The sequence below is a fragment of the Triticum urartu genome, chromosome 2A, assembly GCF_056163025.1.
Source record: "Triticum urartu cultivar PI428250 chromosome 2A, HENAU_Tu73, whole genome shotgun sequence".
In the NCBI taxonomy this organism is placed as follows: domain Eukaryota; kingdom Viridiplantae; phylum Streptophyta; class Magnoliopsida; order Poales; family Poaceae; genus Triticum; species Triticum urartu.
Window position 1 is genome coordinate 6,659,149 of NC_141874.1, and position 72,089 is coordinate 6,731,237.

At 45.7% G+C, this 72,089-nt stretch overlaps 2 protein-coding genes and 1 pseudogene across 2 annotated transcripts; 1 reads left to right on the forward strand and 2 right to left on the reverse strand.

The window, feature by feature from the left end:
• Nucleotides 1-22,679: 22,679 nt before the first annotated feature.
• On the reverse strand, nt 22,680-26,022 carry LOC147982762 (uncharacterized; annotated as a pseudogene).
• A 2,115-nt stretch (nt 26,023-28,137) lies between these two features.
• Nucleotides 28,138-28,446, reverse strand: LOC147982763 (uncharacterized). The gene has a single exon (XM_087542677.1). The coding sequence runs from the start codon at nt 28,444-28,446 to the stop codon at nt 28,138-28,140; it is 309 nt and encodes a 102-aa protein (XP_087398803.1).
• An 11,832-nt stretch (nt 28,447-40,278) lies between these two features.
• LOC147982764 (9-cis-epoxycarotenoid dioxygenase NCED5, chloroplastic-like) lies at nt 40,279-42,379 on the forward strand. Its single transcript, XM_087542678.1, has 2 exons — nt 40,279-41,384; nt 41,719-42,379. Exons 1-2 carry the CDS (start codon nt 40,318-40,320, stop codon nt 42,377-42,379), a joined length of 1,728 nt encoding a protein of 575 aa, XP_087398804.1. The 5' UTR covers nt 40,279-40,317.
• The last annotated feature ends 29,710 nt before the right edge of the window (nt 42,380-72,089 follow it).

Here is a 72,089-nt window from a genome sequence, read left to right on the forward strand (position 1 = left end):
TCTCGAAATACGTCAACCCAACATGTACCTTTGGAGACACCTGTAGAGCACCTTTATAATCACCCAGTTACGTTGTGACGTTTGGTAGCACACAAAGTGTTCCTTCGGCACACGGGAGTTACATAATCTCATAGTCATAGGAACATGTATAAGTCATGAAGAAAGCAATAGCAACATACTAAACGATCGGGTGCTCAGCTAATGGAATGGGTCATGTCAATCAGATCATTCAACTAATGATGTGATCCCGTTAATCAAATGACAACTCTTTGTCCATGGTTAGGAAACATAACCATCTTTGATTAACGAGCTAGTCAAGTAGAGGCATACTAGTGACACTCTGTTTGTCTATGTATTCACACATGTATTATGTTTCCGGTTAATACAATTCTAGCATGAATAATAAACTTTTATCATGATATAAGGAAATAAATAATAACTTTATTATTGCCTCTAGGGCATATTTCCTTCACTAACTAAGGATGGGTGATGACAATAATGTCGTGGAAAGCTCTGACTATGGCCTTCTTTTTGGCGGTGTGCATGTGTGTGTGTGTGTGTGTGTGAGAGAGAGAGAGTGTGTCGTATGTGTTGGTGGGCTGTTTTACTCTATTTACAATGTTTTTCGTCCATTTTTTGTATTTACATGGATAGTCCTTTAGAACTCCGAACTCAAAAATCAAGAAATTAAGATGGTGGCATTTTTTTCGAAAATGGGGGACTCCCCGGCCTCTGCATCAGAATGATGCATACGGCCATCTTATTAACCAAATAAAGAAGTGCCAACAAGGTTCCAAAGTCTCCAAAAGTAACGAATAGCAAAGAAAGCTCACATAGAGCTAAAAAGAGGCAAGAAACACCAACTAGCCATGAACAGACGCCACAACCGGCTGGCTAAAGCTAGGTAGGTAAACTAAATGCCTATCCTATTACATGACCACCATCCAAACCGGTTGAAGATATCCCGAGCTACCATCTCCCAGCGGAAAGATCCAGTACCCAAATGCTCCCTGGCCTCTGTCGGGGTGAGTAGCGACCACGAACGGATCAATGCCGTAGTTCGGAATATAACCTGCAAAAAATGGATACATGATATTCTGTTAAAAACCAAATCATTTCTGCAAGTCCAGATAGTCCACAGCAAAGCGCAAACTCCAACCCGAATGTGTCTCGCTAAGTCAGGCTCAATCCCATTAAGCCATGTCCCAAATAACGCGTTAACAGAATTCGGTTGATTGATATTAAAATCAATGTGGACCGTCTGCCAAAGCACTTTGGCCAACTGGCAATCAAAAAAAAGGTGCTTGATTGTCTCATCCCGATCACAGAAACTACACCTAGTAGGTCCTGTCCAATTATGCTTTATCAAGTTGTCCTTGGTTAATAACTTGTTTATGCACAAACCACATAAACACTTTTATTTTCAAAGGAACTTTGACATCCCAAACATGCTTGGAGGTAGGAATGGAGTTCGAATTAATAACATCAATATACATTGATTTAACAGTGAATACTCCAGACTTAGTCAATTTCCAGCGTAATTCATCGGGTTGTTGAGAAAGCTGGACATCCATCAGTCTCCTAACTAGACGGAGCCATTCTTCCCAACGATTGCCCGCTAGCGTCCGCCGGAACCGAATATTAAGGGGGATAGATTGAAATACCGATGCGACGAATACCTCTCGTCGTTGAACGATACGGTACAAAGACGGATATTGAATGACCAAGGGTGTCTCGCCGAGCCAAGTATCCTCCCAGAAACGTGTAGTAGTGCCGTTTCCAATAACAAACTTCATCCTATTAAACAGAGATTGTTTGACTTTCATCAGACCTTTCCAGAAAGGTGAATCTATCGGCCTGACTGTAACTTGGGACAAAGTTTTTGTCTGGAGGTACTTGCTACGAAGGATTTGAGCCCACATGGCATCATTCTCCATAGAGAGCTTCCACGGCCACTTGCTAAGAAGGCATCTGTTCTTAACTTCTAGGTTCTCAATACCGAGGCCCCCTTGGTCTTTCGGTCTACAGATGATATCCCATTTAGCAAGCCGATATTTTCTTTTAAGCTCATCACCCTGCCAAAAGAAACGCGATCGATAGAAGTCCAGTCTCTTCCTAACACCAACTGGTACCTCAAAGAATGATAGGAGAAACATAGGCATGCTCGTGAGCACCGAATTTATCAGGATTAATCGGCCTCCGTATGACATGAGCTTACCCTTCCAGCAACTCAGTTTCTTCTCAAATCGGTCCTCGATGCACTTCCACTCTCTGTTTGTCAGCCTACGATGGTGGATGGGAATACCTAGATAAGAGAAGGGTAACTCTCCCAATTCGCACCCAAACAATTGCCTATAAGCCTCATGTTCGTCTTTGGCTCTACCAAAACAAAATAGCTCGCTCTTATGAAAGTTGATCTTTAACCCGGTCAATTGTTCAAATAGGCATAACACAAGCTTCATATTTCTTGCCTTGGCCAAGTCATGCTCCGTAAAGATAATTGTATCATCAGCGTACTGAAGGATGGATACACCTCCATCAACAAGATGAGGTATCAAACCACCTACTTGACCATGTTCCTTAGCCCTTCCTATCAAAATTGCTAACATATCCACCACAATGTTAAACAAGATAGGGGACATCGGATCTCCTTGTTTTAGGCCTTTATGTGTCTGAAAGTAATGACCTATGTCATCATTAACTTTAATTCCCACACTACCTTTTTCCGTAAATGATTCAACCTGGTGGCGCCAAGCTTCATCAAATCCTTTCATACACAATGACTGTTGGAGGAATGGCCATTTGACCTTATCGTACGCTTTCTCGAAATCCACCTTAAAAATTACTCCATCTAACTTTTTGGAGTGGATTTCATGGAGCGTTTCATGCAAGACGACTACCCCTTCAAGGATATTTCTGTCCCGCATGAAAGCAGTTTGGCACTGTTGTACCACAGAATGCGCAATCTGTGTGAGCCTATTAGTCCCGACCTTGGTGAAAATTTTGAAACTAACATTGAGGAGACAGATCGGCCTGAATTGCTCAATTCTCACATCCGTTTTCTTAGGAAGCAGTGTGATAGTTCCAAAATTCAAGTGAAATAATTGAAGTTGTCCAGCGAACAGATCATTGAACATAGGTAGCAAATCCCCCTTAATAATGTGCCAGCACTTTTTATAGAACTCGGCCGGGAATCCATCCGGACCGGGAGCCTTATTGTTTTTCATCTGTGCAATAGCATCAAACACCTCCTTCTCTAAGAACGGGGCAACCAGAATATTATTTTCGGCAGCTGATAACTGAGGCACATCCTCAGTCCTGGACTCGTCGAGGGACACACAATTATCCTCCGGAGGTCCAAATAACTGCTTATAATACTCGATAATATATGTTTGTAGGTTATCCTATCCTAAAATAGTGCCCTCATCTTGTTCAAGCTGAAAGATACGCTTCTTTCTGTGCTTACCATTAGCTATCAAATGAAAGAATTGAGTATTCGCATCCGCTTGGACTACTTTGCGGACTTTAGCACGCAAAGCCCACTTCAATTCTTCTTCGCGGAGCAGTTCTTTTAACCTCTTCTCCGCCTCAGTTTTGACCTGAAGCTCAGCTGGCAGTAAAATCGTGGATTCAGCCTTTATGTCCAGGGCCTGTATAAGAAAAAGGAGTCTATCCTTGTCTATTTTATACACACCACTGAGGTGCTTAGCCCAACCCTGCAAGAAACTTCTCAAATGCCTTATCTTATTCTGCCAACGCTCGATCGCAGTCGTGCCTCCTGCACCTCTATCCCATTCCCTGGCAATCAAGTCCAAGAACCCCTCGCATTCGAACCATGACATCTCGAAAGAAAAGGTGTTCTTGTTACCCACGTGGTTCGGCTCCCCTGAGTCTACGAACAAGGGTGTGTGATCGGATATTCCCCTCGAGAGAGCTTGCACCGTAACCAGAGGGAACTTTTGTTCCCACTCCACGCTCGCAAGAACTCGATCAAGTTTTTCATAAGTTGGGTTTGGTAGAGCATTAGCCCAGGTAAACTTTCTACCAGAAAACTCTATCTCCCTTAGATCCAAGCTTTCAATAATAGTATTGAACATAAACGACCATCTGCCGTCAAAGTTATCATTGTTCTTCTCCTCTCTCCTCCTGATGATATTGAAATCACCTCCAACTAAAATTGGAAGCTGTTCTTGTTGGGGAACGTAGTAATTTCAAAAAAATTCCTACGCACACACAAGATCATGGTGATGCATAGCAACGAGAGGGGAGATTATAGTCTACGTACCCTTGTAGACCGAAGCGGAAGCGTTGACGCAACGTAGAGGAAGTAGTCGTACGCCTTCCCGATCCAAGCACCGTTACTCCGGCACCTCCGAGTTCTTGGCACATGTTCAGCTCGATGACGCTCCCCGGGCTCCGATCCAGCAAAGCTTAGGGGAGGAGTTCCGTCAGAACGACGGCGTGGTGACGATCTTGATGTTCAACTGTCGCAGGGCTTCGCCTAAGCACCGCTACAATATGACCGAGGTGTAATATCTTGGAGGGGGGCACCGCACACGGCTAAGGAACGATCACGAAGATCAACTTGTGTGTTCTAGGGTGCCCCCTGCCCCCGTATATAAAGGAGCAAGGGGGGAGGCCGGCCGGCCCTATGGGGCGCGCCAAAGGGAGGGGGGAGTCCTCCTCCTAGTGGGAGTAGGACTCCCCTTTCCTAGTCCAACTAGGAAGAAAGAGGGGGAAGGAAAGAGAGGGAGAGGGAGAGGGAAAGAGGGGCCGCGCCCCCCTCCCTAGTCCAATTTGGACTCCCCATGGGGGGGGCGCCACCTCCTGGGCTGCTGCCCTCTCTCTCCCCTCAGGCCCACTAAGGCCCAATACTTCCCCGGGGGGTTCCGGTAACCCCTCCGGCACTCCGGTTTTCTCCGAAATCACCCGGAACACTTCCGGTGTCCGAATATAGTCGTCCAATATATCGATCTTTATGTCTCGACCATTTCGAGACTCCTCGTCATGTCCGTGATCACATCCGGGACTCCGAACAACCTTCGGTACATCAAAATACATAAACTCATAATGAAATTGTCATCGTAACGTTAAGCGTGCGGACCCTACGGTTCGAGAACAATGTAGACATGACCGAGACACGTCTCTGGTCAATAACCAATAGCGGAACCTGGATGCTCATATTGGTTCCTACATATTCTACGAAGATCTTTATCGGTCAGACCGCATAACAACATACATTGTTCCCTTTGTCATCGGTATGTTACTTGCCCGAGATTCGATCGTCGGTATCTCAATACCTAGTTCAATCTCGTCACCGGCAAGTCTCTTGACTCGTTCCGTAATACATCATCTCACAACTAACTCATTAGTTGCAATGCTTGCAAGGCTTATGTGATGTGCATTACCGAGAGGGCCCAAAGATACCTCTCCGACAATCGGAGTGACAAATCCTAATCTCGAAATACGCCAACCCAACATGTACCTTTGGAGACACCTGTAGTGTACCTTTATAATCACCCAGTTACGTTGTGACGTTTGGTAGCACACAAAGTGTTCCTCCGGCAAACGGGAGTTGCATAATCTCATAGTCATAGGAACATGTATAAGTCATGAAGAAAGCAATAGCAACATACTAAACGATCGGGTGCTAAGCTAATGGAATGGGTCATGTCAATCAGATCATTCAACTAATGATGTGATCCCGTTAATCAAATAACAACTCTTTGTTCATGGTTAGGAAACATAACCATCTTTGATTAACGAGCTAGTCAAGTAGAGGCATACTAGTGACACTCTGTTTTTTCTATGTATTCACACATATATTATGTTTCCGGTTAATACAATTCTAGCATGAATAATAAACATTTATCATGATATAAGGAAATAAATAATAACTTTATTATTGCCTCTAGGGCATATTTCCTTCAGTCTCCCACTTGCACTAGAGTCAATAATCTAGATTACACAGTAATGATTCTAACACCCATGGAGCCTTGGTGTTGATCATGTTTTGCTCGTGGAAGAGGCTTAGTCAACGGGTCTGCTACATTCAGATCCGTATGTATCTTGCAAATCTCTATGTCTCCCACCTGGACTAGATCCCGAATGGAATTGAAGCGTCTCTTGATGTGCTTGGTTCTCTTGTGAAATCTGGATTCCTTTGCCAAGGCAATTGCACTAGTATTGTCACAAAAGATTTTCATTGGACCCGATGCACTAGGTATGACACCTAGATCGGATATGAACTCCTTCATCCAGACTCCTTCATTTGCTGCTTCCGAAGCAGCTATGTATTCCGCTTCACACGTAGATCCCGTCACGACGCTTTGTTTAGAACTGCACCAATTGACAGCTCCACCGTTTAATGTAAACACGTATCCGGTTTGCGATTTAGAATCGTCCGGATCAGTGTCAAAGCTTGCATCAACGTAACCATTTACGATGAGCTCTTTGTCACCTCCATATACGAGAAACATATCCTTAGTCCTTTTCAGGTACTTCAGGATGTTCTTGACCGCTGTCCAGTGATCCACTCCTGGATTACTTTGGTACCTCCCTGCTAGACTTATAGCAAGGCACACATCAGGTCTGGTACACAGCATTGCATACATGATAGAGCCTATGGCTGAAGCATAGGGAACATCTTTCATTTTCTCTCTATCTTCTGCAGTGGTCGGGCATTGAGTCTGACTCAATTTCACACTTTGTAACACAGGCAAGAACCCTTTCTTTGCTTGATCCATTTTGAACTTCTTCAAAATCTTGTCAAGGTATGTGCTTTGTGAAAGTCCAATTAAGCGTCTCGATCTATCTCTATAGATCTTAATGCCTAATATGTAAGCAGCTTCACTGAGGTCTTTCATTGAAAAACTCTTATTCAGGTATCCCTTTATGCTATCCAGAAATTCTATATCATTTCCAATCAGTAATATGTCATCCACATATAATATTAGAAATGCTACAGAGCTCCCACTCACTTTCTTGTAAATACAGTCTTCTCCGAAAGTCTGTATAAAACCAAATGCTTTGATCACACTATCAAAGCGTTTATTCCAACTCCGAGAGGCTTGCACCAGTCCATAGATGGATCGCTGGAGCTTGCACACTTTGTTAGCTCCCTTTGGATCGACAAAACCTTATGGTTGCATCATATACAACTCTTCTTCCAGAAATCCATTCAGGAATGCAGTTTTGACATCCATTTGCCAAATTTCATAATCATAAAATGCGGCAATTGCTAACATGACTCGGACAGACTTAAGCATCGCTACGGGTGAGAAGGTCTCATCGTAGTCAATCCCTTGAACTTGTCGAAAACCTTTTGCAACAAGTCGAGCTTTGTAGACAGTAACATTACCGTCAGCGTCAGTCTTCTTCTTGAAGATCCATTTATTCTCAATTGCTTGCCGATCATTGGGCAAGTCAACCAAAGTCCACACTTTGTTCTCATACATGGATCCCATCTCAGATTTCATGGCTTCAAGCCATCTTGCGGAATCTGGGCTCATCATCGCTTCTTCGTAGTTCGTAGGTTCATCATGATCTAGTAGCATGACTTCCAGAACAGGATTACCGTACCACTCTGGTGCGGATCTTACTCTGGTTGATCTACGAGGTTCAGTAGTATCTTGTTCTGAAGTTTCATGATCATTATCATTAGCTTCCTCACTTATTGGTGTAGGTGTCACAGAAACAGATTTCCGTGATGCATTACTCTCCAACAAGGGAGCAGGTACAGTTACCTCGTCAAGTTCTACTTTCCTCCCACTCACTTCTTTCGAGAGAAACTCCTTCTCCAGAAAGTTTCCGAACTTAGCAACAAAAGTCTTGCCTTCGGATCTGTGATAGAAGGTGTATCCAATAGTCTCCTTTGGATATCCTATGAAGACACATTTTCTCCGATTTGGGTTCGAGCTTATCAGGTTGAAGCTTTTTCACATAAGCATCGCAGCCCCAAACTTTCAGAAACGACAACTTTGGTTTCTTGCCAAACCATAGTTCATAAGGCGTCGTCTCAACGGATTTTGATGGTGCCCTATTTAACGTGAATGCGGACGTCTCTAAAGCATAACCCCAAAACGATAGCGGTAAATCGGTAAGAGACATCATAGATCGTACCATATCAAGTAAAGTATGATTACGACGTTCGGACACACCATTACGCTGTGGTGTTCCGGGTGGCGTGAGTTGCGAAACTATTCCACAATTTTTCAAATGTACACCAAACTCGTAACTCAAATATTCTCCTCCACGACCAGATCGTAGGAATTTTATTTTCTTGTTACGATGATTTTCAACTTCACTCTGAAATTCTTTGAACTTTTCAAATGTTTCAGACTTATGTTTCATTAAGTAGATATACCCATATCTGCTTAAGTTATCTGTGAAGGTGAGAAAATAACGATATCCGCCACAAGCCTCAATATTCATCGGACCACATACATCTGTATGTATGATTTCCAACAAATCTGTTGCTCTCTCCATAGTACCGGAGAACGGTGTTTTAGTCATCTTGCCCATAAGGCACGGTTCGCAAGTACCAAGTGATTCATAATCAAGTGGTTCCAAAAGTCCATCAGTATGGAGTTTCTTCATGCGCTTTACACCGATATGACCTAAACGGTAGTGCCACAAATAAGTTGCACTATCATTATCAACTCTGCATCTTTTGGCTTCAACATTATGAATATGTGTGTCACTACTATAGAGATTCAATAAGAATAGACCATTCTTCAAGGGTTCATGACCATAAAAGATATTACTCATATAAATAGAACAACCATTATTCTCTGATTTAAATGAATAACCGTCTCGCATCAAACAAGATCCAGATATAATGTTCATGCTTATCGCTGGCACCAAATAACAATTATTTAGGTCTAATATTAATCCTGAAGGTAGATGTAGAGGTAGTGTGCCGACTGCGATCACATCGACTTTGGAACCATTTCCCACGCGCATCGTCACCTCGTCCTTAGCCAATCTTCGCTTAATCAGTAGTCCCTGTTTCGAGTTGCAAATATTAGCAACAGAACCAGACCAAATACCCAGGTGCTACTGCGAGCATTAGTAAGGTACACATCAATAACATGTATATCACATATACCTTTGTTCACCTTACCATCCTTCTTATCCGCCAAATACTTGGGGCAGTTCCGCTTCCAGTGACCAGTCTGCTTGCAGTAGAAGCACTCAGTTTCAGGCTTAGGTCCATACTTGGGTTTCTTCTCTTGAGCAGCAACTTGCTTGCTGTTCCTCTTGAAGTTCCCCTTATTCTTCCCTTTGCCCTTTTTCTTGAAACTAGTGGTCTTGTTGACCATCAACACTTGATGCTCCTTCTTGATTTCTACCTCCGCAGCTTTCAGCATCGCGAAGAGCTCGGGAATAGTCTTATTCATCCCTTGCATATTATAGTTCATCACGAAGCTCTTGTAGCTTGGTGCAAGTGATTGAAGAATTCTGTCAATGACGCTATCATCCGGAAGATTAACTCCCAGTTGAATCAAGTGATTACAATACCCAGACATCTTGAGTATATGCTCACTGACAAAACTGTTCTCCTCCATCTTGCAGCTATAGAACTTATTGGAGACTTCATATCTCTCAATCCGGGCATTTGCTTGAAATATTAACTTCAACTCCTGGAACATCTCATATGCCCCATGACGTTCAAAACGTCGTTGAAGTACCGGTTCTAAGCCGTAAAGCATGGCACATTGTGTTGGGTTTCGTAGTAATTTCAAAAAATTTCCTACGCACACGCAAGATCATGTGATGCATAGCAATGAGAGGGAAGAGTGTTGTCTACGTACCCAACGCAGACCGACTGCGGAAGCGCTGACACGACGTAGAGGAAGTAGTCGTACGTCTTCACCATCCAACCGATCAAGCACCGAAACTACGGCACCTCCGAGTTCGAGCACACGTTCAGCTCGATGACGATCCCCGGACTCCGATCCAGCAAAGTGTCGGGGAAGAGTTCCATCAGCACGACGGCGTGGTGACGATCTTGATGAACTACAGCAGCAGGGCTTCGCCTAAACTCTGCTACAGTATTATTGAGGAATATGGTGGCAGGGGGCACCGCACACGGCTAAGGAATAGATCACGTGGATCAACTTGTGTGTCTAGAGGTGCCCCCTGCCTCCGTATATAAAGGAGCCAAGGGGGAGAGGTGCGCCGGCCAGGAGGAGGGCGCAGGAGGAGTCCTACTCCTACCGGGAGTAGGACTCCCCCCCCAATCCTATTCCAACTAGGATTCCCAAGGGGGAAAGAGGGAGAGGGGTGGCCGGCCACCTCTCCTAGTCCTAATAGGACTAGGGGAGGGGGGAATGCGCGCAACCCTTATGGGCAGCCCTTTCACCTTTCCACTAAGGCCCATATGATTCCCGGGGGGTTCCGGTAACCTCCCGGTACTCCGGTAAAATCCCGATTTCACCCGGAACACTTCCGATATCCAAACATAGGCTTCCAATATATCAATCTTTACGTCTCGACCATTTCGAGACTCCTCGTCATGTCCGTGATCACATCCGGGACTCCGAACAACCTTCGGTACATCAAAATGCATAAACTCATAATATAACTGTCATCGTAACCTTAAGCGTGCGGACCCTATGGGTTCGAGAACAATGTAGACATGACCGAGACACGTCTCCGGTCAATAACCAATAGCGGGACCTGGATGCCCATATTGGCTCCTACATATTCTACGAAGATCTTTATCGGTCAGACCGCATAACAACATACGTTGTTCCCTTTGTCATCGGTATGTTACTTGCCCGAGATTCGATCGTCGGTATCCAATACCTAGTTCAATCTCGTTACCGGCAAGTCTCTTTACTCGTTCCGTAATACATCATCTCACAACTAACATATTAGTTGTAATGCTTGCAAGGCTTATGTGATGTGTATTACCGAGAGGGCCCAGAGATACCTCTCCGACAATCAGAGTGACAAATTCTAATCTCGAAATATGCCAACCCAACATCTACCTTTGGAGACACCTGTAATGCTCCTTTATAATCACCTAGTTACGTTGTGACGTTTGGTAGCACCCAAAGTGTTCCTCCGGCAAACGGGAGTTGCATAATCTCATAATCATAGGAACATGTATAAGTCATGAAGAAAGCAATAGCAACATACTAAACGATCGGGTGCTAAGCTAATGGAATGGGTCATGTCAATCAGATCATTCAACTAATGATGTGACCTCGTTAATCAAATAACAACTCATTGTTCATGATCAGGAAACATAACCATCTTTGATTAATGAGCTAGTCAAGTAGAGGCATACTAGTGACACTTTGTTTGTCTATGTATTCACACATGTATTATGTTTCTGGTTAATACAATTCTAGCATGAATAATAAACATTTATCATGATTATAAGGAAATAAATAATAACTTTATTATTGCCTCTAGGGCATATTTCCTTCAGTCTCCCACTTGCACTAGAGTCAATAATCTAGATTACACTGTAATGATTCTAACACCCATGGAGCCTTGGTGCTGATCATGTTTTGCTCGTGGAAGAGGCTTAGTCAACGGGCCTGCAACATTCAGATCCGTATGTATCTTGCAAATCTCTATGTCTCCCACCTGGACTAGATCCCGGATGGAGTTGAAGCGTCTCTTGATGTGTTTGGTCCTTTTGTGAAATCTGGATTCCTTTGCCAAGGCAATTGCACCAGTATTGTCACAAAAGATTTTCATTGGACCCGATGCATTAGGTATGACACCTAGATCGGATATGAACTCCTTCATCCAGACTCCTTCGTTCGCTGCTTCCGAAGCAGCTATGTACTCCGCTTCACATGTAGATCCCGCTATGACGCTTTGTTTAGAACTGCACCAACTGAGAGCTCCACCATTTAATGTAAACACGTATCCGGTTTGCGATTTAGAATCGTCCGGATCAGTGTCAAAGCTTGCATCAACGTAACCTTTTACGGTGAGCTCTTTGTCACCTCCATATACGAGAAACATATCCTTAGTCCTTTTCAGGTATTTCAGGATGTTCTTGACCGCTGTCCAGTGATCCACTCCTGGATTACTTTGGTACCTCGCTGCTAAACTTGTAGCAAGGCACACATCAAGTCTGGTACACAGCATTGCATACATGATAGATCCTATGGCTGATGCATAGGGAACATCTTTCATATTCTCTCTATCTTCTGCAGTGGTCGGGCATTGAGTCTTACTCAACTTCACATCTTGTAACACAGGCAAGAACCCTTTCTTTGCTTGATCCATTTTGAACTTCTTCAAAATTTTGTCAAGGTATGTGCTTTGTGAAAGTCCAATTAAGCGTCTTGATCTATCTCTATAGATCTTAATGCCTAATATGTAAGCAGCTTCACCGAGGTCTTTCATTGAAAAACTTTTATTCAAGTATCCCTTTATGCTATCCAGAAATTCTATATCATTTCCAATCAGCAATATGTCATCCACATATAATATCAGAAATGCTATAGAGCTCCCACTCACTTTCTTGTAAATACAGGCTTCTCCGAAAGTCTGTATAAAACCAAATGCTTTGATCACACTATCAAAACGTTTGTTCCAACTCCGAGAGGCTTGCACCAGTCCATAAATGGATCGCTGGAGCTTGCACACTTTGTTAGCTCTCTTTGGATCGACAAAACCTTCCGGTTGCATCATATACAACTCTTCTTCCAGAAATCCATTCAGGAATGCAGTTTTGACATCCATCTGCCAAATTTCATAATCATAAAATGCTGCAATCGCTAACATGACTCGGACGGACTTAAGCATCGCTACGGGTGAGAAGGTCTCATCGTAGTCAATCCCTTGAACTTGCCGAAAACCTTTTGCGACAAGTCGAGCTTTGTAGACAGTAACATTACCATCAGCGTCAGTCTTCTTCTTAAAAATCCATTTATTCTCAATTGCTTGCCGATCATCGGGCAAGTCAACCAAAGTCCATACTTTGTTCTCATACATGGATCCCATCTCAGATTTCATGGCTTCAAGCCACTTTGCGGAATCTGGGCTCACCATCGCTTCTTCATAGTTCGTAGGTTCATCATGATCTAGTAGCATGACTTCCAGAACAGGATTACCGTACCACTCTGGTGCGGATCTTACTCTGGTTGATCTACGAGGTTCAGTAGTATCTTGATCTGAAGTTTCATGATCATTATCATTGGCTTCCTCACTAACTGGTGTAGGTGTCACTGAAACAGTTTTCTGTGATGAACTACTTTCCAGTAAGGGAGCAGGTCCAGTTACCTCGTCAAGTTCTACTTTCCTCCCACTCACTTCTTTCGAGAGAAACTCCTTCTCTAGAAAGGATCCATTCTTAGCAACGAATGTCTTGCCTTCAGATCTGTGATAGAAGGTGTACCCAACAGTTTCCTTTGGGTATCCTATGAAGACACATTTCTCCGATTTGGGTTCGAGCTTATCAGGTTGAAGCTTTTTCACATAAGCATCGCAGCCCCAAACTTTAAGAAACGACAACTTTGGTTTCTTGCCAAACCACAGTTCATAAGGCGTCGTCTCAACGGATTTTGATGGTGCCCTATTTAACGTGAATGCAGCCGTCTCTAGAGCATAACCCCAAAACGATAGCGGTAAATCAGTAAGAGACATCATAGATTGCACCATATCTAGTAAAGTACGATTACGACGTTCGGACACACCATTACGCTGTGGTGTTCCGGGTGGCGTGAGTTGCGAAACTATTCCACAGTTTTTCAAATATACACCAAACTCGTAACTCAAATATTCTCCTCCACGATCAGATCGTAGAAACTTTATTTTCTTGTTACGATGATTTTCAACTTCACTCTGAAATTCTTTGAACTTTTCAAATGTTTCAGACTTATGTTTCATTAAGTAGATATATCCATATCTGCTTAAATCATCTGTGAAGGTGAGAAAATAACGATATCCGCCACGAGCCTCAATATTCATCGGACCACATACATCTGTATGTATGATTTCCAACAAATCTGTTGCTCTCTCCATAGTACCGGAGAACGGTGTTTTAGTCATCTTGCCCATGAGGCATGGTTCGCAAGTACCAAGTGATTCATAATCAAGTGGTTCCAAAAGTCTATCAGTATGGAGTTTCTTCATGCGCTTTACACCGATATGACCTAAACGACAGTGCCACAAATAATTTGCACTTTCATTATCAACTCTGCATCTTTTGGCTTCAACATTATGAATATGTGTATTACTACTATCGAGATTCAATAAAAATAGACCACTCTTCAAGGGTGCATGACCATAAAAGATATTACTCATATAAATAGAACAACCATTATTCTCTGATTTAAATGAATAACCGTCTCGCATTAAACAAGATCCAGATATAATGTTCATGCTCAACGCTGGCACCAAATAACAATTATTTAGGTCTAATATTAATCCCGAAGGTAGATGTAGAGGTAGCGTGCCGATCGCGATCACATCGACTTTGGAACCGTTTCCCACGCGCATCGTCACCTCGTCCTTTGCCAGTGCCCGCTTATTCCGTAGTCCCTGTTTTGAGTTGCAAATATTAGCAACAGAACCAGTATCAAATACCCAGGTGCTACTTCGAGCTCTAGTAAGGTACACATCAATAACATGTATATCATATATACCTTTGTTCACCTTGCCATCCTTCTTATCCGCCAAATACTTGGGGCAGTTCCGCTTCCAGTGACCAGTCTGCTTGCAGTAGAAGCACTCAGTTTCAGGCTTAGGTCCAGACTTGGGTTTCTTCTCCTGAGCAGCAACTTGCTTGCCGTTCTTCTTGAAGTTCCCCTTCTTCTTCCCTTTGCCCTTTTTCTTGAAACTAGTGGTCTTATTAACCATCAACACTTGATGCTCCTTCTTGATTTCTACCTCCGCAGCTTTCAGCATTGCGAAGAGCTCGGGAATAGTCTTGTTCATCCCTTGCATATTATAGTTCATCACGAAGCTCTTGTAGCTTGGTGGCAGTGATTGGAGAATTCTGTCAATGACGCAATCATCCGGAAGATTAACTCCCAATTGAATCAAGTGATTATTATACCCAGACATTTTGAGTATATGCTCACTGACAGAACTGTTCTCCTCCATCTTGCAGCTATAGAACTTATTGGAGACTTCATATCTCTCAATACGGGCATTTGCTTGAAATATTAACTTCAACTCCTGGAACATCTCATATGCTCCATGACGTTCAAAACGTCGTTGAAGTCCCGATTCTAAGCCGTAAAGCATGGCACACTGAACTATCGAGTAGTCATCAGCTTTGCTCTGCCAGACGTTCATAACATCTGGTGTTGCTCCAGCAGCAGGCCTGGCACCCAGCGGTGCTTCCAAGACGTAATTCTTCTGAGCAGCAATGAGGATAATCCTCAAGTTATGGACCCAGTCCGTGTAATTGCTACCATCATCTTTCAACTTTGCTTTCTCAAGGAACGCATTAAAATTCAACAGAACAACAGCACGAGCCATCTATCTACAATCAACATAAACAAGCAAGATACTATCAGGGACTAAGTTCATGATAAATTTAAGTTCAATTAATCATATTACTAAAGAACTCCCACTTAGATAGACATCCCTCTAATCTTCTAAGTGATTACGTGATCCAAATCAACTAAACCATAACCGATCATCACGTGAGATGGAGTAGTTTTCAATGGTGAACATCGTTTATGTTGATCATATCTACTATATGATTCACGCTCGACCTTTCGGTCTCCGTGTTCCGAGGCCATATCTGCATATGCTAGGCTCGTCAAGTTTAACCTGAGTATTCTGCTTGTGCAAAAACTGGCTTGCACCCGTTGTAGATGGACGTAGAGCTTATCACACCCGATCATCACGTGGTGTCTGGGCACGACGAACTTTGGCAACGGTGCATACTCAGGGAGAACACTTCTTGATAATTTAGTGAGAGATCATCTTATAATGCTACCGTCAATCAAAGCAAGATAAGATGCATAAAAAGATAAACATCACATGCAATCAATTTAAGTGATATGATATGGCCATCATCATCTTGTGCTTGTGATCTCCATCTCCGAAGCACCGTCATGATCACCATCGTCACCGGCGCGACACCTTGATCTCCATCGTAGCATCATTGTCGTCTCGCCAATCTTATGCTTCCACGACTATCACTACCGTTTAGTAATAAAGTAAAGCATTACATCGCGATTGCATTGCATACAATAAAACGACAACCATATGGCTCCTGCCAGTTGCCGATAACTCGGTTACAAAACATGATCATCTCATACAATAAAATTCAGCATCATGCCTTGACCATATCACATCACAACATGCCCTGCAAAAACAAGTTAGACGCCCTCTACTTTGTTGTTGCAAGTTTTACGTGGCTGCTACGGGCTTAAGTAAGAACCAATCTCACCTACGCATCAAAACCACAACGATAGTTTGTCAAATAGACTCCGTTTTAACCTTCGCAAGGACCGGGCGTAGCCATACTTGGTTCAACTAAAGTTGGAGAGACAGTCGCCCGCAAGCCACCTGTGTGCAAAGCACGTCGGGGAAACCGGTCTCGCGTAAGCGTACGCGTAAGGTTGGTCCGGGTCGTCTCGTCCAACAATGCCGCCGAACCAAAGTATGACATGCTGGTAGGCAGTATGACTTATATCGCCCACAACTCACTTGTGTTCTACTCGTGCATATAACATCAACATAAATAACCTGGCTCGGATGCCACTGTTGGGTTTCGTAGTAATTTCAAAAAATTTCCTACGCACACGCAAGATCATGTGATGCATAGCAACGAGAGGGGAGAGTGTTGTCTACGTACCCAACGCAGACCGACTGCGGAAGCGCTGACACGATGTAGAGGAAGTAGTCGTACGTCTTCACGATCCAACCGATCAAGCACCGAAACTACGGCACCTCCGAGTTCGAGCACACGTTCAGCTCGATGACGATCCCTGGACTCCGATCCAGCAAAGTGTCGGGGAAGAGTTCCGTCAGCACGACGGCGTGGTGACGATCTTGATGAAATACAGCAGCAGGGCTTCGCCTAAACTCTGCTACAGTATTATTGAGGAATATGGTGGCAGGGGGCACCGCACACGGCTAAGGAATAGATCACATGGATCAACTTGTGTGTCTAGAGGTGCCCCCTGCCTCCGTATATAAAGGAGCCAAGGGGGAGAGGTGCGCCGGCCAGGAGGAGGGCGCAGGAGGAGTCCTACTCCTACCGGGAGTAGGACTCCCCCCCCCCCAATCCTATTCCAACTAGGATTCCCAAGGGGGAAAGAGGGAGAGGGGTGGCCGGCCACCTCTCCTAGTCCTAATAGGACTAGGGGAGGGGGGAAGGCGCGCAGCCCTTATGGGCAGCCCTTTCACCTTTCCACTAAGGCCCATATGATTCCTGGGGGGTTCCGGTAACCTCCCGGTACTCCGGTAAAATCCCGATTTCACCCGGAACACTTCCGATATCCAAACATAGGCTTCCAATATATCAATCTTTACGTCTCGACCATTTCGAGACTCCTCGTCATGTCCGTGATCACATCCGGGACTCCGAACAACCTTCGGTACATCAAAATGCATAAACTCATAATATAACTGTCATCGTAACCTTAAGCGTGCGGACCCTACGGGTTCGAGAACAATGTAGACATGACCGAGACACGTCTCCGGTCAATAACCAATAGCGGGACCTGGATGCCCATATTGGCTCCTACATATTCTACGAAGATCTTTATCGGTCAGACCGCATAACAACATACGTTGTTCCCTTTGTCATCGGTATGTTACTTGCCCGAGATTCGATCGTCGGTATCCAATACCTAGTTCAATCTCGTTACCGGCAAGTCTCTTTACTCGTTCCGTAATACATCATCTCACAACTAACATATTAGTTGTAATGCTTGCAAGGCTTATGTGATGTGTATTACCGAGAGGGCCCAGAGATACCTCTCCGACAATCAGAGTGACAAATTCTAATCTCGAAATACGCCAACCCAACATCTACCTTTGGAGACACCTGTAATGCTCCTTTATAATCACCTAGTTACGTTGTGACGTTTGGTAGCACCCAAAGTGTTCCTCCGGCAAACGGGAGTTGCATAATCTCATAATCATAGGAACATGTATAAGTCATGAAGAAAGCAATAGCAACATACTAAACGATCGGGTGCTAAGCTAATGGAATGGGTCATGTCAATCAGATCATTCAACTAATGATGTGACCTCGTTAATCAAATAACAACTCATTGTTCATGATTAGGAAACATAACCATCTTTGATTAACGAGCTAGTCAAGTAGAGGCATACTAGTGACACTTTGTTTGTCTATGTATTCACACATGTATTATGTTTCCGGTTAATACAATTCTAGCATGAATAATAAACATTTATCATGATTATAAGGAAATAAATAATAACTTTATTATTGCCTCTAGGGCATATTTCCTTCACATTGAACTATCGAGTAGTCATCAGCTTTGCTCTGCCAGACATTCATAACATCTGGTGTTGCTCCAGCAGCAGGCCTGGCACCTAGCGGTGCTTCTAGGATGTAATTCTTCTGTGCAGCAATGAGGATAATCCTCAAGTTACGGACCCAGTCCGTGTAATTGCTACCATGATCTTTCAACTTTGCTTTCTCAAGGAACGCATTAAAATTCAACGGAACAACAACACGGGCCATCTATCTACAATCAAACATACATAAGCAAGATACTATCAGGCAGTAAGTTCATGATAAATTTAGGTTCAATTAATCATATTACTTAAGAACTCCCACTTAGAAAGATATCCCTCTAATCCTCTAAGTGATTACGTGATCCAAATTAACTAAACCATGTCCGATCATCACGTGAGATGGAGTAGTTTCATTGGTGAACATCACTATGTTGATCATATCTACTATATGATTCACGCTCGACCTTTCGGTCTCCATGTTCCGAGTCCATATCTGTATATGCTTGGCTCGTCAAGTATAACCTGAGTATTCCGCGTGTGCAACTGTTTTGCGCCCGTTGTATTTGAACGTAGAGCCTATCACACCCGATCATCACGTGGTGTCTCAGCACGAAGAACTTTCGTAACGGTGCATACTCAGGGAGAGCACTTCTTGATAATTTAGTGAGAGATCATCTTATAATGCTACCGTCAATCAAAGCAAGATAAGATGCATAAAAGATAAACATCACATGCAATCAATATAAGTGATATGATATGGCCATCATCATCGTGTACTTGTGATCTCCATCTCCGAAGCACCGTCATGATCACCATCGTCACCGGCGTGACACCTTGATCTCCATCGTAGCATCGTTGTTGTCTCGCCAATCTTATGCTTCCACGACTATCGCTACCGCTTAGTGATAAAGTAAAGCATTACATCGCGATTGCATTGCATACAATAAAGCGACAACCATATGGCTCCTGCCAGTTGCCGATAACTCGGTTACAAAACATGATCATCTCATACAATAAAATTTAGCATCATGTCTTGACCATATCACATCACAACATGCCCTGCAAAAACAAGTTAGACGTCCTCTACTTTGTTGTTGCGTGTTTTACGTGGCTGCTACAGGCTTAAGCAAGAACCAATCTTAACTACGCATCAAAACCACAACGATAGTTTGTCAAGTTGGTGCTGTTTTAACCTTCGCAAGGACCGGGCGTAGCCACACTCGGTTCAACTAAAGTTGGAGAAACTGACACCCGCCAGCCACCTGTGTGCAAAGCACGGCGGTAGAACCAGTCTCGCGTAAGCGTACGCGTAATGTCGGTCCGGGCCGCTTCATCCAACAATACCGCCGAACCAAAGTATGACATGCTGGTAAGCAGTATGACTTATATCGCCCACAACTCACTTGTGTTCTACTCGTGCATATAAACATCAAACCATAAAACCTAGGCTCGGATGCCACTATTGGGGAACGTAGTAATTTCAACAAATTTCCTATGCACACGCAAAATCATGGTGATGCATAGCAACGAGAGGGGAGAGTGTAGTCTACGTACCCTTGTAGACCGAAGCGAAAGCGTTGACGCAACGTAGAGTAAGTAGTCGTACGTCTTCCCGATCCAACCGATCCAAGCACCGTTACTCCGGCACCTCCGAGTTCTTGGCACATGTTCAGCTCGATGACGCTCCCCGGGCTCCGATCCAGCAAAGCTTCGAGGAGGAGTTCCATCAGCACGACGGCGTGGTGACGATCTTGATGTTCAACTGACGCAGGGCTTCGCCTAAGCACCGCTACAATATGACCGAGGTGTAATATCGTGGAGGGGGGCACCGCACACGGCTAAGGAACGATCACGAAGATCAACTTGTGTGTTCTAGGGTGCCCCCTGCCCCCGTATATAAAGGAGCAAGGGGGGAGGCCGGCCGGCCCTATGGGGCGCGCCAAAGGGAGGGGGGAGTCCTCCTCCTAGTGGGAGTAGGACTCCCCTTTCCTAGTCCAACTAGGAAGAAAGAGGGGGAAGGAAAGAGAGGGAGAGGGAGAGGGAAAGAGGGGCCGCGCCCCCCTCCCTAGTCCAATTTGGACTCCCCATGGGGGGGGGGGCGCCACCTCCTGGGCTGCTGCCCTCTCTCTCCCCTCAGGCCCACTAAGGCCCAATACTTCCCCGGGGGGTTCCGGTAACCCCTCCGGCACTCCGGTTTTCTCCGAAATCACCCGGAACACTTCCGATGTCCGAATATAGTCGTCCAATATATCGATCTTTATGTCTCGACCATTTCGAGACTCCTCGTCATGTCCGTGATCACATCCGGGACTCCGAACAACCTTCGGTACATCAAAATACATAAACTCATAATGAAATTGTCATCGTAACGTTAAGCGTGCGGACCCTACGGTTCGAGAACAATGTAGACATGACCGAGACACGTCTCTGGTCAATAACCAATAGCGGAACCTGGATGCTCATATTGGTTCCTACATATTCTACGAAGATCTTTATCGGTCAGACCGCATAACAACATACGTTGTTCCCTTTGTCATCGGTATGTTACTTGCCCGAGATTCGATCGTCGGTATCTCAATACCTAGTTCAATCTCGTCACCGGCAAGTCTCTTGACTCGTTCCGTAATACATCATCTCACAACTAACTCATTAGTTGCAATGCTTGCAAGGCTTATGTGATGTGCATTACCGAGAGGGCCCAGAGATACCTCTCCGACAATCAGAGTGACAAAACCTAATCTCGAAATACGCCAACCCAACATCTACCTTTGGAGACACCTGTAGAGTACCTTTATAATCACCCAGTTACGTTGTGACGTTTGGTAGCACACAAAGTGTTCCTCCGGCAAACGGGAGTTGCATAATCTCATAGTCATAGGAACATGTATAAGTCATGAAGAAAGCAATAGCAACATACTAAACGATCGGGTGCTAAGCTAATGGAATGGGTCATGTCAATCAGATCATTCAACTAATGATGTGATCCCATTAATCAAATAACAACTCTTTGTTCATGGTTAGGAAACATAACCATCTTTGATTAACGAGCTAGTCAAGTAGAGGCATACTAGTGACACTCTGTTTGTCTATGTATTCACACATGTATTATGTTTCCGGTTAATACAATTCTAGCATGAATAATAAACATTTATCATGATATAAGGAAATAAATAATAACTTTATTATTGCCTCTAGGGCATATTTCCTTCAGTTCTGACCCACAGATTCGAACAAGGTCCGCCAGAAACTCCGGTTTAAGCTCGGGCTGTGCGGCACCATAAACCGCCACCAAAGCCCAATTAAAACCATCTATCTTAGACCTGACTCGAAACTTCACCGCAAAGTCGCCCATCACTACACTTCGGACTTCAAGCGAATCGCATCTCACACCGAGTAAGATACCACCCGATCTTCCTCGCGGAGGGAGGCAATGCCAATCGAAATCAATACCACCCACAAGAGAAGAAAGAAACTGGGGCGCAAAGTTGTCTCTACCAGTTTCCGATAGAGCAATGAAATCTAACCGCTGCTCTAAAGATGTCTTGGCAAGGAACCTTCTTTTAGCCAAGTCCTTCAGACCTCTGCTATTCCAAAAAATTCCTCTCATATTTCATCATGGAATTTTTTAGTGGTTCAAATCCTAGCACTCCTACGAACTGCGGAATCGGGATAGATCTTCCGTTTCCACTTACGCTTTGGTTTACTAGGCTCTGTCGCCCGGTCCTCATAACCGGGTTCACTTATACTACTAGCATCATTCTCTAGGGGTACATCATCTTCCTCAGAGTCATGATTGGGGGGTGCTAGATCCGCACACAGATTATCGAGCACTCTAACCCCTAACGCATCAATCTCATCATCATTCATTGGTTTAACCGCTGCAAGATTACGAATAGTCTCTAAGGCACGTTCCGCCTCCAAATCTAATAGATCATTCATCGAAATGGTAATCTCACTATCCGTGGCACCTAGTGAAACTCCTAATTGGTTTGCATTATTTATAATCTCCTCATTAGAAAAATGCAATAAGGAATTAGATATGTTGACGGACATACCAGAAGATGATGCAGCCTCCTGAAGCTTGGCCGCCCTCATAGCGCACCGCTGCTGCATATCATCCATCTCCGAGAGGTCGTGGATGCGAGCACTCACCCGTCTCCCCGTCGAGACAGGGTCCGGGATCCCGCCAAATGCGACAACCTCCTCCCTAGTAAAACCTGGCACTGAGTCCCTCAAAGAGTCAACCGAGGTTACCAGAGAAGGCGGCTGCGGGCTCCCGAGCCCCTCAGACAAGTGCCCCACACTGGGGACCCCGGCCATGGGAACGAGCGAAGAGGGGATGACGGGGGCCGCCTGCCTGCGCCCTCCTCAAACGGATGAGCCGTCGGCGAAGGAGAGACGGTCCTCCTGATCGTCGGGGAAGAAGGAGGAGCCAGGGCCTCCTGCCCCAGCCCCCCCCCCCAACGCAGCTGCTGTCGCGGGTATCGCCGCCACCACCGGAGTAGTAGGAGCCGAGGCTGCCTGCCTCGGGATCCCTCTCCCAGCACAGGCCGACCCCCTCGGGGCCGGCGTCACCGACGCCATCGGGATCGGGATAGGAAGGGGAGAAGGCGAGGCCACCTGCCCCGAACCCCCTCCCCACGCCCCACCTCGCCCGCAGTCGCCGACACCGGAGTCGCATCCACGTGAGACGCTAGGACAAGAGAAGCACCCTCCGGCCTCCCCTTCGCAGCTCCAACCAAAGTCCTTGCCGACCGTCTAGCAAAAGATCCAGCATCCCCCTCAAACTCCAACAGAGGGAGCGTGCGCTCAAAAATATCACCAGAATCTACCCGGTCACTCCAGAGTCTGGGAGGTGCCGAGGCTGACTCAAAAGACCCAAAACGCAGTGTAGTCATGGGCACCACTGGAGATGCTGCGGGCTCAACCCCGGTCCCATCCCCAGGCAACTGAGTAGCTGGGTGAGAACCGTTAGACCCCTCTCGCGTGGGCTCATCAGACGGTGCCCCCTTGGCCCCCGCATTGTCGTCACTGTCTTGCATGTCAACATCGTTTCCATTAACCGCATCAGCAAATAGATCAGTGTCCTCAAACTCGATCTCTAGCGGGAACAGCTCTCCCCTATAGGTCCAGTTGACCTTATCAGGCACGAACTCAATATCCAGAACACTCACTAAAAGCCGGGCCACCCCATGGGCACGTGTAAAAGCCATATCCACTCTTTCTGTCTTCCCAACCATAATACCCATACTAGCCACCACTCGAGCATCCTGCAGAGGCTTAGATGGAGCCCCTAAAAACCGCAACCAGACCTGCATAAGCGGCTTTCCCTTAGGCTCTACCTGCTTCCACTCGTGAAACTCCAGGATACACTTAGTACCGGGGACTCTACACAAGCCAAAGCTCAGCAATCTCTGCAAATCATCCACAGTTGGGAAATCAACCTTGAAAACATTGTCCTCGAGAAGCACCAACTCCCATCGAAAATCCCCGGGAGCCAGCTCCTGAAGCCTCCTCACAATCTGAGCCTCAGTCACCTCTCCCTGGGCCGCTTTCACAATCCCGGTGGTCAAGCTCAGGGTCTCCTCCGGGACCTCTCTCGTAGCCGGGGACTCAAAAAACATGAGCTCAGCACAATAGACTCCATACATAGTCAGCGACGGAGGCATGTCACACAACAACGGGCACTCCCCCGAGTCATGTGCAGGCTTGCCACATGACTCACACAGCTCGGCCATGCACTCAGCAATGAAGTGGCCCTTCTCACCACAACGGTAACAAAGCATCCTTTCCTTCTTACGCGCATATTTGGACGCCCTCTCGGCATTAGACCTGCCAGTAACCTCAGCCACCGTCCCAGCCTCAGGAACCTCAACACTGGCCAAGGCATTCACCACCTCCATCGCCTGGGAAGGAAGCTCTGTGGAAGTATGGCCGGTCTCCAGTGCAGACGCCGCATGATCAACTGCCCTGGGCGGAGGCGGTCGGCGATATCTCGCACGGCCCCCACCCCGACCACCACGATGGCCACGAAAGCCTCCTCTCTGGCGGTGATCCGGGCCGGAGGCCCCCTCGACAAAACCACCTGCAGGGCCGCGAAACGGTCTCTCAGCAGAACCGTCACTCTGCCAGGCATATCCACGACCTCCTCCCGAGGAGGAGGAACCTCGATGCCGTCCATCACCATATGCATCATACCCGTCATCCCCCCACTGGCCTCGAGGCGGATCATTGGGCTCTCTGTTGCTAGAATTCTGTCGTGAGCATCGAACCCGCGCGGTTCTGAGCCGGTCTTGCGACGTAGTGGGGCGGCGGTGCGGCACGAGACGGACCGCCCGCCGGCTTCTGCACCACCCCAAGTGCAGTACCGCCACGACCAACCGGAGCCACAGCAGGCACGCCCGGCGCAGGCGGCCGGGGGCCAGCACGTCCCGCTACTGGCTGAGCAACGGGCGCCCCTCCCGGCGCTGGCGGCCTCAGCCCGCCCCGCCCTGCAACAGGGGGCAGCTGCCCCGATGGCCGGACACCCTGGTAGCCAGCGCCCCGGCCCAGATGAGCCGGCACAACTCCTCCCCCCGCCGGCGGCCTCTGACCGGGCGGCGCCGGGGCTCCTCGCCCAACACCTGCCCCCGGCGGCGGAGCCGGCCCACTCCTTCCTGCTGAACCTGAATTGGTTTTCACGGGAGGCGGCGGCGCAGCCCCATGGCCTGCCATCTCAGAGAGCGGCCGGATCCTCCTTGCCCGCCCGGCGCCACATACCGGGAATCCTCTCTTCCCGAGCTTGCGAACCCTAGAACCAGCGAGAGACGGCGCAGTACAGAGCGAAACTCGATCGCCCTCGTACGTGCATGTGGTATCGCTATGGGCAGAAGGTCGGCCTGGTACAGCGTGGGCCTCATACCCACCTGACCTCGGCCCAACTCTTCGCGGACCCGAATCCATCCGAACCGGCCCAGCCGACCCCAAGAGCTGATTCAAATGAAGCGCTCTCGCCTTCGAGATCTCGGCCACCGACGCGGCCATCATGGACGCCGCCGGCGCCTGACGAGCGGCGATCCGCCTCGCATTCTTTCGCTTCTTCACGGTAACCCAAGACTCCGGTTGAATCATATCGAATAACGTAAGGTTTGGGAGACTCACCTTAGGTATAGGACCTTTCCAAGGCCGTATCGCCGCCGCCGCCGTCTTGCGATGAACAATTCGCCGGATCATCTCGATCTTCTCGCCCGTGTGTAGACCGATACGTGCCGGATCTTCCAGCGGCAGAACCCGATCGATCATAGTGGTCACCTCATCTTCGCTATAACCTGAATGGAAAAATTCGCAAATAAGATCCGAAGGAGTGGGAGATGGCGGCGACTCCACCGCATCTTCGCTATAACCTGAATGGAAAAATTCGCAAATAAGATCCGAAGGAGTGGGAGATGGCGGCGACTCCACCGGCGATGCATCCCCATCGTCGTCCGCTTCCTCCTCGTCGGATTCGGCGAGAGCCCAAAAACGCCCGCCGACTCGCTGGCGATCACCGGTTATGGACGGCACCACCGCGGTCGGGCGCACGGTCGCCCGCCCAGTCTCCCGTCCCGTTGCCATCGCTTTGTCTGATGATTCCATAGGTACGATATTATCGAGCGTTGCTATCATTAAGATGGTGGCATGCCTGTCCAAATTTGAGGCATCGGCACCAACGGTTTTTCTACTAGGATGGATCACAACCCATGTACTACCTCAGTCGATCGGCTGGCCGTGGATGCGTGTGTGTCCTAGTTTAGCGTCATGCCGTTAGTCAAGTGCTTCTTGTTCCAAGTATATCCATTGTCAAGATGAGTCGAGGCCCGAGGTGAGCTATATATATATGTCGTCAAAGTTATAGTCCGGCGGTCCTAAACCATAGTGTTGGATAATCGAAAATGCCTTACGTCAGCCATAAATGTATTTGAAATCACATCGATCACCTCCAAGGCAATATCGCACTACCCATTGAATCCTCCTCGAGAGAGCAAGAGAGGTAAAGTATAAGGACGAGAGGGAAAGAGAGAGAGAGATGAACATGTGTTCCAAAGCGACGACGTGCCTGAGCTATCACAACTGAGAAGTCCCAATGGAGGAGGGCACCCAAGTTGTAGGCGAGCTAGAGACATTTCATGGTAGGGAAGATTGGGGTATTGACGGCAGAGGAGAGGCATAACTTGGAAGATTTTGAGCTTGTGATGATCCCCGTTCAAAGGAAGGTAGGAGCGGTGTAGACTCCTCCACTGGACTCAGGACGCTAAAATGTCCATTCCCAATCCCCAATAGTAGTATGGAACAACCGTCACATAATTGATGAGTATGCATGCATAACTCTATCTATTACTCCTTTCGTTTCTAAATATTTGTCTTTTTAGAAATTTCACCGAGTGACTACATACAAAGCAAAATGAGTGAATCTACATTTTAAAATATGTCTATATACATCTGTATGTGACAGTCCATTTGAAATCTCTAAAAAGACAAATATTTAGGAACGGAAGGAGTACAAGCAACCGTAGTGCAAGTCCGCAACCAACAAAAGATATTTTGAATGATGAACCAACAAAACTGTTTGAGTTTTCGGAGAAAATATTGCCTTTGATAGAGAGTCCTAAGGCAAATGTAGTTATGTGCGCGCCGCTACACAAACACCCATGTAGTGAACCATAAATTTATTTTTTGAATGTAAGGGAAGGGTCCAAAAGGATCTAGATTGCATCAATACCAAAAACAGTATAACCCCTTTTGCAAAAGGACACAACAAAAACTAAAAACTACAAACTAGCCCATACACATTACAGATGGCACCCTAGATCACAAACCTGTATCGCAATTCAATCATATTCAAAGACACTAGCACAAAACCGATCCAGATGCCGCTTAGGACGAAACCATTTGCGGCAAAAGAATCGCCACGATGCCATACCCGCGAGTAGCCGAAAGATGGAGATGTGGACACCTGGTTAGGGTCGAACTGCCTTCCAACTAACTCGTTGGCTGGGAGGAATAACCAAAATTGACAACTCCACATGGTCGCCATTCGACTAGAGAATATAGCTGGTGTACGTCAGAGGCCAAAACTATCAAAGAAGGATGCGGAGAGAGGTTGTAAGGGAAAAGAGCAATGGGAGGCTTAGAGGAAGAAGAACAGCAAAGCGCCGATCATCCCAAAGGTGTTTCTCCAAGTTTATAGTGCATCTCGCAACCCATCCTATGCTGTATCATTTGGCCAACACATGAGAAGATAATCAAATCTTCGGCCTACTTGGTCGAGTGTACACTACTTTATTTCTTTCGGGACGAGGCGTAGTAAAACAATCACTACTCCAAGCTACTCCTTCCGGATGGGTTTATAAGTCGGGCACGGGTTTTCAAGTCTTCATTTGGACTAGGAAAATATTGATTATATTGTATAGAAAATATACATTAGATTCTTTGTTCAATGTAGTTTTATTTAGGATGTTAAATGCAGTTTCTAACCATATAATTTTTGTGACATATTGTACATGTTTTATTGGTCAAAATCGAAGACCTAAAACCCATGCTTGAGTATAAACCCATCTGGAGGGAGTAGGTGAACAGACGACAGAATAGTACATGCATGATCAAAAATAACGATCAACACCACACCACACGTACATGCGTGATCAACACGATCAACATGAAAGTACTATGTACTCCTTCTAGAACACATATTTACTTCACAGAGTCTAGGATCCTCTTGTACTCTTTAGCAAACTCGGTCCATTGGTAGACGAGGAAGATTCCCCAGCACACGCCTACGGCCTGGCCGGCATACCCGACGACGCGCGAGGCGAGGTACACCTTGGGTCCGGCGGTGGACGGCTCGATGCACGCCATGAGCGCCGCGACGCCGAAGACGAAGACGACTTCGAGCAGAGTCAGCCACCATAGGAATCTCTTCCTGCTGCACAGCTCGGCGTACGCACTCCTGAGGTCGTTGGTGGCGGCGGCGTCCTCTGATCCCTTCTCAATATCAGCCATCATCGATCGATCGATCGATCTGTGGTTTGTTGTCTCTGATTATTGTATGTTGTTGAGTATATAATGTTGGCAACTCGACCGATGGCTTATTTGAGTTGAAGTTGAGTAACCCTTTTTCGTGTCGGTGTCGGTCTCTGAAACCGAGTAACCTAATGCCATGAACGTACACGTCCCGGCCTGGCCTGTGTTGGATTTCTCACGGACATTGATAATACGCACCTAAGAACAACTTTAATCCACGTTTAATCACAGCGTTGCGTCACCGTCGGATTTTGTCTTAGTTGTATCCACACCACATGTGTGCACCAGTTCGGACAACCATGAGCGCGTCACCGTCGGATTGGAATTGATGGCTTAGTTGTATCCACACCACATGTGTGCAGCAGTTCGGACAACCATCAAGCTGTAAGGCCAACTCCAACGCGGCGGCCCAAATGGACACGGATTTTATCGGTTTTTGTTCGATTGGCTCGAATAGACGGACGCTGATGTCTTTTTATGCTCCGGGCACATAGGTGCCGACCAACACATTTTAGAATTGACCTTTTAAAAAAAACTTAATCCAAATGAAACAATAAAAATATACACTTAATATTTAAACCGCCGGCGAAAGACCACTTAGATTGACTAGTAGAACGCCCCTGCGTTGCAACATGCTACATTGGCAACTTTTTTTCTACCGCTATAAAGCGCTCTCCACTTTCTTTTCCTTTCTTTCTTCTCCCAACTAAAAATGTTTCTCGCTTTCAAAAAAAAAAACTAAAAATGTTTCTTGGAATGATATGTGAATGGATAAATATACAACCATACTAAAATATCAAGAGCTAAAGGCATATTTATCGAAGAACATTTTTACAACAAGTTCGGCATGAAAGTTATGGCGTCTGATAGATTGAGAACAAACGCAATGGTGACTTACCACTACGTCCCATTTATTTTTCAGAACGTGGTTGTCCTACCGATGCATACCCGCAAGATCTCTCTCCCCCTCCCTCCCTCCCTCGATCTAACCCCCTCTGATGAGGACTCGACTAGATGGTGAGTCGTTCGTCGGTCGATCTTTCACCAGGCCCGTATCTTGGCATGTGCAACCGGAGCGGTTGCACAGGGCCTCCAAATTCCAGGGGCCCCAAAATCAGACATACTAATGAGCTTTTAAGATAGAATTATATGAAAAGGACTCGCCCTAAAATTCAGGCCAACCTCACGTCCGTGTGTGTGTTTGTGTGTGTATTTTTGTCTCTCATTCACTACATGGTTCTTAGTAGAGTGATCCGATCCCATGTGCTGCCATTCATGGTCTCCAACATTTCACCCCTCTAATTAGTTTCTACTCCCATCATTTTTGTTCGTTCTACTACTTCATTAATATTTTCTTTTTGGGTAGATTTACATTTTAATATAAAATGTGAATTCGCTGAAAAAATCTGTAGCATCGCAATAACTTATCCAAAATATTTTAATATATATTTTTAAAATAGGGCCTAATTTTGATTTTGCACCGGGCCCCGAAAGGTACGGCCCTGTCTTTCACTGTACTAGCAGAACAAAAAAAAAACCTCCAATCAAGCAAAGATGCAAGAATGTAAGCCTGGAAAACTTGTGTTGAGTAGATTGAATCAATTCCCTGTGCAGTAGCGACAAGATCCTCCACGGATCAACTCTTTTTTATGTTTTTTTCTCAGTGTTCTTTGTTTCCTCAATTGATTTTATCGGGTTTCTTCCTTTCTTTGTTATACTTTGGTTTTCTTTTGTTTCTTTTTAGGTTTGGTTTGATGTTTTTTGCTTTTCTTCTTGTTTATTTGTCGGTTTATATTAGTTTCTTTTCTTAATACATGTCTACTTTTGCTAAGTACACATTGTACATTTTTAGAGTAAACGCGATTTTTCTTGCTACATATTGGACATTTCTCAAATATATGATATACACTTTAAAAGAAATACATGTCTTGAACATTTTTTCGAATACGCAATAATACTTTCCAAATACATGCTGTATATTTTTAATGGAAATAATTTTTATTAAAAGAATAAAAATATTTTTTAACATTTTATAATATTTTTGAAAATGTCACGGAATTTTTATGGAAACACATGATTTTTTAAATGCAATGTACATTTTTTAACCTATGTGGACATATATTTACATTGACTATAACATATGAAGAAATGTCATTATTTTTTTCAGACACGGGAATATTTTCCTAAATGTCACGTACATTTTCCCAATGGTACGGAGGATTTTTTTTTACGTAACTCAAACATTGTTTTACATTCTATACCCATTTTTTAAAAGTTTGCATACATATTTTTGAAACACATGAACATTTGTTTATTGTCCCAAACATTCTTTGAAACTTATCAACATTATCCAAAAACTAGGCTAAAAATATTACGTTTCACTATACTAATATTTTTCAAATTGATGTTTTCAAAATTTCTCACTCCCTCCGATCCATATTAATTGACGCTGCTTTAGTATGACTTTAGTACAAAATTGTACTAAAGCAGCTTCAATTGATATGAATTGGAGGGAGCAAGTTAATTTAAGTTTTTGTAATACATGCATTTACTTATAAAGAAATGTACAAAAAGGAAAATCAAAAGAGTGATGTTAGCAACATCAATCTATGGAGCCACGTCTTACAGGGCCGGCCCACCACCGGCACTCTATAGGTGTGGCAGCCATATGCCTCACAGTAAGTGGCACATAGCCCCTCCTGGTCAAGCAGATGCCATGTCGCACATGCGCGCTATCTACAGGGCTGGCCCATTCAAGGAAGCGATAAATTGTAGTAAAACAACATACTGTTGTGAACCAAAACTTGTTGCAAGACGATCACTGTAGCCATGATTTCCATCAGATATTTCAAAGTTTATTTTTTAAAATACATTTCGTTTATAAAGTGATTATTTTTTAAAAACATGAACTTTTATTGAAAATTCCAAAAGTTTTTAAGACCGCAAACATTTGTTTTGTAATAAAATGACTTACTTTTCAAAAATTCCCAATTATTTTAGAAATTTTAAAGCAGGATTTCTTTTAAATTCCGAATATTTTTTGAATTCACAAACATTTTGGAATTTGTGAACAAATTTTGAAAGCAAATTTTTACTTAAATCCGGTAAAATTTTAGAAACACTAGTATTTTTGTACATCTCAGAATATATTAAAAAATAGGAACATTTACTGAACTTCTGAACAAATTAAAAAAATATTTGTTTTGAAATTTTGAAAAACTATATATGAAAAAACTATATTTTCGTAATTTGATGATTTTTTTGAATATACGAATATTTTTTGAGATTCTTATCTTTTTTTAATATTCCAAGACACTTTTTGTAAAGGAAACTTTTGAAAAAGAAGAAAGTAAAAAGAAACCAATGAAAACAAGTAAAACTGGGCTTGAAGCGGTCAGGAACTCAAACCAACATGAGTGCTAAACGGGCCTGCCCAATGTGAGGTGGTTCGCTCGCTCAGTTGTGCATTTTTCTGACTAAATATTCTATTTCTTGTTTATTTAGCATGAGTTTAGAACCTGGAATTCCGAGGCCCACAATCTCGCTAAGCAAACACTTGAATTAGGGGCTATTTTCAAAAAAAGAAATTTTTTTAGGGGCTAACCGCCATGTTTGGTTAGGCCTGCACGGTGACCTTTTATTAGTCTCTGTAAATATGGTGACACATTAATAAAGCTTGCGAGTTTGCCTAAAAATAAATTCACCAGTAATTGTGGCAACATGAGGCTAATTAGAATTATGCTGCATGTGCCCTAGCCGTCTTGGATTGATCTAAAACTGGCACCCATTGAATGTGTTGCAGACGTAACGCTCGCGTGCGCTCCCGAATGGCACCGTCGATCGAGTCCAGTCCTAGACCGCGCACAAGCCCGCTCCTTCATGATTGCTCTTTTCTGATCTCTTTGAGAATCACGCCGCAACCAACGACAGTTTCTTCTTGACCTCGAATATTCCACCAGATCAACTGAAACAAAAATTTTGAACATCAAACCTTGCTCATGATATCACTTAGCCCAATGGTTGGAGCGGCGCTGTGCATTCCAGCCGGCCATCATGTGGCTATCTTGGTCAATGTCGTGGGTTTGAACGTGTGTCTCACATCTTCTATCTTAATTAAAAAAGCCATAGAGTTCCTCCCCTACTGGTCTATTTTTATACCACTTTTAGAATCATTCATAAATCTGTTGAAGATAAGCAATCACACAAACACGAGTACGATATCAAGATTTGTTAACCAGGTTCACCAATATGACTACATCATTGAGGCATGATGGTGCTTCGTTCACTGCGCCACAGCCGCTTCGGCCACACCTGCCACGGGCGCCCGGATCGCCCCTCTCATGATCTCTATCTAGCCTATTAATTTATGTGTAGTCTATTTGACTACTGCACGTCGTCCACGGTAGAGCCTCGTTCTTAGACCAGGCAAGCACCTCCTTCTTTCTTCAATAAAGGAAGTATATTAATATGAAGAAGATACTACATTTGTCCAGCCTCCGCAGCAACAAAATGTCTAGAGCTAGTCTAGACATCAAGGAAGTACACGGCCGAAAAGGAAAAAAAAAGAAAGAAACCTTGCTGGAGCGAGCAGAGGCTCGCAGCAACACGAACAGACCATCGCCGTTGACGACACATGTACTGTACGTAAGGGTTCTCCAAAGCGATGCATCCAAGAAGGTAACGATGCACACACGTTGTCCTCGCTCTGTCTAACCGCAAAAGTAAGATCCTGAGTTTTTACCCCGGAGAGATCCGACCTCCAGACAATGCCTTCAATAAGGAAATAGCTAGAGAGCCGCCATTGCCATCTACGACCAATGAAGGCTAGACCTACGGTTTTCACTCCGGAATCCAAGATGCGGAGCTCAAAGAGCACCACCAAGAACAAAGTCATTTTGTGTCGTCCCACCCACTTGCCGAGCTGTTGCGATTCGTCGATTGTCCGGCTCATAGTCATCACGTGCACGGTTCCGCAAACCGTATGCACACAACGAACAGTGGATCGTCATCTTCTTCCCATCCACTACGAGTACTCCCTGCGACAACCACCAATAGTAGGCGATGTAGATTTAACACAAGCGTGCGAGGTAATACCTTTAGAGCCTAATGATCTTCAAGCACGACCGCCTTGAATCCCCATGCCCACACGTTGGTATCGGGGCTGTGGAGGTGCCCATGCCGATGTTTCCAAGATGGCGACAACTTGTGGTTGACAAACACCAAACATCCGAGCACGCGGCCTTCTACGACGTCGGTGATGCATCGGCATCATAGGCACGCGCAGTGGCGGATCAGGAGGTGAGAGGTGGTGTCCTTGGGTAGCTCGAGACCTTGTGACGGCGCCACTTGGCCCGGCGGAGACGACGCAGCCGCGCCGGGAACCGCCGAGGTTCATCGGCGACATGGCCGTGTGATCTTAGAGGGGATCGCCGATGCAATGTAGGCCTCTACGGTTCATGGGGTCTACTGTTCCTTTCTTTCGATCGATCGACTTTGACGCAATCATCGTTATTGATTAATTAAAGCCTTTTGGTATAAAAAATGCTACACTTACAGGCTGCTTATACGGAAACAACTTACGGACCCCTCCCATTAAACCTACCAGATATCATATCATTAAATAGAACGACCTTTGCTACCATCAACACCACACATACATGATACATGGACGATCAACCTAACCGAGCACGAAAGTAGCTAGAATAGATTTACATCAACGAGTCTATGATCCTCCGGACCTTTCTGTCGTCCAAACGAACCGCCTGCCACAGATGAAGGAGGAGGAGCACACGCCGATGCGCGAGGCAAGGTACACCGCCGGTCCGGCGGTGGACGGCTCGATGCACGCCATGAGTAATGCGGTGCTGAGGACGACGAAGATTGCGAGCAGAGTGGACCCCCATAGGAATCTGCGCCTGCTGCCCTGGTCGGCGTCGGCACTCACGACGCCGTTGGCCGCGTCGTCGTCGTCGTCGTCAGGATTGTAGAGGGTGAGCTGGTTGAGAACGAACCACTCCTACCACGCCCAGAAGCCGTGCCGGCTCGGCACCTCCGTCGCCGCAGCCGCGAGCGAGTTCTCAATATCACCCATCGATCGATCCGTCTCAGGATCGTACGTTTTTGTGGTGGGGTTTTATCTTCTTTTTTGTGGGATCGTACATAGAGGTTTATCTTTTTTTTGTGTGGATCGTACGTGGTCAGGTCAATTACGCGGAGAATGTTGGTATACATGGACATCATAGCATTGGTCCGCTAATGTTATTAATTTTGGAGGAAATGATCCTGATCACCTGGCCGATTTAGCACTGGGCGCCAGCCGCCTCTAGCGCGCGACGCGTGTCCCGTATGGACTCATGCACCGCACTACTTTCTTCCTTATCTCAGACTAGTCACTCATTTCTCTTGTAAATATTTTTCGCCCCGAAAAAAAAGATCTCCTTTTCTCTCCAATCTCTCTCTATCGTCTCTCGTTTCAGTCATGGGTGGCCAACAACTCATGCATGGTGAGGTCGCCTGCACCACGCAAGGTGGCGTAGTTCGTCCGGCCGTTGTACGCCTCCACCACTACCGGCGGCCGTCGCAGGCCGTTGACTGCAGCGGAGCGCCCGAGCATGGCATGGCCCCGCTGACCTCCTCCATGTAGTCCCGGTCAACACCGGACACCTCCCGGTTGCAGTTGTGATTGGGGAGTTGCAAATGGCGACGACGAACGACGACAATTAATGCTGCTGCGACATCGGCAACGGCTGGTGGCGTTTCTACAATATGATCTCCATTGCAAAATCTCTGCAACATCACCCATGTTGCAAAAGTTTCTTTCGCAACATCATCTAAGTTGCAAAAAGATGAACACGGTAAAAAAAACTGCAACACAACCTATGTTTCAAAAGTTTTCTGCAACATGACCTTTGTTGCAAAGATTTCTATAACATAGCATCTGTTGCAAAGGTTTCTAAAACATTACCTCTATTGCGAAAGTGAAGAACGCCTCTCGGCCGCTCGATGGCATACGATCCGACGGCTCGCGACCCGGCTGATCTTTTAAAAAGATCGGCCGACGGACGCGTAGCACGCCCGTATTTAAGGGCTTTCCCTGCAAAAAGAATATTAAGGGCTACCTGATGGACCGCACTTCTCATGAACATACATAGACAGGTGTTTCTCAAAAAAAAAAACATAGACAGGTACTTTCTCCGTCCGGAAATATTTGTCATCAAAATAAATAAAAGGGGATGTATCTAGATGTATTTTAGTTCTACATATATCCCTTTTTGTTCATGTTGATGACAAGTATTTTCGGACGGAAGGAGTAGGTACGAATACATGCACCTATGGTCTGTACGATATTTTCTAAAAACTGCTACACTTCTCACGAACATACATAGACAGGTAGGTACGAGTGCATGCACCTATGGTCTGTACGATATTTTCTAAAAACTGCTACTCCGTCCCGTGTCAAAAACGCACCTATGGTCTGTACGATATTTTCTAAAAACTGCTACTCCGTCCCGTGTCAAAAACGTCTTACCTTGTCGGACGAAGGACGTACTTATTTTTGAATGAGAAATTTTAAAAATATAAGTCTCAGATGGATTTTTTTACTAAGCAAAGTAACTCTAGTCTCACATGTAACACTTCGTGGGAGAGGGCTATGGCGATCACAAAACCCTAGCCGCCTTCAGCCACCTCCCCCTCTCGCCGCTGATAGGGCGCGTCAACGGGGAGGTCAGGTCCAGGTGCGGCTTCTTGGCGAGGTCTTGGAGGGCTTGTACGATCGAAGAAGGAGATGACAAATCGAGTGGTTTTTGTTAGGCGGGATCGGTGGCGCCATTGGTGAAACTGGCGATGATCGAACGGTTCCAGCGTGGTGAGCTTCTATGGTGGACTGACTTGTCTAGTCTGCCAAAGAAGACGACTTTTTCGCATGGCCCTAGACGACAGTGAGTTCAATATTAGATCCGGACTTGGTACAACAACGTGGGAAGTTTGTCTCAAGTTTTTAGGTATTTTTTGAGTTTTAGTAGGGTTTGTGTCATGCTTAGAAAGGCAAGGCGGCAACGGCTTTCTGAAGATGGAATAAGGCCCCCCGGCCTAGCCCCCATCCCAGTGGTGCTTCTAGCATCGTCGAAGGGCGTGTGTAGGTTTGTATTCAACGGATCTCACGGGATTCGGTCGGTGTTTGTCTTTGGCGGATCTCGTGGGATTCAGTCGGCGTTTGTCTTCGGTGGATCCGCTTGGATCCAGTTTTTGTTCCTCTATATTTGTGTGTCTACAAGTTGGATCATTTCGATCTATGCTTCTTTTCATCGGCGGTGGTTGCTGTTCTGGTGCGCTGGTCCTCCGGGGCCTTAACATGATGACTTCCCGACTGTCTACTATAACAATGTTTGCCCGGCTCCGATGATAGAGGGGTGATGGCGGTGGCGCGCCTTTGACTCACTGCAGTGTTTGTGGTCGTTATCAAGTGGTCTATGAATCTGGATGTAATTACTTCTGATGTTCTCTAACTATCTTGACAGTGATGAATAAATGGAATTTTTTCCCATCGAAGAAAAGTAAGTGCCAGACTAATGAAGAAGAACAAAAAGTTTGGGCCATACTCTTATTTAGGGATCAAACTTGAATGATGTCTAGTACTAGTCTACTAGCATGCAAACCAGGAGCTAGCTCGGTAGAGGATGGGATACACATATCTGAAAAACAAAAGACACCAAATGTACACTTGACTCGATTGTCCTGATCTATAGGTAGCAAGCTAGACTTGACTATATTCTTTCTTCCACGGAAAGCAAGAGGGCCCTTCGGCTAGGGTTTCTCGTGGCTCCTCCCGGTGCTGCTGCCGGTCTACCATGTCCACTACCCCGGCGCGCAGACTTCCATGCCGATCGGCACTCCCTCCTCTTGGCCGGAAAGCGCATCCAAGAGGCGTAAAGAGTGCGTGCCGTCCAGCGTGCAGGCACCGCCGTAGCTATAGACCGTAGACATGCATGCAAATCCATGTGCTCCTTTCTTTCTTTATTACCCCGATCGACCTTGGCCAGCCATCGCGACCATACATGCACATGTGTTCATGCATATCGCGATGTGCAACTTGGGCGCGCCCGGCCATCCGTCGGAGTTAGTTTCGCTACGTCGATCGACACTTGTCGCCGGCGGCGACACACGGCGGCCGCTGCCGCGAACGCATGGCGGCAGCGCCATGCAGGACCCACGAAGGCACCCGTACGTGCATGTGCCGCCGCCTCCCATCAATTTGTTCGTTTCCATCAATCTATCGCGATCGATCGACTTACCTAGTTATACGGCGCGCACGCACGCACGTACTCGATCGCGCTGTTCCATGAGTAATGCTGGAGCTACAGGCAGTTTCTATGTAATTAATCATGTGCAGATGTGGAGCAAATTAATTAGTTGGTTTAGAATTAGAGGCTAGGGCACCCACAAGTTAAATTTAGGAGTTTGTCTAATTCACATCTAGATGTTTTTTAAAAAATGTCACATCTAATCTCCCACAAATAACGTAGCAACAAGGAACGAAAAAAAAAACTGAGATAAAAAATACAGACCACAAACATAGTGGACATCAGGTTAGATGTGATATAACTTTGTCACATCTAGATGTGTCCTAGACATACCCTAAATTTAGAGGAGAGAATGGAAGGTCACGTAAAGGTAACGTAGGTCACCGGTAGGGGTGCCGATAATGCTCCATCTACGAAGGAAACTACGTAAAGTAACGTAACCTTCTTAACCATAATCCCACCCCCCTATTTTTAGGGGGGTGGGCCCCTCAATCCTCTTACATTCAATCCTACTTGTCCATGTTGGTTATTACGTAAGGTACGTAACAATTTTTATGTAAGTGTAGCATTGCCTGATGCTTGGCATTCCATGGTTTGAGTAAGGGCATCTCCGACGTTTACCCTTGAATCATACACCGCATCCGTTCGTGGACTGGCGTTCGAACATTGATGTGAAAGTCGGTCATCCAACCATATTTCCCAAATCAAAAATGCTACACCTACATAGCTTGTTACGTGAAGCTAGGTAAGTCTCCTTCCTTGTCTAAAAAAAAAAAGGTAAGTCTCCTTCCCCATAAACTAATCACCCCCTTGATTTTCAGGGGTGGGTCTGGCTTCTTTTTCTTCCAACCAAATCAGCCCACATCAGTTAAGTTTCGTAATACTCCCTCCGTCTGAAAATACTTGTCGGAGAAATTGATAAAAATAGATGTATCTAGAACTAAAATACGTCTAGATACATCCATTACTTCGACGAGTATTTCCGGGCGGAGGGACTAGTTATTACCTAGGTGTAGCAAAACCCTTCCAAAATGTCCATTCTATTAACTGAAAAAAAAAACAGGAGCACACAACCTTCTGCCAAATCCTTCCGTTAAATAAGTAACCTTCCGCCAATTGCTAACGCATGATTACGTGAAAAGCTTTCACCATCCAGTTTGTAAATACCTACGTGCTGTGCAAACTGGATGATGAATTTTCGACTGTTAAGTTAAGCTACCTACAATGTGATAGTGGACTTTTATGTGGATTTTTAAGTACTTCTGGTTTCCGTACATGTTTTTGTCACAAGTGTGAATATTGTGGTCATGCTGCCTTGCTGTTGTGACAAGAAAATTGCATCTGTTTGGTGATGTATATGTTTAATATATACATACTAATTTTTATCATAATTTAGGTTTTACAGGCATATATTTAACGAGCTTAACAAGGTAAACGAGCCAGCTCGCGAGTTATACGAGTCGAGCCAATCTTGAATTTGAACTTGTTATAGTAATGAGTCGAGTCGAGCTAGCTCGTTAACAAAACGAGTTTTAGCGAGTCGAGTCGAGCTGGCTCGACTCGACTCAAATTCCAGCCCTATAAATAAGTTAGCTTGCACCATCCAGTTACTAATTAGCTAGTGTTATGCACACCTTCCGCCAAATCGTAAAGCTAGCTACCATAGCTTTCGCCAAATCCTAATCAAATGCCATATTAATTAGCAGCACACCCTTCTGCCGTGTTAGTGGCTTTCGTTAAATAGGAAAAAAAATAAAATAAAATAAAAATAGTAGCAGCCTGGACAAAGAGAGGATACATGGTGGTTATTGATTCGTCTCGTGAATGTCTGGATTTTCGCAAAGCCCTCCCAATTTTGGTTTCAATTTGCGAGAAAACATACGCCTGGACGTATCGGTGAACCGATGTGGTACCGTGTTGGATGACAAACTGTGTCCGAACATGTCGGTTTGGATGGATGCGGCGGTTTCAAGGTTCGCTTTAGAGATGCCGACGTAGTAAAAGTTACATAGATGTTTTACGGGCTTGCTGATTTAAAGGATTATGATTGAAAGTGGAGTGATGAAGGGGCCCACCCACTGAAATTCAGGGAAAGGAGGGGAGAACATTTAGTTAGAAAGGTCACGTAACATGTTGGTAAAATCTTCACAGTCGCAAGCGTAGGATTATCGTCATAGTTTTATGATCCAGTAATCCTAGACCTACAGGCAACTACGAAAGATCTCTACGTAAGCTTCCTAACAATTTGCTCTCCCCCTGATTTTCAGGTGGGTGGACCCTTTCCTCCCCGTATCACCAGTCTTCACTGTTCATGTTGCCTGCAATGTTAATCCTGTCACAACTTTCACGTAGATGTAGCATTACTCTTTACGGTATGTGGATGGGAGGAAGTAGCTGAGAATCTCTTCAGGCATCCAACATATGCCATGTGTCAGTTCGAGAGCATCATCTCCTGCATGCATGCATGCATGGTGCAGCGCTTTATAATGGACATGGACTACTCAGCGGTAGGGCAGCAACAATAGCTCGCATATCTTCACACAAACTCATGGCGCATTGCTCTCCTCTTCGCTCGCCGGCGCCGGCGACACTACCGCCGCCACCGTCATCCACCATGAACGCTCTCCAGCTCCCCTTTCAACCACTCAAACCGCCGTCAACCTTAAACACCACCACCTTAAAGGGCCTTTTTGCCACAGCTCTGAACCTCCTTGAGGACCGCGTGATCGTCCCGCTCGAGGCGAGGAGGCAACTACCCAGCTGCGTCGACCCGGCTGTGCAGCTCGCCGGCAACTTCGCGCCCGTGCAGGAGATGCCGTCCCCGCTGCGGAACCTGGGCGTCACCGGCGAGATCCCGCCAGCTCTGCTCGGCGGCGTGTACGTACGTAACGGCGCGAACCCACTACTCCCGCCGACGGCAGGGCACCACCTCTTCGACGGCGACGGGATGCTCCACGCGGTGTCACTGCCGTCATCTTCGTCTTTGGCGCCGTCGGGGGCATCTTACACGTGTCGGTTCACACGCACCAGTCGGCTCGCTCAGGAGGAGGCGCTGGGGCGATGCGCGTTCCCAAAGGCCATTGGCGAGCTCCATGGAGGTGCGGGTATCGCTCGGCTCGCTCTTTTCGGCCTCCGCGCGGTCACCGGCATCGTCGACTCCAGCAAAGGCGCCGGCTCCGCAAACGCCGGGCTTGTCTACTTTGGCGGCCGCCTCCTCGCGCTCTCAGAAGACGACCTGCCGTACCAGGTGCATGTCGGTGACGGTGGCGACCTACACACCGTCGGCCGGTTCGACTTCGCTGGGCAGCTGTGCTCATCAATGATCGCCCACCCGAAGGTCGACCAGGCCACGGGCGAGCTCTTCGCGCTGAGCTACGACCCCGTGAGGAGGCCGTACCTGCGGTACTTCCGCGTGGACCCGGCCACCGGCGAGAAGTCCCGCGACGTGGACGTGGCACTCCGGCAGCCGACGATGGTGCACGACTTCGCCATCACCGAGAGCTTCGCCGTGATCCCAGACCAGCAGGTGGTGTTCGACATGGGCCAGATGCTACGTGGCCGCTCGCCACTCGTGCACGACGGCAGCAAGATCTCACGCTTCGGCCTCCTCCTGCGGTACGTAGGCAAAGTGAACGAGACTTGCCTGCTCCCCGCGCGTGCTCCTATCCGTGCTCCCGCATACGTGGCTTGATTTAATTGAAACAAAATAAGGCCTGATCCCATTCCCTTAAAATCAGGGGAGATGATTAGATTAGAAAGAAAAAAAAAACAGCCGTAGGATGAAATGAGAGCACGGATGAAAGCATGGAGAGGGAGCAGGCAAAGTAGCTGGCTGACACCTGCATGCAGAGCAAAGCATGCTGACAGGTATCAAAATTTATTTTTCCATTCGTCCACGTGTCACCTGCCACTTCACACGTGTCAACCATATATATTTTTAATTCTGTAGGTATGACTCGAACGACTCTAGGATGCGATGGTTCGACGTGCCGGATTGCTTCTGCTTCCACGTCTGGAATGCATGGGAGGAGACCGACCATGCGGGCGACGGCCCGGCCACCGTAGTCATTATCTGCTCCTGCATGACGCCGCCGGACGCGCTCTTTTGTGAAGCCGCCGCCGATGCCCCGACGAACTTGCGCGCCACCCTGACAGAGATCCGGCTGGACCTCCGTACGGGGATGTCTCGACGGCGTGAGCTCGCCTCGGGGCTGAGCTTGGAGGCCGGCACTGTGAACCGGACCCTGCTGGGGCGGCGGACGCGGTATGCGTACCTCGCCATCGCGGAGCCGTGGCCGCGGTGCCGGGGCGTGGCCAAGGTGGACCTGGCGACCGGTGAGGCTCTTGCTGTGCATCAGTATGGCACCGGGTGGTTCGGCGGCAAGGCGTCGTTCGTGCCGGCGGCCGGCTGTAAGGAGAGGGAAGACGAGGGGCATGTCGTGGTGATGGTGCACGATGAGGCGGCGAGCACGTCAGAGCTGGCCGTGCTAGACGCGGTCACCATGGAGGCGGTGACAACGGTGGCGCTGCCGTGCCGCGTGCCCTACGGCTTCCATGGCGCGTTCCTCACTAGAGACCAGCTCGCCACTCAGAGGACTTGTATCTCCTAGCTAGCATAATTTCATTCTGTTTAGCTACTGGTAAGTCGCCTAAAAATCATATTTTCGCATGAAGGAAGCAGCCGGTGGGTAAAATCTAAGAAAGCGATCAAGCCATTCATTTCGCATTCGGGGGCTTAAAACGAATCGAGTAACCTAAAAAATATTCTCAGTCAACTCACAACTAGTCAATCCCAATTTGTGTTCTTGAATTATTAGCTTGATTTTTCATTAAGAAATCAAATCTGAACTTCTTAGCCTATGCAATATTAAAATAGGCAGTAGCTTGCTCATTAAGAAAAAAATGATACTAAAGCATAGATCCGGAGATTCCCAAATAGGTCAACCTTTTAAACTGCCTGCTGAATCCATGAGCAGGCAAGAGACAACCTGGCGAATTGAAACATCTTAGTAGCTAGAGGAAAAGAAAGCAAAAGCGATTCCCGTAGTAGCGGCGAGCGAAATGGGAGCAGCCTAAACCGTGAAAACGGGGTTGTGGGGGAGCAATACAAGCGTTGTGCTGCTAGGCGAAGCGGTTGAGTGCCACACCCTAGATGGCTAAAGTCCAGTAGCCGAAAGCATCACTAGCTTACGCTTTAGGATCTCTTGCAAGAAGAAAATAATCTTCAAATTCGACTTGTCAATTTTATTTCTCATGAAAATAGCAAGTTAACTTAAAGAATTTATCACACAAATAGTTAATTTGTTAGAACTTGCTTAGTAGTGAATTGGGAACAAGAAGAAAAAGAAAAGGCTGGTGCTTCCTTGTTGAGGTAAGAACAAATGATCTTATTCGTGATTTCCTAAGAATTGAGTTAGTCAAGTCCACTATTTCATATACACGAAAAAGGTATGATCCGTAAACTAATATAAGTGCATTTAAATCACTATTTTAGTTATCTAAACGCTTTTATATTAGTTTACAGAGGAAGTACTTCAACAAGAAACTTTGGTCCAAAACCAATACATTTGCGACACATACATTAGTTTTAGGCTGCGCACGGGATGAGTCAACAATTCTGCCACTCAAGTGGACAGTGACGACATCATACAACGCAACGATGGTTTTCGATGGAGCCGCTCCGGCGTCTACACTAGCCTCAAGGACGCACACCAGTCGAGCCTACAACTCCGCCGCCCAGGCGACCATAGTAGGCGCCAAGAAAAACAACAACCTATCCAAAACCACCGCTAACGGTCATGTAGCGGAGGTACACCAACAGATCGGAAATCCGCCGACTATAGGTGACATCTACTTGTGCTCCAAAATATGTATTTTACTTGGGCTATAAGCCATGTAAACCGACTCGGACCCGTATAACCCTACCTCTCGACGATGTGTATAACAGGAGCTAGGGGCCTCTCAAGTCGGTAGACAACAGACGCATCTCTCACGCGAGAGACAATCAATACTGTATAGACATGCATGAGTACGGTATTACCTCATCTTCTGGATAAATCCTCGTCTCACGTGCACCCAATGCAATCATCTATGTCTGTCGCCCTGTGATTATAGTATCTACCGGTATAGGAACCAACGGATCTGAGACGATTTTACACCAATGGCTGCTCAAACATACGAAACTAAGGTGGTGTTTGTTTCTCTAGTCTTAGGACTTTTTCTAGTCTTAACTAAAAAGTCCCTAGTCCTTAAAAAGTCCCTCCCTGTTTGTTTCCAGAGACTAAAAAGTTCCTAATCCCTTCCTAGAGGTTATTACATGATCATGTTGCCCATAGTATATAGAAAAATAACAATCAAACAACATCATAGGGTGGCGGGCCAATGGGTGTATGGAGGGCATTGTTGGAAAAGTCTTAAAAAGACTCTCCTTGAGAGTCTTCTTCATTTAGTCTCAAATGCCTAGTTTAGTCCCTAAAAAGTCCCTCCCGTTTGGTAAAAAAAGTCTCTAAGAGAGACTTTTTCTAGTCCCTACACAAAAAGTCCCCGGAAACAAACCCCCCCTAAGTAACTACGTCACCCAAGCAACAAGAGTCGACATCCTCCACTCAAGACTGACATTATGGAGTCTCCACTCCGACCTCCACATCGCCCCCGAGGTCGTGCACCAGTCTAGTTGATAACTCTGCCACCCAAGCGATCAAATCCAACACCTTCGATGATGTCGACATCCAGAGCCGTTGCTCCGATTTCCACTCTAGCCCAGAGGTTGCACACCACCCGGGTCATTGGTAGTGAACATGCGCCGATAGGACAACTCTACGCAGCAGAAGCTCCTCAGGCTAGGACGTGACCTCCATAGACTATGCCTTCAAGGAGGAAGTGATGAGGAAACAACCACTAGCAGAAAGAGGCCCATTTGTCCCGGTTCAGAAACCGGGACTAAATGGTCGTTACTAAAGCACCATATCTTTAGTCCCGGTTCTTATACCAACCAGGACAGATGGGCCTCCACGTGGCCGCTGCGGCGAGCCTAGTCAGGAGGGCCTACCAACCGGGACCAAAAGGCATCCACGCGTCAGCAGCTGGCAAGAGCTAAGGTTTTTTTAAAGGGGATGGGTTTAGGGGGTTTTGGGGGGTTAATTTAGGGTGTTAGCTAGCTAATAAAGAGAAGTGCCCTCTCTTATCTCCATGCTTGGTTTACCAACGCTACTGCTATGCCTAAACATGGCTTAGATTGAAGTGAATGCAACATGTGGTGCATGTAGAAAGTAATACTAATCCTAACTTGATCAAGTTTGGATTAGTACTACTTTCGACATGCACCACATGTTGCCTTCACTTCAATCCAATCCATATTCATTTCACCCACTGATATATAATAACTCTTCTTGCTCGTATCATGCATCATCATAATAACAAGTCCTACTAATCATCATCATACAACTTCTACTCGTTATTAATAACAAGTCATACGATCATCATCCTCATAGTCATCGAACCAACCCTACTTAATTGTTCTTAGCACATGATCATCAGTATTAGGTAGGACCTAAATACCCTTTTTAAGGTAAAATAGCATAAAACAGTATAGCCCGTGACTCTCCATTATGGAGAATGGAGATCATCCTGCCTCCAATTCTGGCGCTTCGCTTCCTTTTGCGTCCAAGAACCTCCTTACGGCTGTCCATACATTTTTTCCATTCTTTGATTACCATGTGTTCACCGGTTTTAGAAATCCGGTATGGACAGGTGAGATTTGTACGATGACCTGGCTGTATGTTCAAAGCATCAAGGCGACCATTCTGATACATCAAATGAGGCACACAATACATCGGGATTTTCTGTTGAAAAACATAGTAATAACTTCATAGTTAGCAATGATGCACGGATGTCGTAATAGTAAAAAATCTTACCAGGGTATCTCCATGGAAATTACCGTGGTTCAACACGTGCACTAGTAGCACGTATTGACCATAATTTGGAGGAGTATGATAATAGGTATTGTAATTCTCAAGGTCAGTACAAAATGCGATCAGATGATTTTTCTCCTAATAAGTTAATTCGGAGCCATCGGTGTAGTGGGTTTTGTCTACCATCTTCCGCACATTGTTTGAAGAATGAAAATAAGTTGTCAATGGAAATAAGCTGTCAACTATTTTGAAATAAACAATATAAATTAGTTAATAACTATGTTTGAGAAACTCATATAGCGGTAGAATTGGAAGCGTACCAAAATGTCCATATTGTCTTGCTCGATGTCAGGATCACCAAGATCCATGGTGACAGGCATATCCCCATAAAAACCATACATCTTGCAAAGCGCTTCCCAATTTGGGCAACCAAAATGGGTTACGCTTTGAGAATTGTACATATTTATTTCAAAATCCATACCATGATGGGTCCTTAGGTGAATTTTCTTTGTTTCGAAACTTTCATGGTCTTCAAAACCCATCCTATCCAAGACATAGCGTCTTGCATGGCATGGGATAAGCTAGTCAAATTGTAAAAGATGAAAATTACACGTTGAAATAGTTGAAGTCGTGCTTAATTAATTAAGAAAAAAACACTTGTCGTCGTTGTGTACCGTTTCAACACTGAAGGTCTCCTGGAGCTTAATGCTAAAGCATGGATCTTTGTTCAGGTGAGGCCTGTCGCACAGACCTCGGTCGTCGTTGCACCAGTCGCACACCCCCGGGGGACTTTCGTCGTCCGAATACGACATTTCCTATGTTCATAATTCAAAAATTAAACTTGTATAATTAAATATATGTACTACAGAAACTAAATTAGATCATTATTATTCATCACGGGTTGATTATCGGTCTGTCGAGTCTTTTCTTGAAAACTCTCAGCTCACGTGCTGTGTATATTCGACCGTTGGTGATGGTAGCTCCTCCTTTTGTTCTCGAATGCATTACACCAAATTGTCTAGCACACGGGAACGAAGGAGAAGCTATCCCACGACAACAGCCGGGATTTTTCGTCCTCTCATATATGATGGAGACTCTCTCTCACTGATTCCTCTCTGACATTTGCGACTGTCGGTGATGGTAGCTCCTCCTTTCGTTCCCGAGTGCACTACACCAAATTGTCTAGCACACGGGAACGAAGGAGAAGCTACCCCCACGACAACAGTCAGGATTCTTCGTCCTCTCATATATGGTGGAGCCTCGACAGACTTAAAGTCAACCCGAAATATCGTTTAATTATCTTTCTAAAAAAGACATATCGTTTAACTAAAAAAACTAGTTATATTAATTTTCTTACTAAAAATAAACTAGCTTTATTAAAACAACTAGTTCAACTAAGCACTTACTATAAATAAAATAAAGTAGTACTTACTAAAAATAAACCACTTCTATAGTAAAATAAACTAGTTTTATTAAATCAACTAGTTCAACTAAGCACTTACTATAAATAAAATAAAGTAGTACCTACAAAAAATAAACTAGTTTAACTAGCTCTATTATTTTTCTAACTAATTCTATTAAACACTTACTAAAAAACATCTAATTCAACTAACCTAATGCACACTAACCTAACATCTAATGCACTAACCTGAATTAGAGAATGTTCAAATAAAGTAGTACTGCTTGGTTTTTTCAAAACAAATGTTCAAATAGAAAATTTAGAAAAAAATTTAAAGGTTTTGCCTAATGTGTTCTTCATATAGAAAATTGTTATTCTGTAATTTAAAGTGAAGATACTACAGAAATATCCATTTCAAGATTACATGAAAAAATTACATAATTTAATGATTTAGTACTGTGACTATACATAATAATCTGTACAAATTACTAGTATATATACATGGGGAAAATACAAACATGAAAAAAATGAAAAAAAAGTGAGCCGCGGCGGCGACGGCTCACAGCGGGGCCGGCCGGCGAGGGCGACGGCGGGGGCGGCGAGGGCATCAACGACAGCGTGGGCGGCGGACGGCAACGTCGTGGGTGGCGGACAGCGACGGCGTGGGCGGCGGACGGCGTCGGCGTGGGGTCCGGGGCGGGGGCGACGGCGACGGCGTCCGGCAGCCTGGCGGCGTCGAGGCGGTCCGCGCGCGTCGTCGGGGGCAAACTACAAGATGAAAACCCAAATTTTCACAAGTGTTCCTTATATACATGAAGCTTTAGTCCCGGTTCTTGACACGAACCGGGACCAATGCACCCTTTTGGTCCCAGTTCGTACCACCAACCGGGACCAAAGACCTCTTTTCAGCAGCCCAAAGGGCGGGAAAGAGAGACCTTTGGTCCCGGTTGATGGCACCAACCGGGAAAAGGGGGGCATTAGTCCCAGTTGGTACCACCAACAGGAACCAAAGGTGGGTTTTGGTTCCGGTTGGTGGCACCAACCAAGACGAAAGGGGTGTGTTGCTGCCGCCGCTAAAACTTTAGTCTCACCTCGCTAGTTGAGAGGGGCTCGGAGTGGTTTATAAGCCCCACTCCCGCTGCCCTCTCAAGCTCCTATAAATGCAGGCTTACGGGCCTAAACACACTATATCTGCCTATGGGCCTACTAGGCCTTCTGCGGGCCTGAATCCTGTCCCATGGATGAGATTCTAGTCGTATTCAGGTCGTGGTGGCTTGGTGGGTGGCATTTTTTCCATTTTTTCGTTTTGTTTTTGCATTATTTATTTTATTTTGTTTTTTTATTTATTTTTAAAATTTATTTTTACTTTTAGGTCAGAAAAATATGAACTTTTTGTTAGTGCCATAAGTTTTCAAATTTGAATTATTTAAAATTTGTGTGAATCACTACTTTGTGATTAACTTTACTATAAAAATAGATTTTGGAGTGATTCTTTTTCCTGCTATTTAATATTACTGTGTTTTATCATTATATTCAAAAACAGTTTTTGTTATTTTAGTTTCTAACAAAAAAATCTTTATGATAATTCTTTTTGCTATTAAAGTTTCTAACAGAAAAAAGTTCTTTATGAAAATTCTTTTGGCTTTTAATGTTTTGAATAAAAATACTTTGATAATTTTAGTTGCATAAATTTAGTTTATTATTTTTGCTATTAGTGTTTCATAAAAGTTTTCTAGTTCATTCTTTTTTATATTTTTTCAATCTTTGAACTATATGACTCTGAAATTTAAAAGCACTTCAAATGAACTCTGAAAAGGTTGAAAATTGGCATTGGTATCATCATTTCACTCACATAGCATGTGCTAAAAAGTTGTGAGGGTTACGGGAAAAACTGGATGCACTTCATGTACAAAACGGACAATCTCTTTCGAAGTATCAGGGTTTCAGACGAAAACTCATCTGTTACAAAGGGATTTCATTATTTTGAACTTATTTAAACTCCAGGCTATTTGTGTGTTCAAAATGCACCATTCAAAGCCACATCAGCAATTTTCAACCTTTTCTGACTTCATTTGTTCTTTTTCATGCATTCACTCATATTTTTGAGCTAAATGACCATGAAATTGAAAAGCACTACAAATGAACTCTGAAAAGGTTGAAAGTTGGCATGCTATCATCATTTCGCCCACATAGCATGTGCTAAAAAGTTGAGAGGGTTACGGGAAAAACTGGATGCACTTCATGTACAAAATGGACAATCTCATTCGAAGTATCACGGTTTCGGACGAAAACTCATCTGTTACAAAGGGATTTCATTTTTTGAACTTATTTGAACTCCAGACTCTTTGTGTGTTCAAAATGCACCATTCAAAGCCACATCAACAATTTTCAACCCTTTTTGACTTCATTTGTTTTTTTTTCATGCATTCACTCATATTTTTGAGCTAAATGACCATGAAATTGAAAAGCACTACAAATGATCTCTGAAAAGGTTGAAAGTTGGCACGGTGTCATCATTTCACCCACATAGCATGTGCTAAAAATTTGAGAGGGTTACGGCAAAAACTGTATGCATTTCATGTACAAAACGGACAATCTCTTTCGAAGTATCAGGGTTTCGGACGAAAACTTATCTGTTACAAAGGGATTTCATTTTTTTGAACTTATTTGAACTCCAGACTCTTTTTGTGTTCAAAATGCACCATTAAAAGCCACATCAGCAATTTTCAACCCTTTCTGACTTCATTTGTTCCTTTTCATGCATTCACTCATATTTTTGAGCTAAATGACCATGAAATTGAAAAGCACTACAAATGAACTCTGAAAAAGTTGAAAGTTGGCATGCTATCATCATTTCACCCACATAGCATGTGCTAAAAAGTTGTGAGGGTTACGAGAAAAACTGGATGCACTTCGTGTACAAAATGGACAATCTCTTTCGAAGTATCAGGGTTTCGGACGAAAACTCATCTGTTACAAAGGGATTTCATTATTTTGAACTTATTTGAACTCCAGGCTCTTTGTGTGTTCAAAATGCAACATTCAAAGCCATATCAGCAATTTTTAACTCTTTCTCACTTCATTTGTTCTTTTTCATGCATTCACTCATATTTTTGAGCTAAATGACCATGAAATTGAAAAACACTACAAATGATCTCTGAAAAGGTTGAAAGTTGGCATGGTATCATCATTTCACCCACATAGCATGTGCTAAAAAGTTGAGAGGGTTAGGGCAAAAACTGGATGGACTTCGTGTACAAAACGGACAATCTCTTTTGAAGTATTAGAGTTTCAGACGAAAACTCATCTGTTACCAAGGGATTTCATTTTTTTGAACTTATTTGAACTCCAGACTCTTTGTGTGTTCAAAATGCACCATTCAAAGCCACATCAGCAATTTTCAACCCTTTCTGACTTCATTTGTTCTTTTCATGCATTCACTCATATTTTTGAGCTAAATTACCATGAAATTGAAAAACACTACAAATGAACTCTGAAAAGGTTGAAAATTGGCATGCTATCATCATTTCACCCACATAGTATGTGCTAAAAAGTTAAGAGGGTTACGGGAAAAACAGGATGCACTTCGTGTACAAAACGGACAATCTCTTTCGAAGTATAAGGATTTCGAACAAAAACTCATCTGTTACAAAGGGATTTCATTTTTTAACTTATTTGAACTCCAGACTCTTTCTGTGTTCAAAATGCACCATTCAAAGGCACATCAGCAATTTTCAACCTTTTCTGACTTCATTTGTTCTTTTTCATGCATTCACTCATATTTTTGAGCTAAATGACCATGAAATTGAATAGCACTACAAATGATTCTTTTTAGTTGCATAAATTTTATTTTTTATTGATTCTTTTTAGTTGATTCCTTTTCCTATCAGAATTTTATTAAAGCTTTTTAGTTGATTCTTTTTGCTATTGTAGAATATTAGTGGGTAAAAAAACACACATTTGGTCCCGGTTCCAGACACCAACCGGGATTAAAGGTTATGGACCCAGGAGCAAGGCCCATTGGTCCCGGTTTGTGTCTGGAACCGAGACCAATGGTCTCAGACGAATCGGGACCAATGGCCCCTGAGGCCCGCCCCGCGCCCTGGCCTCATGAACCGGGACCTATGCCCCCATTGGTCTCGGTTCATGAGTGAACCGGCACTACTAGGAAAAGGCCTACTAATGGACACCTAATTTGGCCATTAATGGCGCATTAGTGGTGCGCCATTAGTGCCACGCCATTAGTATATTTTACTAATGGCGCACCACTGGTGCGCCATTAGTATCTGGTATACTAATGGCGCATGCGCACCTCAGATGCGCCATTAGTATATACAACAGTGCGCCATTAGTATGCCTCCCAGGGGGCCATGTATACCCAGGTGCTTTGGCATACTAATGGCGCACAACAACAAGATGCGCCATTAGTAACTTCGGCATAGTAATGGTGCACTGTTTAATGATGCGCCATTAGTATCCTTTGGCATACTAATGGCGCACTGTGATGTGATGCGCCATTAGTATGAATATTAGGTTTTTTTATTTTTTAATTTTCTGTTTTTTGCACAGGTTACAAAATGTATAATTGGACAAAATATAGACAGCACACATCAACAACAGATTCATCGAATACAATAGAAGATTAGTCTCTGAATACAATTCATCATATTAGTCTCCGAATACAATTCATCATATTAGTCTCCGAATTGAAAAGACTGAACAAAGATAGAACATTATATTACAAGTCTCGAGACCGCGAGTAGCGAGTTTGTCTTCACATTACAAGTCGATATCGATCATCTAAACTACCATCACGTAGAAGAGAGCTGCGGTCATCACGATGAGCATCATCACGATGAAACTCGTCTTCATCCGGTTCCTCCAGCGCTCCCTCCCCTCTCTCGCTAGATAGCGGGCGTATCTATATTCGGCCTCGGCCCTAGTGGTGTACCCTTTGTAACTGTTACCGCTGAATCGGTGAACCTGTCTCCGACACTCCTCCCAGTCGTCGTAGACTCCGGGAACCTTACCCTTGTACACGACATACGACGGCATCGCTATGCAGTAGCCAAACGAAACGTTAGTACCAATTCACAGAAAATACATAAGCAATATATAAGTATGCAACAGAATGATCGGAAGAGAAAAGCAAGACATTAATAGCATCGATTACATCTAAGTTGAACGACTCTCGAAACCAAAGAGACATACTACAAGTTCATTAAAGTTTAATTACAACATGAGCCAATCGATGTTTCAGAACTAGACACGGCATCACTGCTTTCGACTCGACTCAAGGGACTGGAGCGTGGATGAAGCCGTCGTCTATCGTGGGAGTCATGAAATAACGGTCGTTGTCAGCCTGCATTTGTAGCATTGTGTCGATGTCACTGTTGGACGGTTGATTTCTGAGGTAGAACTGCCCCGAGGTACGAAGGACATCTTGATGGATGATTTCCGCAAACTCCGACTGGATGCGAAAGAATTCTTGTCTGATGTCCGCGTCCTGGATTGCTGACACGCTCGCGGCCCAATCTTTGAGTTTACTCGGTAGCAGAAGTTGATGATGGTCCCGTACGATCGCCCGCATGTGATGGATGGCGTAGTAGGCACCCTTCTGACCGCCAGGAGGCTGCTTGACGCAGCAGAACGTCGTATTGTGGGAGAACACGTGCTTGCCGTACTTACGAATAGGCCTGGTGAAGGTGCCTCCAGATTTGACGTAGCCGGGGAGAACATCATCAAGAACCTTCTTGACATTTGTGTAGTCTACGTTCGACTGACGGTCCGGGTCAAAATACGTGGCCATGGAATATTTGGGGCTTAGGAGGATGAGCATGCAATGTGTGTCACTACAGAAAACATGGAATGTTAAAAGAAAAACGATCGAAATCTAAGAATTCATATGTTACGGGGCGGTTGAGGGGAGGACTTACTCGGGAAAGTAAGGCACGAGGAAGTTATCCTTATCTTGGTTTGCTAGAATGATGCCTTCGAGGTAAGAAGTCGCGACTTGCCGGTCCCCAGCGCTGCCCAAGATCTTGGCACGCATGTAGAAGGGGTCGACTATCACGATGTCCGGGGTCTTGTCGCAAATGATCCGCATCTCCATACTCAGCGAAAATAGCCGAACGAAGGTGTAGTGCAGCGGATGAAGGTTCAACATAGCGTGGATGTCATCAAACCGCAGGACGATCGTACCCCCGATGGAGTTATCCACAAAGCCCTTGCCCTCTGGCACCTTGGCCGCGAAAACCGGGTATGCCACATCCTTCTCTCCGAGACGCCGCTTCTCCAAAGAAAGAACACTGTCATGCAGACTCCGCATAGTACCGGTTGCAGCATCGAGCATATTTCTCGGTAGCATCGGCCTACCCGCCACATGCACCCTCCTCGAGATATCCTCAGGTGAAGGTGGCCCGTCCTGAGCACGGATCGTACTCGGTGCCGGCTGGCCCGCACCCTTGTTAGTCTTTCTTTTGCGTGCCTTCTTCTTCTCCTGTAATGGGACCGAGTTCTGCTCACAGACCGCCTTCTTGAGTGTGTTGGGGCTGATAATATTTCGCACCTCGCCTATCTGAGGCTCGGTGAAGTCGGCAGCTGGAGGCGTCTCCTGAGAGCTGAACGGCAGACGACGCCTGTTGCAACTTGGCTTCTCCGCGGTACCAGCTAGATCGCGCATGTCTTTTGTTGGGTTGGGTTCTTGAGAAGGAGGCCCCATGAAGTCGCCACCGTACCCATGATCGGCAAAGTACTGATCGACGTTGGCAAATGTATCGTCGTCGTCGTCGTTCTGATCCTGTGCCATATGCATGTTTGGATCCAGTGGCATAGGGATGTCTGGCACCGTTGCGGCGGTCTTGCCATGGGGCCGACTTGGCGCCGGCACGACTGGCGGTGTTGTCTTTGGGGTGGTGTCCCCCGCCCCCAAACGAATCTGGCTCTTCGGCCAAAGCAGGGGCCAGCTCAGGTAGGCGCTGAGTGTCATCACGTCATCATCGTCGGCCCCGACGGGTCGAATCGGAGGTAACAACTCGTCGTAGCCTGGCAGCACCCGAACCAGTTGAACCCTAAACAAGTTGGGTGGCATCTGGGTACCGTGGAACAAGGGGTTGCCCGGTTGAACGATTTTGCCCTTGGTGACATCGACCAACTCATTGTTCACGAAGTGCAGGAGAGTGCACGGAACGTCGGCGGCGCCCTGCGAAAACATGTAGGGCGTCAGGGATGCCCAGTCAAAGGCAAGGAGATGAAGTCCTCGGCCGAGAGAGGCTTAATTAGTTACCGTGATGATGGCGTCGAGCTCGGCTAATGTCGAGGCACCGCCAACGGCGGGCGTGCAGTTGACGGAGGGGCCGCTTGCTGCAGAGGTGGCGGCCGGCGTACACCCGGGTGCATTAAGCTCCCGTGCCGGCGTCGGAGACACCAATGCCGCCTCCGCCGGAGACACCAATGGCCCCGCCATCGCGTTCTGCGAGTTGCTGGCCGTGAAGCTAGAAATCGGGGGCGGCCCCTGTTGGCCGCTCGCAATCCACGCACTAATCCCCTAGATCAAGGTAGGCACAATGGCGGTGATCGTCGCTCCGAGTTGTTGTTGCACTTGCTCTTGGACAATCTCCGGAATCCGCGCCACCTGTGCCCTAAGTTCTTGAACCTCGCGCGCCTAGCTTTCCGAGCTGGTCTTTTTCTCCTTTCGCCCACCAGTGTTATAGTATGACGACCATTTTGTCGACAAGCCTTTGCCGGCCACACGACCAGCTGACGTCGGCTTACTAAGCTTATCCTTGTTCTTCATTACATTCAACGCCCTATTTAGAGTGGTGTCCCAAGGGTTGCTCTTAGTCGACCCCACGCTACTGCTTTCAGTCGCCTGCGGAAGGAATGTGAACCATTTAGAAATTTGGCTTCATTAATTAGAATGCAACCATATGGAGCTAATTACGCGGGGGTGTATTCCTTACCAGAACAAGCTCAAGCGCCCGGGTCTTCGGATCCGTGGTAAGCTCCTTTGTTTTCGGGTCCTTCTTGTACCGGGCCCTGACAAAGTTCCTGGTCTGCTTGTCACCGTATTTATCGAAGAGGGGCGGTAGGCCTTGCTTGGCACGGTCCGCCTCCTCCTTGTCCCATATAGGCTCCGCCACTCTGTAACCGCCGGGACCGTGTGTGTGTTCCCCTAAGTTCAGCTCCCGCATTTCTTCCCCCCACTTACTTGATTCGGAGTTTGCGGTGCTCGAGCAATTGATCTTGAAGTCGTTGTAGTCATCTTCGGTGATCGAAGGATTTTTCTCCTTGATCTTCTCATAACTCTCACCTTTCTCGATCATTCTCTTCACATTGCTTTTCCAAGTAGACAGGGCCTTGCTCATCTTCGTGAGGGCAGCATTGTTCACTTTATTCCCTTTGAGGCTTGTGTTTTCAAATTCAGCGGGGAACTTGTATCGTTCGTGCAGCTTCGTGAAGAGGAGGTTGCGCAAATTCCCTTGGTCAGGATGCCTCAGGTTCTCGGTGTTGATCGAGACGGTGCTCCGGAGAATGCACCCGAGCTGAAGCGAGTACCCCTTGACTATTCGTTCGGGCGCCGTTGGATTCCCGTCGGAGTCCACTTCAGTAACTTCCTCCTTGAGGGTGCGGAGCACGGTCGGGCGCCGGTCCTTCCGTTGCCTCTTCGGTTGGCTACCATCTGTGCATGCGCCGCCATCATCAGTGGTGGCATCCTCGGCGGCACCATCAGTGGTGGCATCAGTGGGGTCATCCTCGGCGGTACCATCAGTGGTCTAAGGATCGGTGGGGAAGGCGGCGTCCTCATACAAGTGAGGTTGTTCCTCCATCTCCTGGGACAGCTCCCAGAATGCCTTGACGCCCAAACCCCCGGCCTCATCGTTGTTGGCCATGTTTCTCTCTAAATAGGAACAAAGTTTGGTCAAAAAGTTGGTTATTGTCAAGGAACAAGATCATGGTCTCATCATTTAGGGTTTGTCGACACCGAGGCACCCTAAAAGCCTAAGCTTTCATCATTTCGGTTTTTATCGACACCGAGGCACCCTAAAAGCCATGCATTAGTCACAAGTACGCCGGGGCACTTGATCCTACTTAATTAACTACTAAGATACCCCGGCCCATGCATTAGTCACAAGTACCCCATATGTCCTATTTTTAGCAAAGTCATGCTAAAATTCACAGAAAATTTCAGCATGACCTTTGCTGAAAATAGGACATATGGAGTACCCGAATTTGCCGGAACGGAAGTTAATCGATATTCCAGCATACTCAAGGGCCTCTCGGGTGGACAAGGCAAAAAAGGCCTCCATCACAACATGGAAAATACATTGGCATGTGAAGAGGTGAAACAATATATGCATCTCCAAGCAGTATCATTCAACATTTTGGACAAACCACTACAAGAAATACTGGACCATTTCTCCCCCAATACATCATAGCAACATTATTTGGGTACCTATATGGTATTAACATGCCATTCTCTGTCAACAGAAGTAGTACAAAATCATTCAAGTACCAGTGTTTAACTAAAACTTGGTGTGAATAAGATCCTCTGTCAGTACTTCATACCAATAATCAAAACCCCAAAACCTGACCCCAACTAGTTACCATAAGGTCAAATACTGTCCACAAAACCATAACAGAAATAGCACAAAATTATTCAAGTATCATTGTTTAACTAAAACTTGGTGTAAATAAGGTAATAAAAGCAAATTATCCTAGCCAATATGGGTTTTCAGGAAATATTGAGACGCCGCACTTCTGATCGACTCCTGAGGTACATTCTCAACTAGCATAGTTTGTTTACCTTCTATTCCTATGTGGTTCATTACTTGATTTCCTTTCAGCCTCAAAGTTTATGTTTGTCCTGGTCATATTATGCTTTTGGCAACCACTAGAAATGTAAAAGATTTTTTGTGAACTTGGGAAGAAAAGAACCAACTTTCATCAAAGAAATAAAAATAAGATCATGAGCAGAATAGTTGATAGGGTACTGTCATTTATAGGACCATTTAACATTGGCTAGGCATTTCTTGGCTGCAACAATCACTGAGTTTGAAATAGGTAGAATAGAATGTATTTTTCTCACTTGGGAAAGTAATCAGTTACAACAACTTCAATATTTTGTGTCTCTGAATATTTGCATAAATTCCTACCATCATCCATGAGCAGCACCACATAGTAGTTCACAGAGCAGAACATGAGGCAGTTAGCTACTGACAGAGCTTTTTGGCCAACACTCATAACACTGATCAACATTTCTCTAACTCAGACTACTTTACACTGATCAACTGTTCTAATGGAGGAGAGGAGGAACAGCTGAGGTGGCTACTCACATCTACTTGTGGTGGGTGCTGAGGTAGGACTTCTCGCAGTACTCGGAGGCGGAGTAGAGCTGCGGCCGCAGGTTCTTGAGCTCCTGCATCAAGCATGGCCACAACGCTCAGTTTATCTACCATAGACAGTTTAGCAGAAACAAAAGCAACACACACATGTCTATGAAGTATCTGAATTTTGCAACTTTATTGTGTCTGAAATAGCTTTACTCGATGGTGTACATGCAGATCTCAGTTTCAAACTGGAATAATTTACAAGCAGGTCTAGAGTACTGTCAAAATTCAGAATGGTGACTGAATTTAACTGACAAACACATATGACTGTGCCATTCTAAGATTAAAAGGAAGACACGAAGAACTTAATTAGATAAAGCAGTGTCAGCTTTCCTAAGACAAGTATCAGCAAAGCATACACAAAAAGTATCCAAAGCAATAAGCACCAAAACATTACTACACACAAAATATCCAGTCTACTCACTGAAACCTTTGAATCTCAAACTGTCCCAACTTGACAAGTCAAGGGAAACTCAGCATTCACAAATTAGTTCAATTAAAGGCATTAATGCCGGTGAAACTATGTACTGGTTCAAGGACCAAAGAACACACATGGTGTGGTGCCGTTGGTCGTAATGAACACCACCTACAATGTCAGAGCCTAATCTCCCCAACCACATTGGTTGCAAAGGGCCAAGGCACCACCAAGAACCACCCAGAACGCTAAACGAGCTCATATTACCCACCTGTTCATTCCAAGACCGACAAAGAAATCCCCAAATTCGCTAAAAGAGGCACCGACCCGAGGATCGGGAACTAAATTACCTCGCTGAAATCACTTCGAGACCACCCAAGAAGAAACGGAGAACTAATAAGAACCTAATGCGCATTCCCCAACTAATAAAACCGATAAAGAAGCAGCAACAGCGGCACGACGGGGCGGCGGCGGCGAGCTCCTGCTCCTAACCCTAGGTCGCCGCCCCGTGGGGGCATGGGGATGAGCGGGGGAGAGAGGGAGGGAGGGCCATAGACTAATCGTCGTCGATGAGCAGCAGCCGCGCGGGGAGGCTCGCGCCGCCGTCGAGGAGCGCGTCCGACGAGGCTAGCCTCCGTCCGTCCGTCCGTCGAGGAGCCCGTCCGTCGAGGAGCGTGGGGAGGCTCGCGCCGCCGTCCGTTCGAGGAGGTCGCGGGCTCGAGGGGGAGGGAGGGGAGAGGGAGGCGGCGGGGGCGCGTGGGCGGCTGCGGCGCAGTGGGTCGGGGCAGCGGCGGCGGCGGCGCGGTGGAGGGAGGGACGAGGGAAGGAGCGGCGCGGTGGATCGAGGGATAGTGAACCGGCGAGGGGGAGAGGGAAGGGGGGATCGGGCGAAGGGGTATCCTATAGCAATGGCACAATACTAATGGCGCACCACCCCTCGGTGCGCCATAAGTACATCCATACTAATGGCGCACCTCACCGTGGTGCGCCATTAGTAGTTTTTTTTCTTATAGCAATGGCACAATACTAATGGCGCACCACCCCTAGGTACGCCATAAATACATCCATACTAATGGCGCACCTCACCGTGGTGCGCCATTAGTAGTTTTTTTTTTGATTTCTGCTCGAGCCAACAGGTTATCTTCCACCTAACCTAATCCACACCAAGTTCCCTCTACTAGCTTGACTGGTCAGCAGCTAGTTCTCACACTAGGAGGTCTTGGGTTCGATTCCCAGGCTCCACAAATTTTTTTATGCATTTAAAATGCTGTTTGATACTTATTTGTGTTTAAATATGTTCAAACTTGTTTAAATCATAACAGTAATATTTTTTTATAAGACAGTAATAATTTTTTTAAAAATATCATCAAAGGGTTCGATTCCCAGGCTCCACAATTTTTTTATGCATTTAAAATGCTGTTTGATACTTATTTGTGTTTAAATATGTTCAAACTTGTTTAAATCATAACAGTAATATTTTTTTATAAGACAGTAATAATTTTTTTTAAAAATATCATCAAACAGTAATTCCGATGAAGCGGGGGAGGGTGCGCGGGGTGCGGGGGGTCGGCGGCGGCGGTTGAGTAGGGGAGGGGTGCGGGGGGTGCGGGAGTGTCCATAAAATTTAAAAATATTCATGATAGTTCAAAAAGTGCCCATGAAATACAATCGAGAAATGAAGGCTACGATTTAAATACAATCGATCTTAGCTAGCTATCTGTTCACAATCTTCTTGCCCTTCTTTTTCGCAAATGGAGTTCTTCTGTGGAACGGACGTCCTTTAGGTAGGGTGGTTCTGCTTCTTCTTGTGGTGTATGCTGCTACTTCATCATCGTCGTCATGTTCGATCCTCGGGTCACCGTACTTGTCGAAGTCTTGCTCATTGGCTACTCCATCCATTCCGATGATCTTCCTTTTGCCTCTCCTCACGACAACACGACTGGGCTTTGACGGGTCGGTATTGAAGAAGCATTGGTCCACTTGGGAAGCCAGTACCCATGGCTCATTTTTCACGGTGACGTTTGCGCCCGCGGTCTTGGATTTGGCTTCGGGTATAACCATGGTGGTGAAATACTGGTCTTCTTTTAGGACGCTCTTGGCCCATCTGACACGGAACATTGGGACCTTCTCTCCAACGTAGCTCAGCTCCCAGATCTCCTCGATCCTTCCGTAATATCTGTCCTTGTCGTTACTGGTGTAGGATTCCATCGTTACCCCGGAGTTCTGATAACCACCGCTCTTCATGTCCTTGGCCTCGGTGTAGAATGTGTAGCCGTTGATATCGTACGCCTCATAGGTCATCAGGTTGTGCTCGGCGCCCTGTGACAAGGCGAATATGAGTTGTTCTTCCGCGGAAGAATCCTCATGTAAAGGGTACGACAGAAGCTTCTGCTTGAACCAACGCATGAAACATGAGTTGTGCTCTTTGAGTATATCTCCGTCCGTCCTCTGTTGGCCTCGGTCATTGTACGTCTTCTTAATAAAGGTTTTGTGCTCTACCACCCAAGGATCGACCACGTCTATGTGTTGTAGCGCGACTAGGTTTGCTCTTTCAAAGTCGGCGAGTCGACCCTCGAAGTCGACATGCATTTCGCGACGACCCTCACGGTGACCCCATCCAGCGAGCCTGCCGAGGTGCCTGTTGACGGGCAGACCAACGGGGTTCTCGATGCCTAGATAATTCGTGCAGTAGGAGATGCACTCTTCGGTCAGAAAGCCCCTGGCTATGCTTCCCTCTGGACGTGACATGTTGCGAACGTATCCTTTGATAACACCATTCATCCTTTCGAACGGCATCATGCTGTGCAGGAACGTCGGCCCGAGTTGGATGATATCGTCCACGATATGGACCAGCAGATGCACCATAACGTCGAAGAATGCGGGCAGGAAGTACATCTCAAGCTCGCATAGTATCACCACGATCTCTTCCTGTAGCCTTCTGAGTTGCCTCACGCCAACAGACTTCCGAGAGATGACGTCGAAAAAGTTGCATAGGCCAAATAGGGTTTCACGGACGTGCGCGTCCATGATCCCACGGATTGCAACTGGAAGTATCTGCGTCATCAGCACGTGACAGTCGTGAGACTTCATCCCGCTGAACTTCAGCTTCGCTGGGTCTAGGTATCTGCTTATCTTCCCCGCGTAACCGTAAGGAAGTTTTGCTCCTACGAGGCAGGTGAAAAACTGCTCGATCTCCTCCTGACTTAGAGTGAAGCACGCGGGAGGGTAGTCATTTCCGGTCTTCTTGGCCTTTTTGCCTTTGCGACGACTTTCCGTGTCCTACTTCGCCTCATCATCATCATGATCATCATATATAGCGTGAAGCTCCTGCCTGATGCCCATTGATTTCAAGTCTGCCCTTGCTTTCGGCCCATCTTTGGTCCTCTCTGGCATGTTAAGCAGGGTACCAAGCAGACTCTCGCACACGTTCTTCGTGATATGCATGACATCAAGGCTGTGAGGCACACGGTGGATCTTCCAGTACGGCAAGTCCCAGAAAACAGACCTCGTTTTCCATACCTTCAGCAGCGGCTCTAGCGCCTTTCGCTTCTTTCCCGGCTCTGGCGCCTTTTGCTTCTTTCCCGGCAGTGGGCAGTCTTTTCAATTTTTCAACAGCTCGTCTATTTCCTCGCCGCTCCTCGTACGCGGGCGTCCTCGGGGTTCGGTTTCACCATCGAACAGATCCTTGCGTTTTCTCCACAGGTCATCGTCGCGAAGCCACCTTCGATGTCCCATGAACACGGTTTTTGAAGACCCGGGATCTCTATCTAGCTGGCGATACGTTGTGTCATCCATGCACCTGACGCATCCAGAAAATCCGTGGACCACCTGCCCCGCGACATATCCGTAACCGAGATAGTCGTGCACCGTCGTGAGCAGCGCGGCTCTCATAGGGAAATATTCTTTCTCTGCGGCGTCCCACGTATTGGCTGGCGTTTTCCACAGCATGTCAAGCTCCTCTTTCAGCAGCCCCAGATACAGATTGATGTCGTTCCCTGGTTGTTTCGGTCCTTCAATTAGCATACTCATGTGAATGTACTTCCTCTTCATGCACAACCAGGGGGGAAGGTTGTACATCCACACAAACACAGGCCAGGTGCTATGTGTGCTTCTCTGGCTGCCAAACGGATTGACTCCATCGGTGCTCGCGCCCCGCACGATGTTCCTTGGATCGTTCCCAAATTCTGGGTCTTCGAAGTTCAACGCTTGCCACTGGCTCGCATCCTTAGGGTGACTCAGCATCTTGTCTTTTTTATCTATCTCCGGATCATTTGCGTCATCTTCTCGCTTCTTCTCCTCCCTATCCGCGTGCCAACGCAGGAGCTTTGCTACCTTAAGGTCCGCGAAATATCACTGCAGACGAGGAATGATCGGAAAGTACCATACCACTTTTCGAGGAGCTTTCTTCCTCTTCTTGTATCGAGTGACGCCGCACACCGGACATATGGTAGACTCCACGTGCTCGTCCCGATAAATGATGCAATTGTTCATGCACACATGGTATTTCACGTGCGGTAAATCCAGAGGACACACGATTTTCTTCGCCTTGGGAAGACGTTCGTGCCAGAATGACATGTTCTCGTCGAAGCATGCGTCGGTCATTTTGTATTTTACCTTCATCTCCAGAGCCATGAGCGTTACTTTCAGGCGGGTATCCTCGGGCCTGCATCCTTCATACAATGGAGTAACCGCGTCTAACTCAAGTTGATCCATCTTGGCTTTCTCTTGGGCGGCAGCTCTTGCGTTATCCGTCTGCTTGAGAAGCAGCTCTTGAATATGAGGGTCCTGCACCCAGCCCATCGATGGTCCAGCGTCGTCTGCTCCGCCAGCATCATCATCTTCATGATCATGCCCGTCGTCTGCTCCGGCATCTTCCTCATCATCATGTCCTGCATCTTCTACATGATGACTGTGTACAGCATCACCGTCATGATCATCTCCTGGGGATTCTTCGTCTTCTCGCCCGCCCGAGCCGCGGTGGTTGTCTTGCTGCCCTTCCTCATTTCTTGCCCGGCCCCCATGGACGACTTCGTAGTCATCTTCATCACCTTGCCACCGATAGCCATCCATGAAACCACGCAAGAGCAGGTGGTCCCGCACCTGCCCGGAATCCGGGTCTGCAATAAGGCTCTTCAGCTTGCATCTTCGACACGGACATCTTATTTCCGTCTCGTTCTTTTGAAGCATCTCGGCCTTCGCGGACCTCAAAAACCTATTCACGATGCCTTCGGTCATCGTGCGGACCATGGTCGCCTGCGGGGTAGAGCAAAACGATATTTTAGAACCAAGAAAAAATTTGGCATGACTTTCCCTAAAAATAGGACCAAAAAGAATGCTTAATGCCAAAATTCTCGCCGAAACGGAAATGAATCAACATTCCGGCAAAATATTGGCAACTATCGCATTTCAAATACCGGTACACCTCCAAACACAAACACATATGCAACACCACAAACATATGCAACACCACGAACATACATAGATCTAGCTAGGCCATAAAAAGTGCATGTGCACATTGTTGTAGGGAGAACAACATAAATATAGCTTCCCCCCTTACTTACCTATCAAAACAAGGTAATTTAACCACTTAATTTGAATGAATCTATGGTGGAAATGAGGTGAAAAAGAGGAGGCACCCGAGACAAGGAGGAGGTGGAGAAAAATGAAGTGGGGAAAAAGTGAGTGTGGGTAGGAGAGGCTGTCCAAAATATTTTGTTGCTGCCCACTTACTAATGGCGCACCAACTCTAAATGTGCCATTAGTAATCCAGGTTACTAATGGCGCACCTTCTGGTAGTTTTGCAAAAAAAAAACATACTAATGGCGCACTGTCCCACAGTGCGCCATTACTAGTTTAAACAAGTAATGGCGCACGGTGGAACAGTGCGCCATTAGTAGTTTTGCAAAAAAAAGGAATAAAAAATATAATTAAAAAAACAACATTAGTGGCGCACTCTCCGACAGATGCGCCATTACTAGTTACAACTAGTAATGGCGCACTGTGTCTGGATGCGCCATTAGTATGTTTGGACAGGCGCACTAGTTCAAAAAAAAAATTTATACTAATGGCGCACCCTGGGCCAGGTGCGTCATTAGTAGTTTCAACTCTAATGGCGTATCAGAAGATGGTGCGCCATTAGTATATACTGGTGCGCCATTAGTGTCAATCCTATCTATAGCCCTTTTTCTAATAGTGCGGGATTAATGGGCTTGCCCTGCCTAGACCAAATCCTTGTTTTCTACTAGTGAACTATCGCCCACTCCAGTAGAAACAGGGAGCTCGAGTTTTCGCCCAGAGGAACCAACATCTTTGATGGTTGGAGAAGTGCCGGGGCACCCTCAACGACATCTCCAAGGCGGGGAATGATACCCACGTGACCCATCATTATCAGCGCGAACCAAAGGTAGAGTTGGGATTCACCCAAGGCTCTGACACATCCACATCGCCGCCAAACACACCCTGCCACTGTTAGCTGGGCCAACAACTGACACCACCCTCTCATCGCTGCACAATAGCAAGGCTTCCCAAATAGAAAGCGGAGCCAGCCAAGCACTGTGCAACACCACCACGACCCTCCAGCTCTCTATCACGTTTGGTATTTCGATGTTTCCTGGATTTGTTTTATCTGTAAGTAAATTTTGATGGGCAAAAGATGAGAGTAGAGACACACGCGTACCAGAGTAGATACGTAGACGGGATCGAGTGTTCTTGTTAGGTGAGTTGAGGTTTCAGTTTGACTGCCACTTGGATTACATAGCTATCTCTACGAAGACGGAGACGGGGTGGAAGGCGGCGGTGAGCTGTTACTGTCACAGCCGAGACGGGGCAAGGACGGGAGAAAACTAGGATCATGGAAACAGGAAGCAGAAGAGAAACATTGTGGCGTAAGCTGGTTGTAGTGCACCTACTATGAACTTTAGAATAAAAAAATAGCATAATAATATATTGAACATTATTGAACACTAGGGATACTCAACCCTCATTTGGGATGAACAGCTGGGTCACACCATTCATTTGCAGCGCTTTTTTTTTGCTAAAGGGAACTATATTAATATCAAGTCGATAGCAAACATATCTCACCTTTGAAATAATCTAATGTCAAGAGCTAGTCAAGAAATGCCAAATTATTACCGAAAAAGGAAAATAAAAATTACTCCAAAAGTAACGTCAAAGTGATCAATGGCGCACAGCAAGCATCAACATCACCAGTGGTAACACTCGAGCTATGATCAGAAAGGTTCTCCGAAATGAACACCTTCATGAAGGGAACAACCATTATTTATGTTAAATCCTAAATTTTCACCCGGCAGAACAAGTCCAAGGAGTGTCTTCGACGGGGAAACACCATGTATGCACCATCATTGCCAACTGCAACCAATAAAGATTGGACCTACGGTACTCATGGTGCACGGCCAGATATAAGTCATCATATGCCTCCGCCTCTACTTGCTAAGGCAAAAACGTCATACGTCCCATTCTTGACAACGCCGAACACGAACCAAACGTCGATATGCATTTTACATGCGCCCATGACCACATGTACAAGAACAATGTCTTATGTAACAAGCACATGGGGGACACCAGGGCCTGGTAAAAGTATGTCCTGCAAGAACGATTTGTGACTTGTAAATTGATACCAAAAATTGTGGGGCAATGATTTATCCAACCAATGAGAATAACACTAGTATGCTGACTTGTAAACTGATACTGCAAATTGTGGGGGCAATTTGTCCCCAGTCACTAGTATTACTAATATGTTTGGTAACTGACTGAGGGGTGTTGAGGCCAAAACTAAAGCACAGATCTGTGTGAGTGTTTGTGCTTTGCTTTGGACTATTTGGAATTGTCATAGCAACTGTATTTGTAACAAAGTCAAAGTTCATAGTTTTTTGCAGGTTATTTTCTATACTGCAAGATGGATCTATATGTGGTCTTTACTGCAACATGTAGAAGTGTGCAAGCTTATGGCCTCTGGGTGCAAGCATTGGAAGATGGTAGCATGCGATACGTACAACCCGTTTGGATGGCGGTCTAATAATAGGTTATGTGTGTAGGCATATTTTCTATTTGTGTCGACTATGGCTTTGTCTTTATTTTTTGACTAGTACATTGATGTTAAACATTGATACTCTTGAACTTTAATAAAATATGACTCTGTGCATGGTAATGATGCAGAGGCCGGAGTTGATCCTCTTTTCCCCAAAAAAAATGTTCAATATCACTTTAACAATCTCCCTGAATGCAAAAAAGGAACTTTGTAGTAGCAAGATTGTTAATTCTTGTTTTCCTTTTTGACACATCAGTTACCACACTTTTTTTATTTTAGGTATATCTTCAGTATAAAATCAAATTTAAATTTTTGCAAAATTTTGTGGTTTATTAAAACTTAATTTTGACTTTATTAAATCTTAATCATTTCACAGACTAAACCTACAATAGGGCAGAACGCGTACCTTCGCCGCATCCCAGTAGACAAGAGTGATTTCGCGTGATATTCCCTCCAGACGTGGTCGCAATTAGCAGAATGATCTCTAGTACAACAAGTAGAAGAACCATGTCCATGTGGTACCTCCTACTCGAAGCCATGATATGGCAAAATGAAAGCTCCTGCGCTAGCCGGTCTCTTCTGTTGTATCCTCACCATGCTACTTGTTGGTCTATATATAAAGGATTTGTACAGAAGTTTAGAATGACCATATACGTTACCAGTTATGAGCGCACACTCTTCTTGACTTTTGAATAGTCTGTAGTTGGCATAGGCACTGACACGTACGCTTCAGCGTCGACTCAAAAGTCAAGTAAAGTGTGCGGCTATTCAGAATCGACTTATGCGTGGAGCTTACCGCATAGTGTTTGTTTTTTTGTAGTTAGAGCAGTAACCATTCACCCGAGCTCAAGTGGCGCATTCGATCCTTTGTGATAACGATCTATGGGGTGAAGACCTTGACCATGACGAAGGATGTGACGGGGGAAGAAACGAATTAAGCATACAAGTGGATGGATAAAAGAGGGCACAGCAGGGAAAATAGCAGCCTTTTTCTATAAAGAACCTTTTTTAACTACTCATAATGCCATATCATAAAAATTCAAATGCCATGAGTAGGCACCCGATCTTTGCACAATTAGAATGCACAGAGTCAACACGAGCACACATACACAAAAGAAAGAAAACGCAACCTCCCAAGGTCCTATCGAAGCCAACTACAACATGCACGACAACATTCAATATCAGCCAGTAGAATGACAGCACCTAGCACTATTGCAGGCACTCCATATAAGATTTGGCTGTTAGTAGCGAACCCTTGATGTGAGCCACCACAGCTACCATGCGTCGTCACCTTCCCCCAAATTCATTTTTTTTTAACCATTACACAAACAAATTCCTTAACTAGGAGAGAGGCAACAATGCAGCAGGAGGGACAAACCCACCGACCAGAGCAGGGGAGAGTGATCTGGAGAAGAATTGCTTCACTTAGATACATTACAGGTTCCTCTACAACAAGATCCTCCATTCTACGATCGATAACGCCACCATTAGAGAGAGATTCCAAATTTGAAGGCTAGAGTTTGTAAGCTCTATCCGTACTCTGATATAGAGATTGTGCGTTTTTTTAATCATTCGTCTTATTGTGACAAACTATGGAAATATTGATATGATTTCCTTTCATTTGATCTCTGTGTTTGGTTGTTATTCTTCTCTCATGCAAGAGTAATTCCCCTGGGCGTGGGAGATATAAGGGATTGGTCAGATTCATCTGTGCCTAATACTTCTGATGATATTTTTGCAATATTACTTTGATGATTGGTTATTAGGTTGATTATATGTGGTGTGTTTCATGCGTGTTGTCCAATTTAAGTGCTCAGACAACATCATCCAATGACCTACAGCTCATCCCCGCCAGATATATCACTAAGGCAGGATTTGATCGGCCCACTTCATATGTGATGGCAACATCTTATATCATGATTAGATTAAATTTACTTGACCCAAGGACGGGAGGTGTTTCGGTGAAATCTAACTGCATCTGGGTCCTTAACACTCGACTCTATATACTATGCAGTCACGCTCTTTGAGATTCCAACAGACGATAGTAAACAAATTTGGAAATTGAAGACACCACTTAAGTTTATGCTTTCATGTGGTATCTCACTCGTTGCAACCGGCAAGCAAGCAAGAAGTGTAGCTTTTGTACTCTTGCTGAGACAATCAAACACCTCTTCTTTCAATGCAAGGGTGTGCATTCTACATGGTCATCCATCCAAGTAGTCCAATTTTTATACGCCCACAAGCGCTGACAATATATCTGATCACTCGCTTGATGGAGTACCAAATAAGTTTAGCATGCTAATTAGGGTGAGGGTGTGTGTCTTACAATGATTGTTTTGGCTATGTAGAATTGATATTATTTTTAATGGAAAAAATAACTTCTCCTATGCAGTATTTACTGTTTCACTCACTAGCTTCAAACATGGTCTACGTTTCACCAAACAGAGTACCAAACGATGTTCAAATCCGTGTTTATGTGGTTGGAGCGGATGGTCGTGGAGGTTTTACCCAACATGGATAACAGCATAATCTTTAGATTGGTCCACCTCCTTCTTCGGCATAGGCATACTGTTAGTCCCATATGATTTTACTGTTGCCAATATGTCATTCTTTCACTAATGATAGACTGGGTAATTTTTGTTAGTGTGCATCTTAGCTATGCTGTGGTGGGTGCCGCTTATCATTTTTTATCCGCTTGATGCTACATTTTAAATCAATAAAATGCGCCATTTATCTATAGAAAAAAAATGCAAGCTATGTTCAGTGGTGGAGCATCTTTTCCACACGCCTGTGGTCACCATTTTCCACAGGACACTGTCGGCCGTTTCCTCGTCGACTGTCCTGTGGTGCAAAATTAAGACGTGTATAGTGGTGTAAGATGTCCAGAAGGCTAGAGGAGGACCTCTCAGGCCCCAACTGGCAGCGCACGTCAGTTGATTTCTTCCTGACAGTCAAGCTCGTTCATGGGAGGAAGACGTTGCCCATGTAGTGTCGTGACCCGTGACTCGTCGATCAGCCCGGCCTGAGAGGCTGAGACTGAGACAGCTTTCGTTACCACGATGACTGCACTTCTGTGAAAACGTATATGGACCTCCATGCAAGCATAGACGAATCTTCTGTCCACAATCGTATAACATGCCGAAACATGTCTTAATTCTCTAATCACCTTGTAGCACGCATTAATTGACTCATTGCGACAGTGAAGGTCTATGTCGTGAAGACTTCGAGCATACCAACGCTTGGAGGATGTTGCTAGATGTTTTTTTGTAGAAGGAATAACTTGCGGGTGTAAACCAAAACTTGGAGGAGTGAAGTGAATGGACAAAGAGGATGGCATGTGGGTTCACTAATAGAAAAAATAAATGCGTGGAACAAGAAGTCACGGGTTCAATGGAGATAGAAAATTAGGGAGGAGAAGAGTGACTGAGTTGGAAATTAGTAACGCCTCAATTTGTGGAGATGCCAGAAGAGATGAGCATTCTCGTTGTCGACCGTCGCATGTGTATGTTTATCGATGGAGAAACAACGACGGCGAGGATAATACAAGGTAAGAAAAAGAAAGTATAAAAACAAAGAGAGGGTGATATAGTCATTTAAAAAAAGAAGATTACACCGGCCTCTGCATCAAAACGATGCATACAACCATCTTATTAAACAAAGAATCCAACAAGTATGTAGTACGATAAAGAAAACTCAAAATGAGCTAAGAAAATTGCCGAATCAATGCCATGACCGGCAAAAATAGGACGAGATAACTATACACCTATCCTATTGTTAGACCACCATCCAAACTAATTTTAAGTATCCCGTGCTACCGTCTCTCAATGATTGCACCCATAAGTCATATGCTTCTTCACTTCCACACGACCACATACGGATCCGGCCAGTTGCTCTGTATGTTACCTGCAAAAAATTTGTGATGATTTGTCATATGGTTCTGACAGATCCATATGGCCCAAAAGTAATGCACACACTTCGACTCGAATATGTGCCATTAACTTAGGGTCTATCCCGTTTAGTCAAGTCCCAAATAGAATGATTATGGTATCAAGAGGACCAACATTAAAGGCCACACGCACTGTGTGCCGTAGTAGCTTTGCGGGTGGGCATTTCAGAAACACATGTCGGATCGATTCATCTTGATCACAAAAGCAACATTATTTACTACTCTCCCAATTACGTGTTACCAAGTTATTCTTTGTCAAGATCACTTTCTTATAGATAAACAACATAAACACTCTAGATGATAAAATAAATAAACACCATTAGTACTTCCTCTGTAAAGAAATACAAAAGCGTTTAGATCACTACTTTTTACGGAGGGAGTGGTATGTTTGTTAAGGGCATCTCTAGCAGACCCCTTAAAATCGCGACCTTTATACCGCAGATAAGGGCCAAGAAAACCACGATTTGAGGGGCGAAATCGGCTGCGGCTGAACAGAGCCCTCAATTAAAACCGTAAAATTTGAAAAAAACAATCTTTCCCGGGCAAAATGAAGAACACAGTGCTATATAGATAGTTTGTTCATCGATACATTGCAAAGGTATTTTACGTCGCCGCCGTACCCTAGAACTAGCAAAAAATGGAGCTCACCGGAGCTCTCTAGGTGCGGCGGCGACGCTACAGCGGCTGCGGCGCTCAATCCTCACCGTCGTTGGAGACAAGATCGATGTAGATATTGTCTTGCTCAACGGCTTCCGGAAGCCATCCCTCGTTTCTTGGCGCTGAACTCGCGCGTGGCGGCGAGCACCTGCTCGTAGAGGAGCGCATTGATCACCTTGTCCCACCGGCGACGCGTCTCCTCTGCCTCGTGCTCTTGCGCAATGCGCTCGGCACGCGCCGCTTCGTAAGCGTCCACCTCGGGCCCGACGAGGTAGTCCTCTGTGTCGACGACACCTCGGCCGTCCAGGCGCTCTTCCCCCGGCTCCATCTTCATGGTGCCGAACGGAGGTGCTTCCTCCCGCAGCTACCTCTTGACGGTGTGGAGGGGTGGAAGCTCGACGGGCTCCCTCTTCACCGAAAGCAGCAGCGTGGGCGAAGAGCTCACCGCGCCTTAGGAGCTCCCCGCGTCGAAGCGCCGCGCACGGCGATGGTCGTACTCCTCCATCTTGGTGCGGAGGAGGGACGGAGGCGGCTCAAGGCCACGATTGGTGTACCATCAGGCCGACCGCCTCCTCGCCGCATCGGCGACAACGCAGCGCTTCAGCTCGGGGTCATCGCCACCGTGCTGGCCAGAGCTCTACATACCGCCCCATGCCATGGCGGATCGGTGGGAGGGGCGACGTATTTAGGTCACGGCGGTGCGGGGATACGATTTCGACCCATATTACGACCGCGGACCTGGACATATACTGCGCGCGCGGGGTGGAGGGGGGCGTTTGTTTTCGGGCCATTGTAAAAAATATATGGGCCGGGGAAACTATATAGGGTCTGGTCTGGCCCAAAAATCGGGCCAATCCCATGTAGTTGCGAGAATTATACGAGCCACGCGGTTTTAAGGGGTCTACAAGAGATCTCTCATATATGCGTCAACCAACTTATATCTGATCACACTTAGAACTATTTCGAGGAATACGAGGTGGCTTCCTTGAACGCCTTCTCCTGTTCAGGAGCAATCGTTCCCGCGGAAGGGACACCGACGGCCCAGAACACGTTCATAGCCGTAAGCCATAAGGTGGTTTTGGTCTGCCGACGCTTAAATTATGTACCGGTAAACTTATGCGGAGTGCAGCGGCAAAGCCACTAGCCGAAAAATGCCTACACAAATTAGGTTTTTGGAATGTTGAGTAAATAGGCAATTTTCTGATTAATTTAATCCAAAAATAAATCACTAGGATGGCATTGACAGAAATAACGACATACTGGTTGCGATCTAAATAAACATGTACTACGCATATTGTAGACACATCTAAGCACATAGCTAAACTGCTAAGACAGAAAGAAACAAGAGGGGGATAAACATGTTATACCCTCCAGTTGGCCATAGCAACAGTGATGGCGGCCACCTTCTGGTCAGCAATAGCTTTGTCGGTGTAAGTGGACATGATGATGAAGACGATGCGGACGTAGGCGATGTGGCAGTCGTGGACAAACGGTGGCGTGGAGTCGCATAGGAGACGCTGCCCAAAAACCTAATCACCCCTCTCCCGTACAAGATTTG

Coding starts and splice junctions, on each gene's coding strand:
- LOC147982763 (XM_087542677.1), bottom strand. CDS start 28,446: ATGGCTGATATTGAGAAGGGATCAGAGGACGCCGCCGCCACCAACGAC.
- LOC147982764 (XM_087542678.1), top strand. CDS start 40,318: ATGGCGCATTGCTCTCCTCTTCGCTCGCCGGCGCCGGCGACACTACCG. Junction 41,385..41,718: donor CGCTTCGGCCTCCTCCTGCG/GTACGTAGGCAA, acceptor TTAATTCTGTAG/GTATGACTCGAACGACTCTA.